General features: G+C 42.4%; 1 pseudogene; it reads right to left on the bottom strand.

The window, feature by feature from the left end:
- Positions 1 to 35,057: 35,057 nt before the first annotated feature.
- On the bottom strand, positions 35,058 to 37,174 carry LOC149146640 (pre-mRNA splicing factor SR-like 1 pseudogene; annotated as a pseudogene).
- Positions 37,175 to 72,089: the final 34,915 nt, after the last annotated feature.

Genomic DNA, 72,089 nt, shown 5'->3' with positions numbered 1-72,089 from the left:
CGAGCAGTTTTAGCACATAGTTCAAGCTCGTTAAAAAATAAACATAAGACATGAGAAAATGTTTCCACCCGCGCTTAAGCTCATTAAAAAATGAACTATTCCCCGGTAAATAACCATTGTGAATGTAGTACTTCAGCCATTAAAGCCCTGGTCGTGTTTGCACCGTCACCTCCACTTTTCATTGGCTGATCATTCACCTCCATTTGATTGTTTACCCATTTTGAGGAACAACTGTGAAGAGTGATTTCACTAGCCATCCTTGTGACACTGTCGTGATTGGAAAATTCAAAACTTTACCTGGAATCAGCTGCTACCCGTTTTATCACTCGTTCCTCAAAAGACGAGTCGCCTTTAAGCTCTTTTCAACTGACTCGTAAAATATGAAAAGATTGCCGAGCCATTGGCCTCTCCAGCTCGTTAATGGGACAAGAAGTGCTATCCCTCCTCTAGATTTTAATCTTTTTGGACCTGAGGGATTATTACACAAAAATATCGAGCGCTTGTTTTGTTCGGCTCGTTAAAACTATCGAAAATTAATCCCTTCTGTATTGTTTTATACTTTTTCGGACTTAAGGGATTAGATGACGAAAAAGGAATTTTGGAGTTACCTTTACGTTCCTTTTCAGACTCTCTAAAATTGAAAAGGACCGAGTTATCTTTGTCATTAAACTCGTTAAAAAGATTAATAGCGACAAACTTGTCTTTAGACGAGAACGAGTTTCACTATCGCTAGGCTCGTTAAAACATAGCGATGGGTTTGCCCGAAGGGCAAATTATAGAACAAGCATATGTTATCCTCCTCAAGCTTGACAAAAATAAAGAGGTATGGTCAGCAATGACTAGGAAAAAATTGGGAAGAAAACTCAAAGAAACTTTGTTGGTAGCAAGTCGCTCTTGAACATGACACTTCCACTCCGTGTCCGAGTCGGGTTGGGTTCTTTCATTCACCAGTCACATCACCGTGGTCACGCCATACCATCCACATTTGGGATTAATGCTACCAATCCATCACATCAGTGTTGTCAATATGTTCAAGAGAAGTCATCCAGAGAAGTCACCTATGTCTCACCCACTACCATACATTATACTCCATTCTTTCATGACCGCCACCCTGAACCTTATATCACCAGATCGTTTTCACCTCCATCAAAATCATTTGCTCCGTTCTCTGTCGTTGATGTGGGATTCATTAAGGCCTTCTTGTGACGGATCACTTCTTGTCGATATCAGCTCATTATCCAAGAAGTTGATCTAGGAATACCCCATTCAGTACTTTGAAGCTTGCATGCCTCAATGGAAAGTTTCTCACTTCCGGCGACAAGTTTACATCAATGGCCTTCGACCGAAAGATTTTGCGTGGTGTTCGACGCCAAGTCCTTTATTCACACCACGTGAACTGTACTACAGTACCTTGAGGGTCATTATCATTATCGGTGATTCCTCTCGTGCTTGTTAACAGTTTACATCATTGACTGGTAATCAAGCGATGACTTTCCATGTTCGACTTCAAAACATTTCTCACATGGATCGACTTGTACTTTGAGTGAAGATCGGACGAGATTGAAGACCCCAGATCTAGTTTCATCCATCCGGGCTGCGATATATATTCAGGGAAATAAAGACATTAAATGTACAACATTACAGCACAGATAATCATCCTACCGAAAGGATGATGGCTCTATCAGAATCATCAGTCTACACTCAGATGGTTGTCTGTCCTATGTACATGAAAATTAATTTATAAAGCTGAGCATGGGAATGCTCACCTCAGCTAGATCATGAAAATATTATGAAGATAATGTATTGTACTGTATCTTATTACAGGTCTCCTCCCAGCATTGAAAGAACTTCGGATCCTCATAATAAAGCATTTCACTCGACACCAAAAGGTTAACGGCCTCATACTTTAGGGGGCAACTGTTATAGACATTTTTGTGTCCTACAACTCCAAGCATGAAATGTCCATAAACCAAGGGCTCCTAAGTCCCTAAAAGTGTTGTTCTAACCCCTAAAGGAACAAGGTCAACAGATTACAGCTTCTCCCAGAAGTTCTCCATGAAAAACTACTCAAAATTGGTCAAAACAGGATCATTGCAGTTGCTCCACTGGCTAGGTGCGTTGCATCTCACCTAAATGCACTGTGAGGGTGCGTTGCATTTCAAAACTCCCTTCTGTGGGGTGCGATGGGTGAGAAATGACAAATGGCAGTGTCATTCCGCGAGGTGGAGAGGCAATGGAAGCTTCCAAAATCTTCCCCTGTGACACTTGCCTCACTGAATTCAACCAAGGATGAGTAAGAGGCCCTCAGTCTCCAAGTGGAAGCAAGAACTGACAGAGGGAAGACACTAATCAAATCACAAGCTGACTCATCCTCCTTACAGATATCTATATATGGATCCCTCATCCCAGAGATCCAGAGGCTGGAATTTTGCATATTGTAAGGAATTGCTATTGGTTTCTAGAGACAAACATCAGATTGTTGGGTGATCTATGCTTTGTTTGAGGTGAAGAGGGGCTTCTTTGCTGGGAGGTTGATGCTGGGTCAGAACCACTAGTTGTAACTCCTCCTGGATCTTTTCTTGTTTATCAATAAAATCTATTTGAGTTCTCCTCCATGCTTTTGTATCATTGATGCTTGTTACATTTGTATGGTTAACTTAAATATGATCCTAAGTTGTTTATGAATATAGATCCATGTCTTTGTATAGTGCTATGCTTCTGTGATATTACAGGTACTTTGTGAAGCTGGGCGTGCTAAGTGAGCAGGTAGTTGGAGACTATCAAAGAAGAGAGGGATCGAATCAAAGGATTAGCGCAAGACACAGGTTGGTTCTTTCTATTCCTCTCTATCTATAATTCATAAAGGAAATACAAAAGTAGCTTTTCTCTGTTTCTTTCTAAGGTAGCTGTCACACCTTAGTGGGATAGAGCAGTTCTAAATAGACACTTTTCCCTGTAACAAATAGAAAAGATGATTACAACCAATTGTTCTGACCGAGTGTCACCCTCCAGCATGAAAGCCCTTCTTTCACCTCATGAAAAGCTTAGATCGCCCAACACTATGATATTCCAACAAGAAACCAACAACACTTCCTTACAAGATAGAAAATTCCAGCCTTTGGATCTCTAGGATGAGGGATCCATATATAGATGATTGCAGGGGGGTGAGTCAGCTTCTGGGATTTTGATTAGTGTCCTCTCTCTAATAGTTCTTGATTCCACTTGGAGATTGATGATCTCTTACTCATCCCCGGGCGAACTCAGAGAGGCAAGTGTCACAGGAGACGTTTCTGGAAGATTCCATGATCATCCACCTCACAAACTGTCTCTGCCATTTGTCCATTTTCGCCCATCGCACCCCATAGAAGGGCTTTTCAGTATGCATCGCACCTCCCATGTGCATTAGGTGGGATGCATCGCACTTTGACCATGGAGCAGGTGAGATGGTCCAGTTTCAACCATTTCTGAGCAGTTTCCTGTGGAGAACTTCTGGGAGATGATGTAATCAGCTGACCTTGTTCCTTTAGGGTATGGAACAACACTTTTAGGGACTTAGGAGCCCTTGGTTTATGGACATGTTTGATTGGGGTTGCAGTGCCCAAAAATGTCTATAATAGTTTCCCCTAAAGCATGAGGTCGTTAATCTTTTGATGTCGGGTGAAATGCTTTATCATGAGGATCCGAAGTTTTTTCGAGCTGGAAGGTGACCTGTAATAAGATACAATACAATACATTATCTTCATAATATTTTTCATGATCTAGCTGAGGCGGGCATTCCCATGCTCAGCTTTATAAATTCATTTTCATGTACATGAGACAGACAACCGTCTGTGCGAAAGACTGATGATTCTAATAGAATCATCATCCTTTGATTCGGATGATCATCTGTGCAGCAACAATGTACATTTGATGTCTTTATTTTCCTGAATATATCGCAGCTCAGATGGATGAAACTAGATCTGGGGTCTTCAAACTCATTCAATCTTCATTCGGAGTACAAGTCGATCCATGTGAAAGATGTTCTAGAGTCGAACATGGAAAGACATCGCCTGATTACCAGCCAATGGTGTAATTTGTTAACAGGCGCGAGAGGAATCACCGATAATGATGATGACCCTCAAGGTACTACAGTACAATTCGCATGGTGTGAATAAGGTACTTGGTGTCGAACACCGTGAAAAATCTTTCGGTCGAAGGCCATTGATGTAAACCTGTCGCCGGAAGTGAGAAACTTGCCATTTAGGCATGCAAGCTTCAAAGTACTGAAAGGGTTGTTCCTAAGTCAACTTCTTGGATAATGAGTTGATGTCGACAAGAAGTGACCCATTGTAGGAGGGCCTTAATGAATCCCACAATCTACAACACGGAATAGAGTAAATGATTTTGGAGGTGAAAACGATCTGATGATACAGGGTTCAAGGTGGTGGTCATGAAAGAATGGAGCATGAATGTATTGCAGCGAATGATACACATGTGAATTCTCTGAGTGACTTCTCTTGAACATACCGGCGACACTGACATGGATTGGTAGTGTTAACCCTAAATATGGATGGTGTGATGGACCAATGGTGATATGACCTGTGAACAGAACAACCCAACCTGACTCGAATGCGGAGTGAAAGTGTCATGCTCAAGAGCGATTTGCTACCAATAAAGTTTCTTCAAGTTTTCTTCCCAATTTTTCCCTAGCCATTGCTGACTAGTACCTCTTTATTTTTTTCAAGCTTGACGAGGATAACATATGCTTGTTCTATAATTTTCCCTTCAGGCAAACTTGTCGCCATATTTTAATGAGCCTAGTGACAATGAAACTCGTTCTTGTCTGTACGGACAAATTTGTCGCTATTCGGTTTTATGAGTTTAACGGCAAAGATAACTCGGTCCTTTTCAATTTTAGAGAGTCTGAAAGGGACGTAAAGGAAACTCCAATAATCATTTTTCATCGTATAATCCCTTAAGTCTGAAAAAGTATAAAATAATACGAAAGGGATGAATTTTCGGTAATTTTAATGAGCTGAACAAGACAAGCGATCGATCTTTTCTGTAATAATCCCTCAGGTCCAAAAATATTAAAATCTAGAGGAGGGATAGCACTTTCGGTCACTTTAACGAGTTGGAAAGGCCAATCGCTCGGCAATATTTTCATATTTTACGAGTCAGGTGAAAAGAGCTTAATGGAGACTCGTTTTTGAGGAACGAGTGATAATTTCGGGTAGCAGCTGATTCCAGGTAAGGTTTGGAATTTTCCAATCATGGCAGTGTCACAAGGATGGCTAATAGGATCACTCTTCGCAGCTGTTCCTCAAAACGGGTAAACAATCAAATGGAGGTGAATGATCGGGTAAAACAGAGTGGAGGTGATGATGAGAACACGACCAGGGCTCAAAAGCTGATGATAATGCATTCGCAATGGTTATTTACTGGAAATTGGTTCATTTTTTAATGAGCTTAAACTCTGGGGGAACGTTTTCTCATTGCTTATGTTTAATTTTTAACGAGTTTGAACTCCACATAAAAAATGCTCGTGATAATGGTCATCAATTTAATTTCATCGTTAATCACTTTGTTCCTTCAAAGGTTGTACCCCCTGTTCAATTGCTTCATCAAACTGATTAGAAATGAACAATATATGTTTCAAAAATGAGTTAAAACACTAATATCTTACTTGAATTACGTGAAAAGTAATTTAAAAGTGGTTTTTACCCCTCATTTTACCATTTCATTTGAACTTTGGTTTGTTGGAGCTCTGGAGGTGCTTTTCCCCTTGATTTTCACTAGATGATTTCAAGAGATTCTGTGGACGATTCTTGGCACCGTCTGGATTAGGTAGGAGCTAAACCTAAGCTATTTAGTTGCATTCCTTCCTTTTTGAATTCTGTGCATGTTTCCCTGTTTTTCTGAGCCTCTAGGGTTTGAAAAATTTGCCTTGGCTCCATCGCACCCTTTCTATATCGAAAGGTGTGATGCATACTGGCTTGGCCATTGGCCAGTTAGTATTCAGCCCACCCAGTACACTGCTGGGGGTGCGATGGGTGCGAGAAGGGAAGTTTTTGCACTGTTTTCTCATGGATTTTTGCCTATTTTTTACCAAATCAGGATCCTGACTCTTCTCTTGCTTTTTTTGCAGAGATTTATCGGAGAAAAATGGTTGTTACATGGTGAGAACACGAGCATGAAGAAGAGGACATGCTTGCTCTACATGATCTGGTTACGGTAATTGAACTGTGGAACTGTGGCCTGTTCAAGTTTTTCCGCATTTCTAGCATGAGGCAACAAATCAACTTTTTGCAATATTTTCTCGATGCATGGGATCCTGCCAACCAGGTGTTTCAGATCAGAGGCAAATCTATTCCCTTGAATGTCGTGGACATCTATTTTTTGACTGGTTTATCGAGGCGTGGTGCCCCTCTTTCACTATCAGGTTCCGCCCGTGGGGGCAAATCCGTGAGAGATTATATTCGGCTGTTTTGCAAAGAGGGATCTCAGCCGAGTAGGGATGGCAAGATCAACATCCAAGATGTTGATGACCGGTCCTTGAGGACCATTCTGTTCACTTTTTCTAGACTAGCTGGTAGTGCGGCTCCTCACGTGGCTAATAGGTCTTATATGTAGTACGCCTTGGAATGCCTTGAACCAAAGGTGTTCAACTAGTGTGACGCAGTATTCCCTATGATGAAAGAACAACTGACTAAGGTAAAAAATGGAAAATTGAAGAACTTCGGCTATGGTTCTATTTTGACCGCTTTCGCCTTGGAAAAGATCCCACTGATGCAGCCGTAGTACATCTCACTTGGCTTACCTCTACCGACTAAGCCACAGATGCAGAGATGGGTCGAGCTTATGGCCGGACATGCTGGTGAGTCCCAGGTTTCATTTTCTGACACCTTTTTCGAGTGGTTCAACTGTTAGGAGATGGTTTTTTCTAAGTACCCATATGCTGGTATGGATTTCTAAGGTGACTCGGATTTGGTGTTGCCGGCTAGTGAGCAGTGGGGTGCTATCGGTAAATTCTCTGACCATATCTCTATTCATCGTTTCTTTTTATAATGTTCTTGTGCTTTCTTCTATCAGGACTAATCAAAACTCATGTGCTCATGCAGATATTGGACTAGTTTGGCCAATAATACGTCTGAGAGTACTAGTTTCCGCTCTAGCAGGAGAGGCTGTGGGGAGGGCTATCCTTCACGACCTTGATGTGGTCGAGACTCTTTCAGCATTGCAGGATCAGGTTGAGGGTCTCACTCTCGTATTCCAGACATGAGGACCGACGAGCTGCCCCTGAGGTTACAACGACATACTACTGGCGTGCCGAGTCGATGGACTAGGCTTTTACGCATGATTGCACAGGCGGTGACTTGTTATCACCAGCATCATTAGACTAGGGTTCCCCCTAGCATTTTGAGTTTTGGGTCATTTGACCGATTTTGTCCTGGTTATAGAACATTATGTATGAACCATAAACAGTGATATATATATTTTTGATTTTTGAAGCTTTATTTTGGTTGAGTTATGTGATCTTGATGCAAATATTTGATGAAATGCTTCTTTTATAAAAGTTACAAATGTCTATCTAACACATACTTTGCCAATGAGTCCGTTAATGTGTTTAAGTTTCTGGAAGTATGCTGATATTGAATAGAATCAAACTGCCTTTCCAAAATCTTGACCCTTAACAACATGCGATAGATAGCTGGATTCCATACGGAGTAGATACCAGTGAGTTGTAGGATGACGAGTTGTGAGTCTAGCCTAATGACTAGTCGGCGTATGCCACGCGTAATGGCACCAGAGAGCAGCTCTATCAATGCGTTGTATTCAGCAATATTGTTTATTGACCGACCAATACATACCCCTCTAAAACTCACTAACTCACCGCTTGGATCGAAGATGGCCCAAGCTACAGAAGATAGGTTCCGTGAACTACGACTCGCTCCATCAGCATATCCAAAAAATGATTCCAATAGGTCTGACATCTACAAAAATGTAAAAGCGGATCACTTAACCAAAACAATTACCCTTAGCGAAAACAAAAATGTAACAAAAGCATAGGGGTTACTATCTTGAGTCAAGCATAGTAACGCTTAAGGTACAACCTGTTGCGAGGTTGTGCCAGTGGAATCCCATCATAATCTACTAACTCATAGGCTCCTTTTGCTAATGCACATTTAACAATATAGGGGCCCATCCATAAGGATTTGAACTTACCTGCTCCCAATTTGTTGGATTCCTGGTCGTAAAGTAAGACCAGGTCACCTTCTGAGAAGACACGGGGTTTGACATTCTTGTTGAACTGCACCTTGACTTGTTTCTTATGGGCTTCATTAGCCAAAGCGGCATCATAAAGGGTTTCATCCAATTGGATTAGTTCCAAGAAACGAGCCTCTTCTTCTGAAGTTCCGGGGAGAAGATCGACTGCGAGTTTGAGGGACGAGATTTCACACTGAACTGGTAAGATTGCTTCCAGGCCATACACCAATTGAAAGGGTGTAAACCCAGTTGCATTCCTCACCGATGTCTGGTATGCCCACAAGGCAGAGTACAGGATCAGGTGCCAACTCCTTTTGTGGACTCCAATCATCCTTTGTAGCATCCGCTTCAGGACCTTGTTGATTGCCTCAACTTGTCCGTTAGCCTGCGGATAATACGGAGTAGAGCTGTCGTGGGACAGCCCTAACTTGGCAGCCAACTCAACCATCATGTGATTGTGAAAATGCGATCCATGATCTGTGACTATGGCCTATGGAACGCAGAATCCGGAGACTACATGATTGAAAAAGAAGAGGGTAGCCGTTTCGTCGTTGTTGTTTAATGTAGGCATCACCTCGACCCATTTGTTAAAATAGTCTATTGCGACTATGATATACCCATGCCCCCCAGCCGAGGTGGGGTTAATGTCATAAAATCTATGCCCCATTTGGCAAAAAGCCCAATAGCAACTATTGGTTGCAGAGGTGCAGGTGGTATTCTGGTTTTTCGATCGAAGATTTGACATGCATGGCAACTTCTAACTGCGGTTATGCAATCTTTAAACATTGTTGGCTAGAAGTATCCTGCTCATAAAATATTTTGCACCGTAGCGTAACCAGATTGATGCCCCCCACATGCGCCTGAATGGAAATCATTCAGGACTTTTCCGGCCTCCTCGTGGGTGAGGCACCTCCTCAGAACTGTATCGACACCACGACGGTAAAGTGTATCACCGATGATAATGTATTCTTTTGCTTGGTATCGAATGCGTCATTTTTCCGTGCGGGAGGTATTAGACCTATATGTTTGTGTTTGGAGATAGATTATTATGTCTCCATACCACGGATTTCTTGAAGATATCAGAAACAAAGATTCGTCCACGATTTCTTCTTCTGATGTTACATCATTGGACGATGATGGGAGATTGCATACTAACTCCGCGAAAACCAGGGATTTCTTTGATTTGGATTTATAAATTCCAGATCAAACTCTTGTAGAATTGCTATCCATTTTGAATATTTTCCCCCCAGCAACTGTCGCGACAATATATGTCATGGGGTTGCAATCTGACAGAATGGTAGTTTTTCGAAAGAGGATATAGTGTCGAAATCTCTGTATCACTTGAACAACTGCAAGAGCTAGATTTTCAACGTAGGAGTACTTGCTTTCTGTATCATTTAAGTTTCTACTTAAATAAAATATAGGATGTTCAATTCCATTGTCTTCTTGAACTAAAACCATTGTGATGGTTGTATCCGTTGCAACTAGATACATGTTAAAGTCTTTTTAATAATCAGGAGCGTACATTAATGATGCTTTTATTCGGGATTCTTTTAAAGCATCAAAGGAATCTTGCACGACCTGATCCCAGATGAAGGGTACTTCTTTTTTCAATAGACGAGTATAACCTTTAGCAAGTTTGGCGTAATTTGGAATGAACCTCCTTAGAAAGTTTGCTTTCCCTTGGAGTTTCTGAATTTGAAGGAAATTTGAAGGTGGAGGAAAATTAATGATTTCCTGAACCTTACATGGGTCGAGACGAATCCCGTCCTTTGAGACCACAAAGCCAGGTAAACGACTAGAACTAACACAGAATACACATTTGTGTGGATTGAGTCGTATCTTGTAGTGTTGGCAACGTAGAAATATCGCTCTCAAATGCTCCGGATGATCGGTCCGCTTTCGCGAATGAGCCGGAAGATCGTCGAGATATGGTTGAACGATGTTTTGATGTCATTGAAGGCATAATTCATTACCCTCTAAAATGTTTCCCCTGCGTTCTTTAAACCAAAGGGTAGCTTTCGATATGCAAATGTGCCCCATGGACAAATAAATGCAGTCCTTGATTGGTCCTGTGGGCAGATATTTATTTGATTATACCCGCAAAATCCATCCATAAATGAGAAGATTTCACATCCGGCGCATTCATCAATTATCTGGTCAATGAAGGGTGTAGGATAGTTGTCTTTCGGACAAGCTTGATTTACATCCTTATAATCGACGCACACTCTAATCGTTCCTTGCTTTTTCATTACAGGAATAATATTCGATACCCAATCGGTTAGAGGAACCGGGTAAATAAAACCAACTTGGAGAAGTGTTTCAACTTCTGCCTTGATGGCAGTGGCTTTCTTGGGGTGCACCTGCTGTAGTTGTTGTCGTATCGGTTTGACATCTGGATACATCTTAATTTCATGTTCAACTATGCTCGAGTCAATGCCTGGCATTTCATCATATGACCAAGCAAATACATCTCTGAATTCACGAAAAAGAGCGATATATATTTCCAGTTCTGAAGGAGAACAAGATTTGCTGACATGAATATTATCTACAACATCTGTTTTGGTCGAGATATTTATGGCGATAGTCTCTTCAATATTGGACAAGTTTCGCTCGGAATCCATCGTGTTTATAGTATTTTATAGAAAATCAAAAACTGAGGGATGATGAAGGTCACTAGGAGTATCTTCTTTGTAACCCAGAAGATGGGAACGATGGTGGTAATCTTCCCATGGTGCCCGTCAATCATCATTGACTGAACAATTCCTTCTTCTGTATAATGTACTTGCAACCAAGGATCTGAAGGGGTACCATATTCCTTAGACCTATCTATCCAAACGCTTGGTGAGCGTTGATTTGGGTTTGCCTCCCATGACAAAAACAATGATTGCTACAAGATTTCTATTGGGCTTGGAAGCAATACCTGCAGATGATCCGTTTTTATATTGTTTTCAGAGATCTTTTGAACAGAAGATATCATATTGTAGGTTCCCACTGTTGCCACTTTCGCCAGATTTATTGGAGGTGGTAGGGAAAAAGTCCCCATTAATATAGGGTCTTTTAGTAGGCCTACTCTAATATTTTGAAGCGAGTGAGGGGTTCCATGGATCATCAGAATGCTTCCCGTAACTTGTGAACTGTTGGGGAGAAATGTTTGTTGGTCGACGATTGTAATTCCTCCTTGAAAGGGAAATGCAATCTTCCTGAAATAGGTTGACACAACGGCTACCATAGCATATATCCAGGGCCTTCCCAGTAGGATGTTGTAATCGAGGTTTCCGTCAATTACTTCAACATCTATTTCTACTGTTTTTCCCCCTAGTTCGACTTGCAAGTTACTTAAAATCCCATATGGGGTGTATGTTCATCCATCAAATGCTTTTAATGTTGTCAAAGATCACAACAAGGGTGGAGATCCTAAAGTTTTCCAGCAACCCATCGACATAATACATGTAGATGGCCCCTCATCAATAATTGTTCGATGAACAATTTTGTTGAGGGCTTTCACTTGAATAAGGAAAGCTAGTTGAGCTGGTAACTGATGGTCATATCCTTTGTGATTAAAGGACACAAGATTGGAATCCATTAGGTCAATCCCACCTATCATTGATAATAAAACCTTCTTTTGAGAGGGGAAATTTTGCAGTACCTCAAGTATCGACATAGCGGATGGCGATTGGGCCAGATCCTCCACTATATTATAATGTTGTGCTACTCTGGCATGAGGATTAAATGTCGATTTGTGTACTACTCCCTTTGGCGGCTTTATCGTTAGTTCAAGAATGATGGGTGGCACAACTTCAGTCGAAGTTGTTGTTGAACTACTGGGTTGATCATTGGCCTTGTTGTCCGACAGCTGTGGATTCCCGTAATCTTTATTCCTTGTTGATATCAAAGCATCATTTTGTTGCTTTGAAACCGAAAACATTAGCACTTGGGATAGGGAAGCATTGTCACTAGCAACCAGATTTGTTCTTGGATTTGGAAACGGATCAGTCAAGACTGCTGAGGTTTTTGAATTCTTGAAGAATTTTCTAAGCTCAGCTTTATACAGACACTCTCTTGTCCAATGATCCTCATCACATATTAGGCATGGAAAATTTGGTTTCCTTTCTCCAGAAGGGTTTGCAGAAGATTTTTCAAGGGATGACTCCTCCTGTTTTTTCTTCTTCCCTTCCTTTTTCTTCTTGCCTCTTGGTTGCTTGGTTTCTTTGACTTTGTCAACCGATACGGCATTTACTTCCGAGGCGAGAAGTTCTTCATTTGCATTTTGACCTGAAACCGTACGGGCTTTCTTCAACTTAGCCTTTACGGTTTTCGTGCTGATCGTTCCTATCATGCAGTCCCCAGCATGAGAGTCTTTGTTTGATTTAGGAGATGGAGGAACGGAAAATTACAGTCTAGGAGCATCAAGGATTTTATCGTAGAGTGTGCCAAACTGAGTATAGATTAAGTCTAAATATTGCGCACGAGCAATTACTTGCTCTTCAGTGATGACTCCTCCCTTTGCCACATATTCCGTAATAGAAGGTAACAACGACTTAATAAACCATTTAGCCAATAGCTAATCAGGAACATATGTTTTTCCCATTCTACGATGACGTCGCCACTCATGAATATGATCGGATATGTGAGTGGCCGTCGTTTGCTTGAAATTGGTAAGAAGATTTGTTCCCGTTTCGTACCTTATGGGTAACTGAAAATGGGTTAAAAATGTTGTGGCTAGGGTGCTGAAGTTATCAAACGAATCTCTAGGCAATTCAATATACCATTTTTCTGTCGGACCAGTTAACGTTCGCTAAAAAAGGCAAAGCCTGATTGAATCATCATTTAGAGTGTTAGATGAACACCACAAGTGAAAGGTCATCACATGATTCGACGGGTCTTCACCTGGATTTCCATTAAATTTAGGAATATCTGACGGAAGTTTATGAGGAATCGTTGGCCACCAAGGGGCGTAAGACATTGGATCGTTTGTTAACCGATTTAGATCTGGTAACTCTAAAGTTGCCACGAAGGGAAACTGTTGATTCAGGTTTGGCAAAGCATACCCAGGATAAGATGGGATTGCCTGAGCAGTGGGTCTTTGCATACCGGCATAGTGCACTTGATGCTAATAATTTTGATAAGGTTGATGGGCATAACCATTATGAAATGGTTGATGTTGTCCGTTTTGAATATATGGCTGCCCATTACTTGCAAAGACTTGGTGCTCAGATCCTTGGTAAACTTGTTGGAATTGTGGTTGTAAATATTGCACCAGCCATGGTTGTGAGACCACGTGTTGTTGCCCAATACTAGCTGTTTGACCGAGATGAGGGGTAATGGTACCCGTTTGAGGCCGGGTCACTCTAGTTAAGGAGCCACTAACTGATGATTGTGGTGGTGTCGCAGGGATAAGGGGTTGTTGGATTGTGACCTGAGAGACTTGAGGTTGGCATACAACAGGTAACACTTGTATTTGCGACACCATCAAAATAGCTGGTGTAGTGGGGATATTTGACATAGGCATACTTTGTTGCATTAAGTATACAACTCTTGGTTGTTGAGGAAGTATTGGTATCCAACCACTGGATGTAATTCCAGCATAACCCGAATTCTGTTGCGAACTCTCATATGTTTGACCTCCCGGAGGCGACAATGAAAGGGCATGTTGCCCTCTATACGGCGGTAATCCGGTGCTTAAGGGAATTATTTGCCTTTGAGGACCGGACTGCCCAAATTGACATTGCGAAGGATCAATTTGCTGAGATTCAACATAAGAGATTCTAGATATTATTCCGGATGAACAAACGGGAATAGACCATACCGTCGAAACAACCCCTGGATGGATCCCATCCAATGATTGTGAGCTAGTTGCGACAGATGGTACATCGGTGAACAATTTCGGAGTAGCAGCAGGAAGTTCTGCCGCTGCTGTGTCAGATGACACAGTCCTAGATGTCAGCGGTTGTTCAGACATATCTAGTCTATCCAAAAGGTTTCCTAGCGATTCTACAGGAACTTCCAATAACGGTAGACTAATTTCTGATGAAGAAGGATACAGAGTGACCCCTACTCCAAATTGCGATGGAGTACTAGATGGTGGATCCTCTATAATCTCTTCTATAGCAATCAAACCGGGTGGAAGAGGTAGACCGTCAGGTCCGTAAAATATTTCCGGTGTCAAAGAAGGTATAGATTCTACAAAAACTGATGTTTGGGGAACAACACCTTCTGAATCAGCTATGGATGGAGCCGGTTCAGGTATAGAAGTGTTTACCTTCACACTAGGATCATTTCTACTGTCCTCTTGTGGCTGCGGAACTTCTTCTGTAAAGGAAAGGGTACTAGAAATGTTTGGAGTAATCGAAGTCTCCGAGGGTGTCAGAACACTTGTTCCAACCTAACCAGGGGACTTTGAGCCGGTTAAACGAGTTCACTTTGTCTAGAATAGTTTTGATTCTGGGGACAAAGATGGTTGACTCGCAAGCCTCTGCGAACGACGGGGTTTCAATTGACTTTCTTCCACAATTGCGGATTACTCGATCAACTAAAAATAAAGGGGAAAATGTTTCCGAATTAAATTAATTTTAGACGCTTTGACACAACTTGTTTTTTCAATTTTTAAGAGTCGAGAAAAAACAAAAGATGACTCTAGTCGCCTTCAATTTTTAATGAGCCTGAAGTGAAAAGTGCTCAGATGGACCTTTTCCTTTAAGGAGTCTGAAAGGAATGAAAGAGACTACTCTAGAAATCTGGACAGAGGGATTGCCAAACCAATTGCAAAATTGCAGAATACGTTTTACGGTACGGCAGTCAATCTTCCCGAATGTTGTTTTCAGTGCATTGCGATCAATAGGGTGGCAGACACGGCTTCCTATGGATAAAGGATATAGCCTATTGTGGTCTCCCAATATATACTCGACGGTACATGGGAGCACAATTCCGTACTGGCACTTGTCGTCTCAAAGAGGAGGAATCACCCAACCAACAGTGAAAGAGACAATTACCAGGCTTTACGACGCTGGAATACGTCTCTAGCCTAGACTTCTAGATGTTGTGCGTTAGGTTCCAAATCATTTTTAGGTTCATTAAATTTATTTTACAGTTGATCTTTCTTAAGAAATTTGCCTTTCAGGTTCACCGCATGATGTAGATGTACAATTCCTAAAATGCAATCTAAGATGATAAACAATCGTTTAATCTTCTTTTTGCAATGAAAATCCTAGCTACTAAAGAAAGACGGTATTGTTTCAACATAGAGCAGAGAGCACACACTAGATGCACTGTCCTAAATCAATACAAAAAGAAATCTAAATGAAAATGCACATGAATGTATTTGTTTTCAGCTTTCTTAATGTGTGAATGACAAGAAGAATGCCAAGTACAAATCTAAATTATCTTTTCAAAGCGACAATACTAACAAATTTCTCTTCAAAAATGAAAGGAAGATAATGACGACACTTTACTATTTTGAATTGAAAACTACTTTCGACACTTGAAAGACTACTAATTCAAATCAAATACAAGAGTAAATATATAATTGACCATCAAGAACAATAGAATTCATTTCTTTGACTGAAAATGACACTTGCGACACTTTCAAATCAAAAGACGACAATTCGACTATGCTACTACTTTGCAAAAGAGAACTGAAAATGGCGGAAATACATAAAAAAATTCATAGTTATTTGCACAATGGAGGTGGAATGACGGAAAGGAAGGGGGTTTCCATAGTGGTATACTGATCACAGACAGCAAAACTTCTGAATAGAGCTGAAGAGAGTGAACACAGAAACCAAAATATAAGAGCAGAAGAGGTCTTGTCTGATCAGCGCACCTATAACATAGGGAAAGTGCGATGCAGCGCACCTACAGCACACAGGAAGTGCGATGCATCCAGATTCCCAAGAGTAAAAGGTGCAATGGTCCAGGGACGGGACTCCAACTGGGTTCTGGGTCACAGTTTGCAGCTCAGTTCAGGGATTTAGGCCAGGCAAGTGATGTACAGTAAATATAAATCACAAGGGCTGATCTAATGAGGTTACTAGAGCCACCACTAGGGCAATTAGAAAGTTTGCAAATCGATTGTTCAATTTATAAACAAAACTCGGAGATAGATTGAAGCAGCATTGATCTACTTTGTACTTGCATAGAAAATGCAGTTCGAAGGCTAGCTGGCTTGACTTTAGGCTCCGTCTGTAAGTTTATAAAACAAACAAAAAATCTATTCACTCCCCAGTGGAGTCACCAATTTTTTATCGGGAAATCTAGTGTCCACTCGGAGCTGCTAGTCCCACTAAGACTGGTAGCTATCTTAGAAACAAACAAACTAAAACTACTTTCGTTTTCCTTTATGAGAAGTAGATAAGAGTGGAATGAAGGACACCAACCTTAGTCTTGCGCTTGTTTCTTTGCTTGATTCCTCTCCCTTCTGACAGATCCTTGCCGCTTCTCCTTTGTCTACCCAGCTTCAAAGAGTACCTGTGGAATCAAAGCAGCATAATACTATCGAAGAACAGATATCTACAATCATAAACAATATAGGACCAGATGTATATTGACCACACAAATACATATATCATCAAACATAAATTAATGTGGAGGAAAACGCTAGTCCCACTAAGACTGGTAGCTATCTTAGAAACAAACAAACTAAAACTAGTTTCGTTTTCCTTTATGAGAAGTAGATAAGAGTGGAATGAAGGACACCAACCTCAGTCTTGCACTTGGTTCCTTGCTCGGTTCCTCTCCCTTCTGACAGATCCTTGCCACTTCTCCTTCATCTACCCATCTTCAAAGAGCACTTGTGGAATCAAAGCAGCATAATGCTATCGAAGAACAGAGATCTACAATCATAAACAATATAGGACCAGATGTATATTGACCACACAAATGCATATATCATCAAACATACAAGAATATGGAGGAAAACTTGAATAGCTTTATTAATATCAAGAATAGCAAAGAGGATTACAACCAATTGTTCTGACCTAGCGTCATCCTCCAGCATGAAATCCCTTCTTTCACCTCATGAAAAGCTTAGATCACCCAACACTATGATATTCCAACAAGAAACTAACAACACTTCCTTACAAGATACAAAATTCCAGCCTCTGGATCTCTGGGATGAGGGATCCATATATAGATGATTGCAGGGAGGTGAGTCAGCTTTTGGGATTTTGATTACTGTCCTCTCTCTGATAGTTCTTGATTCCACTTGGAGATTGATGATCTCTTACTCATCCCTGGGCGAATTCAGAGAGGCAAGTGTCACAAGAGAAGTTTCTAGAAGATCCCATGATCATCCACCTCACAAACTGTCTCTACCATTTGTCCACGCTCACCCATCGCACCCCATAGAAGGGTTTTTCAGTATGCATCGCACCTCCCGTGTGCATTAAGTGGGATGCATCACACTTTGACCATGGAGCAGGTGAGATGGTCCAGTTTTGACCAATTCTTAGCAGTTTCCTGTGGAGAACTTCTGGGAGATGATGTAATAAGCTGACCTTGTTCCTTTAGGGTATGAAACAACACTTTTAGGGACTTAGGAGCCCTTGGTTTATGTACATGTTTGATTGGGGTTGCAGTGCCCAAAAATGTCTATAACAAGATGAAAACACCCCACAACCCACAACAGAATGGAGTGGCCGAGAGAAAGAAGTATAGCATTATGGGAGTTGTGAGGGCTATGTTGCATGACCAAGGCCTACCATTGCATTTGTGGATAGAGGCATGCAACAAAACAATATATTTTTAGACCCAGTGTCCTCATTGGATTCTTGGTATGATTCGAGGAGAAATGTGAATTTGTCACACTTCAGGATTTTTGGAGCCTATATTCACTGGCATGTCTCCAAATGATCAAGGATGAAGTTTAAGATGGAAAAAAAGTTGGGGTTATTTGTGGGTTTAACAGAAACTCCTCACAACTACCGTGTGTACTTACCTTACCTCGCAATGATAGTTGTGCTAAGGGTTGTAAAGTTTTTTCAGGAGAAAGTGATGTGGTTCTCTCTTGAGAAGGAACTTTAGATCCAACTAAAAGAGGAGATTTTAGATCCAAAGGAGGAGCCTCGGGAATTTGTGGAGCAGTCATAAATTTAGGAGTATATACTGGAGACATCCACTCAAGAAGAACCATCGTGAGAAGTTAGAAAAAGAGTAAAGTAAGTTGATAGACTTGCGTAGGATACAAACGAGAATGTGGGAGCTCCTTAAAATTTGTGCTAGTAGAGGAGGTCACTTGAATGGTACACTGGCTACATGGCTCTAATGGTTGAGCTTTTAGAGATTGTGTCATCCTCTTTTGAGGAAGAAATAGGGAAAATTGTATGGGTTGATGCAATAATGGAAGAGTACAAATCTATTGTAAAGAACAATGTTTGGAAAGTGGTCCCAAGACCATCAGATAAATCAATAGTGAACTCAAGATGGATCTTCAAGGTTAAGCATGAAACAAATGAAAGCATGTAGAAATATAAGGCCAAATTTATGGCCATAGGTTTCTCTCAATTTGAGGGAATTGACTATGCGGAAGAATTTTCTCCTATAGCAAGGTATTCATTCATTAGATCAATTCTTGCACTAGCTATGGAAATGGGTGGAAGATCCACCAAATGGATGTAAGAACAACACTTGTCAATAAGGTTATTGAGGAGGAGGTTTCCATCAAGAAACCAAAAGGTTTTGAGAAATTTTATTAGGATTCTCTTGTGTGTAGACTCAATTGAGCATTGTATGGTCTCAAAAAATCACCCCATTCTTGGTACACTAGGATCGACAACTATGCCACTAGGTTGGGTATCACCAAAAGTGAAGTGGATGAAAGCCTCTATTGTATCTTGGTAGAAGGTAAATTTATTATTATTGTCTTATATGTTGATGATTTTATTTTAACTAGTGATAAGAGGTTGATCAAATCTTGCAAGGAGGAACTTGCAAGGGAATTGGAAATGAAGGACATGGGTCTCATACACTACTTCCTCAGGTTGGAAGTATGGCAAGGAGATGGGAAATTGTTTGTATCTTAAGGAAAATATGCAAAAGAGATATTGTAGATACTCTGCATTGAGGGTTGTAAATGCATGGGGACACCTCTAGAAACCAACTAGAGGAAGGAGGATGCCACTTCAGGTAAAGAGGTGGATGTTACCATTTATTGGAAACCAGTGGATTCACTGCAGTATATTCTGAACACAAGGCCAAATATGTGATATGAAGTCAACCATCTAAGCCAATCTATGGTTAGGCCAACCAAATTATTTTGGAAGGAAACTAAGCATGTTTTATGGTACCTCAGATTCAAAACCCAATTTGGACTATGGTACAAACAGACAGATGGAGTGAAGATGTGTGGCTTCACAGATTCAAATTGGGTAGGGAGTCCATCTAACTGAAAGAGTATATCATGTGGAATTTTTATTGTTGGGTTTGAAATTCTTTCCTTTTATAGTAGGAAGCAAAGATATGTGGTGCTTAGCTCAGCAAAAGAAAAATACATGGCTTCAAATCAAGCAACATGTGAGGCGATCTGGATGAGAAAGACACTTTTGGGATTGTTTGGTCAAATGATGGATCCAACTCTAATCTATTGTGATAATCATAGTTTCATTACGATCTCTAAGAATCGTGTATTTCATGATTGATCCAAGCATATAGATATTTGGCATCATTCGGGGAATTTTGAGGTCTAAAATGGGCCTCCTAAAGGAAATTATAAAATAATAATGGAAATAATAAAACAAGATTAGATAACCTCATCAAATTTTAGAGGGAAAAAAGACAAAACAATTTTTTCAACTCGTGTTTTCAACTTATCTCCCTATGGGTTTGCTCAAATTTTTAGTGACAACACTTGTTGGATGAAGAATTGGATTCCTCATCCAAGGATTACCCATGTTCCATACTTTCGATGGACCCTGCTACACAAAAAATGAAAAATAAATGAAAAGTGTGATTACAATCATAGTTTTTAATGTATTTCTCATTTCTTCGTGTAGTAGGTTCCATTGAAAGTATGCAAACATGGGTACTCCTTGGACGAGGAATTAAATTTTGCACCCAATGAGTACTCTCGCTCAAAATTTGAGTAAAACCTTAGGCAAATAAGTTCAAAATATGAGTTGAAAAAGTAGTTTTATTATTTTATTGTTTTTTAATCTTTTAACTTTTTTTATTCCAAAAATATTGAATCATCCCCCATGGTTAACATCATCACATTGAATCCTATTGGTTCTTATAAAGTCTGTTTTGGTTGTAAATTGTTCTTATGAGGCCCATTATAGACCTCAACATTCCCCTAATGTCACCATTTGCGAGATTGTGTGCAAAGTTGGATAATATTGCTACAATACATTCCGACATAGGAACAAGATGCTGAACTTTTGACAAAGGCTTTGTCAAGATGGAATTTTGAGTTCCGCAGGTGCAAGATAAGGGTAGTTGATGATCCCTTTCTTGCTGAGAGGGAGTACTAAAAAATGCAGCAAGAAAGTCTCAATTTGACTTTGCCTTGGTCAAATTGAGAAAATTCAAATTTCCACATCAGCAAACAACTTGGATGAAGTTAACTTGTGTGACAAGGCCCTTGTCACTCAATTAGCTTAGTAAATTCGAGTTAGAGTTCAGTTAATCATGTGCAATTGCTAATTTTTAGCAATCAAGGTTAGTTATTTCAAGTTGCTTTCAGATGAACTAGTTCTAACTATTGGAGGAACTAGTGGAAGGTTAGGTACACTGTGGGACTTTAGTCTAACTCAGTGATCATCCAGTTGGTGGGCTCCAGTATTGTAGCAATAATGCTGCAACTCCTGGGACTCCCTTCTTTACTCTTATCAACCTGGTAGTTTGTAACAAACTTGGAAGCAACAGTGCTGTATGCACAAGTACTAGCTCTTGTCGCAGATGTCACTGGTCAGCTGGCACAAGTCCGCTAGGGGCACAAGCCAACTTCTATGAGCTTTTAGAAGAAGCTTTGTACCTGATGGATGGAAGCTAACTCAAAGGAAGTTGATCTACTTGCAGAAAGAAACTAAAAGTCAAAGAGTAACATAAACCCTAACAAACCCTAATTCTACCAGCTAGTCCTACTGATGTAAAGGAGAGGATGCAAACTATTGAAAAAGATGCCATTACTTCTACAAAGGTGAAATGCACATTCCTATGCTATCTCTATCTAAAGAACACATCTTTTTTGTATTTTTGATTACGTTATCAAAATTATCATACATGTACTTTTATCTGGCTTCTTACTGTGCAGGGGTGGATCAAGGAGGAGAAATGCTTGGAAAAGGTTGGTAAGGTTCAGAGAGGGTCTAAGGAGTCCCTAACACCCTTCCAGAGAGTTTCACCAAGTTTGGCTATCCAGCAACCTCACTTGTGAGCTTCTACAAGAAGTCTGCAGGGGTTCTACAGGATGTTTCAGGGATTTCTACAGGATGTTCAGAAATTTCTACAGGATGTTCTGACATTAGATTTTGGAAGATGGGTGAGTGAAAGAGGATGCATGAATGGATAGGGAGGTAGGGTAGGGGTCTGAGATGACCCAGTGATTGATGGATGAAGTGATGAGAGGGTGTGGAGAGCTAACTTGTCTTAAGGAAGGCTAAGGCAATGGAAGAGCAAGAAGGTAGGGTTACATGGACAGAAGAGTAGTTGTGAGACAAAGGTGCTAACTAGGAGATGGAGCAGTTGGCCTGGACGAAGCTTAGGTGGATGAGAGAAAGATGGATATGCCCTGCATGGTGTGTACTTAACTGAATCAACCAAACCCTACATACAATCGAAATCTTAGCTAATCTATCCAAACTGTCAACGAAACAAATGAACAACAGCTTTATTTCCAAAGAGAACCATGTACAACAATTAATAAAAGGAACATCTAAAAAGGTCTGAACACATTACTAACTTCTGCAAATGAAAAACATTACACCAATGATTGCATGGTCAAGAAAACTAGTGTTTTTGTTGAGCAGCACTAGTTCCACAGTTCCAACCCCTAATGCAATAAGGGAGAGGTGAAACTGAGAGGGCAGGCAACCCTTTTATGGAGCTTTTATCAATCTTTATCTTATCAATCTGTTCTACACATCTGAAGTAATTCTATTCCTCAACAATAACCTACTTAACCAACACAACTAAATCTAGCTCAACAAACTTCGTTTCAAATGCATAAAAGGAAAATCACAGTGCTGAAAGGAAAGATAAAAATAAAAATAAGGAGGCCCTAGGCTCTCAGGTTGGGCCCAACCCTGAGAGCTATGGCTCCTATAAAAAACTCAGAGCTGATATCAAATTTGACTGCTTCCCATTATCAAAAAATAATCATAAGTCAAGAGTTATGCCAATAATGGCTACAAAAGAACAAAACAGAGCTAGCAGCACGTAGTGCAGAATATGCAAGAATTTTTCAAAAGTCCTTTTCGAAGGTTGAAGCCTTAACATTTATAAACTACGAGGCCCTAGCTGGCCTCCTAAATCTATGGGACTTGGCTGCCCAAACTGTGAGTGAACAGCTCCTTCCAAGAGATCTGCTTGGCTGCCTTCTATATCTGGTTTTGGTGGCCTTTGGAGCTCGGAGTTGGGGGTGAAGATACCAAGGGAGGCTATTTAATGCCATAGAAAACCCCCCTACGAATCCTCAACCCAAGCTTGGCTGTCTCCTAGCCCATGTCTGCTCGGTTTTGCTTCAACATGTGTCAAAAAATCCTGAAATGAGCACGTGTTAGCCACCTAGGAATAGTGACTACCCTTATTCGTACAAATGACATAAACATACTAAAAAATAATGCATAAGTTATGAAAAATGAAGGATTGAACAAGGGTAGTTAGGCCAAATGAGCCCAAAATGTTACCAAATTTGGGGTTCATCATCACTCCCTGCTAAAATGATTGCTCATCCTTGAGCAACTAATCCAGCTCCTCATCCTTCATTGCTTTAACCACCACTCTCACATCCCAGGCTTTTGAAGTAGTATCCTCCTCACTGTCATGGAACCCGGCCTTCCTTTCCACCTCCTCCCACTGCTTATGCTCTTCTTTTTCTATGCTGCCTTCTACCAATCCCAAAAGTAAAGGTGGGCTTAGCTTGAGGCCTATCCAGCTGGCCTAGAGGTTCTGCATGGACTTCTTGTGGAGAGGTACCCATACTAGGCCCTCCCTCATTCTAGTTGGAGTGTGATACTCCCTGATTTTGAGGCTGTGGGACAATGTGTTCCACCTCCGGGTGCAAGCATGAACACAATTGTCCCCTAGTAGTCGCTCCATATCCTCGAAATGTGCTATAGCCTGAGTCTGCTGATCCATATATTTTAGTAAAGCCTGCGGGTTGGTCATTAGGTGTTGGTGGGCGGATATCAATGCAGTGGGGTCCCCTGGCTCTGCTCTGATTAACAGTGGTTCATGTAACTCCCGGTTCATAACATCTTTGACCTTTGTCGCTCTCTTTTCTTCGTGGTTTAACCATGAGGTAAATTCCATTAGCTGCATATCTCCCACAACTATGTTGGGATCCCATGAAGTTACATTAGGAAGGGCCAAATTATGGAGGTAGAACTCCGATAGCTTGGCCTTGTCCTCTGAGGAGCTACTGTTGCATAAATTTGTGAACTGCTGGGGGTTTTGAATCTAGGAGATAACCCTCTGTGCTAATGAATTAATATGGAATTGCAGCCACTGGTCCCGTAGGTATAGGCCATAAGATTTGGCCGGCTGCCTACATTGTAGAGCATCCATAGCCCAACTGGCCATGCAGGCCAGTTGTGCCTCTTTTTCTTGCAACTACTGTTTGAGAGCTTGTATCTCTATGTTTGTTTTCAATTCCCTTTCCTGTAGATGCTGGTTTAGTTCCTCAGGTCCAGCTTGCATTCCTTCTTTGCCTTGAGATTCTGCTGTAGTGTCCTCTGATGCTGTGCCCCTTTCTTTCCTCTGTTCCTGTAGCTGCAGTTTGAGCTTCTCATTCTCTTCCTATAGAAATACTCGCTGGCAGTTTCCCACGTGCTTGGCCATAGCTAATTCCCTTCTTGCCTCCTTAAGTTGTTCCTCCAAGGGGCCTATATCTACTACTCCTTTAGATTTAGCTATCCTCATCCACGTGTGAGTTCGTACTCTTTCTTGTTCCAATTCAAAGAAGAGCGGTACTGTGAATTTTTGTGGGATAATTTTCCCAACCTACAAAAAGTTATAATAAGAGTTCAAGCTGGGCTGGGGGCTAGGCTCCATGATGTGTTCTACCTCTGCTTCCCTTTGTGGTGAGGTGGCTGCCTCCCCCTCCATTCTTTCGGTCTCCTTGAGCCTGGCTAAAGTTTCCTGTAGAACTGCTTCAGCATCCTGTAGAGGGGTTTTTGACGCTGACCTTTCCATTCTCTCCCTCCAGGTAGTTGTCTTGGGGCTCCCCCACTCATAAGTGACTGATACTTTGGAGGGGGACTTCTCCCTTGGCGAGGTAGGGGTGTCTTCGATGGTAATTGGGTCTTTAGATGGAGGTTGGGGCTTGCCAGTTTTAATTCTTACACTTCTCCTCGCTTTGAAATACAGAGGAGTCTCCCTTTTGCGTTTATCCTTTGGCTTGGGAGAGGTACTTACGGTGGCCAGCACAGCTACTGCCTCCCGAGCAAGAATTTTGGTCGTCTTCTCCTTCTGTGTTCTTTTCTCAGGACTTCCTGTAGAAAGCCCTGTAGTGGCTGATTTCTGGCTTCCTGTAGAAGTCGTTTTCAATTTTCCTGTAGAAACAGATGGCACCGCTTTAACCTGCTTGGCTGAGGGTGCTTTTTCTTTCAATTTTGTTGAGGCTGCCTTAGAGGTGCCCTCACTGACATGGACCTTTTTAGTCCTTTCCACCCTGCTCTGTAGTCGTTTCTCCCTAGGGGTTAATGTGGTTTTGTCATCCTTCGTTTTGGCAGCTTGTTTTTCCTCTTGTTTTCCCTTGTGCTCTTTCTTTGGTGCTTTGGCCATGGTTTCTTGGCCTTTCTCTTTCTTCTCTGTTTGAATTGGTTCCTTCTCCTCGCTACTGGAGGAGGTGAGCTCCTCAGCCAGCACTCGGATGTCATCATCCTTAGTCAAATTTCGAAAGGTTTCCCATAGGGACGGTATACGTGTGAAGTGCATCTTCCACGAGGAGCTTAATGAGCCCATGATGGGCTATCTAATCTGGTGTCCCCTCTCTCAACTTAGTGGCACACTCGGTCATGGACTGCAGGAGGAAGTAAGGGATGATCAACGTTTTCTCTGAGGGTAGGTCCATTTGGTGCCTAAGTTCTGTGAGCAGCCAAAAATGGTATCATACACGATGTTGAACTGCCCCTCGCACGTGATATATTTCATAATTTGAAGGCTAACCTCACTCCAGAACGGCTGTAGGCTGGTTCTTCGCAATCCATTCTTGTCTTCTGAGAATTTCTCCTTCGGCAAAAAGAATTCCTTCTTAGCCTTCTGGCCCAGTTTTCTCTCCTCCTTATCCCAAGGTACCCCCATCGGTAGGTCAGTGACCCTGCTAATGAACTGTAGGGTGAGTCTGAGGGTCAAACCTCTAAAGTTGACAACAGCCAACATTTTGGACTTTGGCTGCAAGGATCGCAAGAATTCCTCTGCAACCTCGTCATCGTGACCTTGAAGCTTGTCACAGAATGGCATCCACCGTGCATGAGAAAACAGGTCTACCACCTCAGGGGTTTCCCGTAGCTTCTTGGAGTCTGTAGGCTCTTTCCTGATGAACCCACCCGACATGGCAAAAGCTCGCTGTGTTGGCCTGAGCTGGCTGGCACGTATAAAAAGATGGATCTTTGGGATTTCCTTAGACAGAGTGCAGAGTTACGCCTCTATCATGCACACAGTTTATAAATTCACGACTGTCTACAGGCGAGCCTTGACAGTGGCTCAATTATGAACCAAACCCTGTAGAAAATCCTGCATACACACTACGACGACAATTCTCATGCAGAAATAAGAAGACACTTGCAAATTCATGCACAGACTGAAATTTATGGTTTTCTACCCCTTTGATACGTCAACTTCACCACCTTTCAAACCAATTGCATGGGAGGACTATGTTCAGGCTTACCTCATTCCAGACTCACCACCTTTGACGTGAACAATTTAATTTCTCCGTAATGTTGAGCTTCCTGTAGCGAAGCTTCCTGTAGAAGTCGTGCACGGGTTCTGGGGAGTGCTTTAGTGGTTCTGGGTCTTCGGTACAACAACAGGACATTTAAACAGGCCGAGAACTCGGAGTATCAACCTTTAGGAAATTGCAGATGCGTACTCGGCTGCAAAGCGGTTGGGAATAAATGAGTGTAGTGCGCCATACGCGATCTAGCCGGTAGATTTGAATCCCTGCAGAACTCGTGGCGCGGGGGTGAGCTATCCCCATCGGCCCGTTGGCCGACGTCACCTGTGATAATTCCACTGTATGTCTGCCTGACCGCCGAATCATTCCCTGCATATCTACCGCCGCCACTCTTGTTAGATCGCCGCTTCTCTCCGACTGGGCTCTTCCCACGTGTCCATTTCCTACCTCGTCGACACACCCAACGCTTTTCGGATCGAACGAGGCCGTCAGGCTGGTTGTGGTGGCCAGTGGAATGGCTACCCGACTTGCTCAACCCATTCATTTTCATATTTACACACATTTTAAAGCATTATTCATGTAATTTGACGAAACAGGGTGAGGCACTTACCTGTGCGCCCGTGACGTTATTTTTCTCATGCTTCAGGACGAGGGTGACAGATCCACTTGCTGTCACTTCATGCACAAGCATGGGAGCTCCTTTTCGCTAACTGCTGCTGGTTACGAGACCGGTTGCTTGGCTGTGGATGGTGCATGCGCCGGCTCACGAGTTTCAGGTATCTTCATGGCATGCGCTCTAGCCAGATCAACTGCTACAGGATTCATGTAGGACATCCTGTAGCCGTTTCTCCTCCTCGGGTGCATGCTGAAACGGTGGAGTCACGTTCACGGTTGCAGGGTCTTTGGATTGCCTTGACAGGTAGCGCAGTGGCCTCTGCATGCTTTGTTTTTGATACGGATTTAAACAGGAACGCAACAAATTATAGAGATAATCATATACACAAAGATGCAGCGGAAATAATACTTCATTTCATTAATGGAAAATACTGAAATATGCTTACAACCAGAAATGGAAATAAACCAGCTAGGGCGATGGTAGCTTATCTCTGAGAAGAGATGTGATGGCTACATGCCTCTGAACTGTGTTACAATGAGGCTCGAAGGCCTATTTATTGTTGAGAAACAATGGAAAACCCTTCACATTCCAAAACCTAACCCTAGGAGATGAAACGCCAAACTGTGGGTCCCGTTTGGGGTAAATTGGTACATCAACTTCCCGGGGTCGTAACTTTGGCATATGATCTCCGTTTGATGCATACAATAGCTCGTTAGAAAGATCTATCCGAGCACTACCATTGTTGGAATTCCATGGATCCATGTTGCCCCCGGATTCCCCAAAAAACGTCGTTTAGGGCCTCAAAATGGCTCCGAAAGTTCAGGACCCGAAAAACTGCTAAAAATAGTAAGTTGTGCTACAATTAAGGAAACTGAAAATGCTGAGAAAGACAATGGTGGGGGTCCAGGTGGACTTGGCAGGTGGCCACCAATATCCACCTGGATCATTCCTCCCCCCTTAGGAAGCAATGGTCCCCATTGCGTTGAGCTCCTCCATGAGATGAGGAAACTTTTGCTGAACTTGTTCCCTGGTGAGCCACTTGCCCTGCTGAAGGAGTTGGCCTGCTTTGACAACTCGATACAGTTTGATATTCTGTTGGCGAGTGTTCTTGATCTGTGTGTCCATGATCCGATTAGTTGCAGCTTGTTCCATGCAATCTGGATTTAATTCTGTGGGTTTGTGCTGTTCTGCAATGTCGGATGTGTCTAGCAATGGTGGAAAGTATGGCCGAAGGCCGTCCACATTGAACACTGGGTGCAGGCCAAGGAATGGGGGAATGCTGAGCTCAAATGCATTGTCTCCCATAGCCTTAGTAATGGTGTAAGGACCATATCAGAGTGGTCTCAATTTCCGATAGGCTCCAGTAAGGCGTTCCTTTTGCAAATGCAACCAGACTTTGTTGCCCACCTGAAACTTGTGTGGCACCCGATGTTGATCATGTCGCTGCTTGTACTTGGCATTTGATTTCTCAAGAATGTCATGGACCTGTTGGAAAATATGTTGGATGCGCTCAATGAAGCTGGTGGCCTTATCTGTTTCGGACTGGACATGAGCTGAATTTATGTGAGTAGCTGCAAGTGACATGGCCACATCAATGGGGCATAGTGGCTGGAATCCCAAACCCACCTGAAAAGGGCTATGGCCAGTGGAGCTGTGAAGAGATCGGTTGTAGCTGTGCTGAACATAGGGGAGGCTCTCGTCCCATGTGCGTGGATGCTTTGAGTTATACATGCGCAGAATGTGCACAATCATCCTATTGACAACCTCTATCTGGCCATCAGTTTGAGGATGGAAGGCTGTGGACTTCGTGAGTTTGGTGTCCAGCATTGACCAGAGACTGGACCAAAATGTGCTGAGAAACCGACTGTCTCGATCTGAGATGATAGACTGTGGGATCCCAAAGTGCACCCACACTCGTTCAAAGAAGAGTTTAGCAGTGGCTTCTGCTGTGATATTCTTCTTGCAGGCCACCATAATGGCCATCTTCGAGAACCTGTCGACGACCACAAAAACACAGTCATTTCCATGCCTAGTGGAAGGAAGGCCTGACATGTAATCCATGGAGATGGATTCCCAAGGTCGACTAGGGGTAGGCAACGGGGTATAGAGGCCGTGCTTCTTAATGGCCGGTTTGGCAATGGCACAGGCAGTACATGATCTGATGTACTACCCAACATCCTGTCGAAGATTCGGCCAATAGAAATAATTTTGCAGTACTCCCACTGTTTTTGCGACCCCGAAATGCCCAGCAGCCCGACTGTAGTGTGCTTCCCAAATCATCTTGGCACGCTCGCTTGAAGGAACACAAAGTTGACCGAGGTGGCATAATAGGGCATCCTAGAGGTGAAAATCTGCAACATGTCGACCCTCCAAGAGTGTCTGGTATGTGTGGCCGAATTCTGGGTCGCTTTTGTAGAGAAGTGGCCAATCAGAAGTCTCGTGCCCACAAGAGTTGAGCACGGTGGTTAACGCCATGATCGGTGGTCGACTGAGGCAATCTGCAACATTATTGGTGCTTCCCTTCTTGTACTTGATATTCAAGTGGAACTGTTGCAGGTATGTAGACCACTTCTGATGGCGATCATTCTGCAATTTCCCTTGGGTCTGTTGAACTACAGGGGTCGGTGGTCTGTGTGGATGACCGTTTCCTTCCCCAAAATGTAATGCTTTCATTGTCGGCAGGCCTGCACAATGGAATACATCTCTTTATCATAAGTGGGATACTTCCGGACTGTGTCTGAAAGTGTTTCACTGTGATATGCCACTGGATGTCCATGTTGAGTAAGGACTGCCCCAATAGCATAGTCAGAGGCATCTGTCTCGACCTCAAATGGTTGTTGTAAATCTGGTAACGCGAGCACTGGTGCCATGCAGAGGCGATCCTTCAACTTCATGAATGCCTTCTGTTGAGATTCAGACCAAAAGAATTTTGCTTTCGCCCCTCCCTTGGTGACTTGACTCAAGGTCCAAGAAATATGAGAGAACCCCAACACAAACCTGCGGTAGAAGTTGGCAAGACCTAGAAAGCTGCGAAGCTTTGTTAGAGTGGTTGGAGAGGGCCAATCCCGAATGACTTGGATCTTGGCTGGATCGACATGCACCCCCTGTTCATCAATGATGTATCCCAGATACTGAACCTGGGTCATGCCAAAAGTGCATTTCTCCAAATTGGCACATAGCTTGTGTTGCCGCAGTGTTTGGAGAACCTGTCGGATGTGGTGGAGGTGCTCTTCCCAACTCTGGTTGAAGATCAGAATGTCATCCAAGTATACTACTACAAAGGAGTTGGTGAATGGCCGCAAGATGTCATCCATTAGCCTCATAAAGGTTGCAGGAGCATTCGTCAATCCGAAAGGAAAAACCAACCATTCGAAGAGGCCCTCCTTGGATTTGAAAGCAGTCTTCCACACATCAGAGGGTTCGATTGGTACTTGGTGATATCCTGACTTCAGATCGATCTTGCTGAAATATTTCGCCCCCTTTAGTTGGTCTAGGAGGTCATCAATCCGCGGGATCGGGTACCTATTACGGATAGTGATCTTGTTCAACACCCGATAGTCAATACAGAGTCTCCACGTCCCATCCTTCTTTTGTACCAACACGATCGAGCTCCCACAGGGCGATGAACTCGGACGGATGTGACCTCTCTGCAGGAGCTCCTGAATATGCCTCTTGATTTCATTGTTCTCCAGAACGGAGCGCTGATAAATGTGTCCATTGGGTAGCGGCGCACCTGGGGTCAAATCGATGGAGTGCTTGACTTGACAGTGCAGAGGAACCCTTGCCGGGGAGGTGAAGATGTCCTCGTACTCCTCCACAATCTTGTCCATCTGTAGTTGTCGTGCAGAGGGACCCCGTCTGGAGGCCGCGGCCAGTGTCTTCTTCTTTCCTTGAGGGCGTATCATCAGGAAATCAAATTTCCTGGTTTTGGAAATGATCTTACTGCATTGTTTTGCAGTAACCAAAGAGATGGCGGTAGGTGGTGCTACCTCTAGTATCCTGAACAACTTATTTCCCAATGTAATAATAACAGCACGGGGCCTTGATTCATACATAGCATGTCGCTTCCACAAGTATGGTTGTCCTAGTAATACATCACAAACTTCAAGTGGAGCAATGTCACACAATACCTCATCCGTGAAGGGCTTGATGTTGTATGGAAGGCGACACTGCTGGCTCACGCGAAGATCTCGTCCTTAGTGAAGCCACCCAATGGTGTATGGTTGTGGATGTGCTGTGGTCGGTAAGCCCAACCGCTTCACGACCTCTGCCGAAATGAGGTTCTTTTGACTCCCGCTATCAACAATGAACTGTATCGGGGAGCCCTTTACCCACATCTGGGAGTGGAAGAGACGCTCCTCCTCCTCTGGATCTTCGGGTTCATTTTTCTGGATCTTTGCGGTAGCAACAGTGGCGCTGGAATCCGCATCAATGATCTGCTTCCCTTTTTCATACCCCTTATCGGGTTCTGACTCAGAGTCGGAACATGCATCTCATTCCGAAACCTTTAGCTCAGCCACCAGTGACTGCTTGGCCTGACACTCACTTGTGTTGTGAGTGGAGCTCTTATGGAACTCACACCATTTTCCAGTTTCCTTTCTCAGCTTCGCGACGCTGTTCTTTGCTTGCAGCTTCGGCTGGTTGTCTTGGGCTGTCCCGCCTTGGCTTTGTCCTTTGTTCTGTGGTTTAGGGGCACCTGTCCCCTGCTTTGGATTCGCAGATCCAAAGTCTCGCTTCTTTTGTTTAAACTTCTGCTCGACCTTGATGGCATATCGGTATGCTGCACCGAGCGAGGGGATGTTTAGGAATTGTATTTCTTCCTGGATGTACTTGTGCAGGTAGCCACGGTATTTGAGTATCAAATGTTGCTCTGAATCCTTGATACCCAACTTTGTGCGAAGGGTATGGAAAAGATTGGTGAACTCCGGCACGTCTTGGTCCCTTCCCTGCCGCAGCGTGGTCCACTTTATGTATTCATCCTCATAGCTTCCAACAGGGTAGTACTGCTCCTTGATGGCATCCCGGAACGAATCCCAGGTGGGTGCGGCTGAAAATAGTGAGCCAGTACTTTCATCCTTCTGTTCGCAGTAGGTTTCCCACCAGTCCTTGACGTGGGGGGCTGCTTTGAGAAGAGCAAAAACAATCTTTTCCCGACTCGAAAATTCATGAACAGAAAAATAACCCTCTAGCAGATTCAACCATTTATCTACGGCATCTGCGTCTATCTGACCCTCGAATATGGGGATTTCAAAATTAACTTGTACCTTAAAGGGTTTGGCGTTTCCAGAGTAGCTGCTGGAAGCCGATGCGTCACTTCTGGGTAGCCGCTGAAGGATATGGGCAAAGCTGTCCATCATTGCGTTCCATTGTCGCTCGAGGGCTTCTTTGAGCAAGATTTTGATGGGATCTCCTGCCCCCTCGTCTTTCTTCTCATCCGCCATGGGAGGCCGTCGGGATTTGCGAGGCTGGTCTTGCAAAGGTTCAACCAGTTCAAGCCCTAACTCCTTATATCCCGACCTTGTTGGGGACATGCAAAGAAAAACAGAGAAAAAGCATACCGCTCTGATACCACTGATCCGGATTTAAACAGGAACGCAACAAATTATAGAGATAACCATATACACAAAGATGCAGCGGAAATAATACTTCATTTCATTAATGGAAAATACTGAAATATGCTTACAACCAGAAATGGAAATAAACCAGCTAGGGCGATGGTAGCTTATCTCTGAGAAGAGATGTGATGGCTACATGCCTCTGAACTGTGTTACAATGAGGCTCGAAGGCCTATTTATTGTTGAGAAACAATGGAAAACCCTTCACATTCCAAAACCTAACCCTAGGAGATGAAACGCCGAACTGTGGGCCCCGTTTGGGGTAAATTGGTACATCAACTTCCCGGGGTCGTAACTTTGGCATATGATCTCCGTTTGACGCATACAATAGCTCGTTAGAAAGATCTATCCGAGCACTACCATTGTTTGAATGGGCAACATGGGTCCATGGAATGGACCCATGTTGCCCTTGGATTCCCCAAAAAACATCGTTTAGGGCCTCAAAACGGCTCCGGAAGTTCAGGACCCGAAAAACTGCTAAAAATAGTAAGTTGGGCTACAATTAAGGAAACTGAAAATGCTAAGAAAGACAATGGTGGGGGTCCAGGTGGACTTGGCAGGTGGCCACCAATATCCACCTGGATCAGTTTTTCATTTGAAAATGATTTCTTCTGAGAGTCCAACGTTCTGGTTTGACTGCACAGGTCTTTCAATCGTATGGCAGCAATGGTGGTGGAAGGAGGCAACAGCAGTGGGTGATGGAGAAAAACATTGGTTGCATGCCTCCTTATTGGTCTTCGGGCTTCAAATTCTTCTACACAGTCGGTCCTGGCCCGTCCCAAGATTCTACAGGAAGTTTCCTGTAGAAATACAGAACTTCCTGTAGAAAGTCCTGTAGCTTCCTGTAGGAGGCTAAACTATGACTAGACCATGCCCAAACCTTGGAAGAGATGAGTGTTTCTGGAGGGAGTGTTGGTGAGGTCACCTGATAGCATGGTAGGGACCCTTATCCTTGAGTTGAGAGGCCTCCTTTTCTGCATGGAATACCTGCAACCTGCATTAATTTCCAAAGCTTGAGCCTGTTTTTCTGTTTCTGCGTCTTTTTCTTTTCCTTGGTTTTTTTTCTCTCTCTCTTTTTTTTTTTTTAGGAGACAGCAGGGGCGCCTCAATGAGGTTTTCACGCCTACTATCTACCTTGGGCGCCTCAGAGAGGTTTTCACCCAAGGGTCTTGTTATCACAAAATCAAGCACTGAAGGGCTGCTGATCAGGTAGACTCTGTGTAACTATTTCAGACCAAGCTTTTGACTAAGGATTAGCCTCCCTAGCCTGAGAGGGCTCTCTCAAGAAAAAGTTATTGATTTTGAATGTTGATAAGAGGGCTAACTCTTGTACAATAGATTTAATGAACTTGCTGGCTGGACAAATATACAAATACATCCATTGGGCTTATGGAGTCAAACATGCTACAACAAACAATGATATTTCCTCTACATAGAAGTCAGGGCATGTGACATTTAAATGTTCAAAATATAACTCTTATAAAACCACAGTTCATAGAAGAGTACAGGAAGTCAGAGCAACATATGTGAATTCTGAGTGATTACTCCTCTAAGCAACTGAAAAAAGACATGAAGGACAAAGTAAAACAATACATCTTGAACATGGAAATGCTGTATGAATCCTGAGAAGAAAGGCATATATCTTATATTACTGCAAACTGTTCTTTACACAAGCCAAAATAGCACTCTGTTTTCATAAAATATCCAACCCCCTCTACATCTCCTATTGATCCATATATAGGCAAACAAGCTTAACCACCTCGAGCTTCCTCCTCCAGCATGAGGGGAGCCTCGAAGGTGGCTATTGAATATCCCTATCTAGTGCATAACTAATTTATTAATTACAAAATGTCTAAACTGAAATCACAAATGGTTTTCATTTAATCAAAATCCTAAATCTTTGCTCCTTGTCGCATGATGCTTTTCTGGCTTTTGACACATGTCCTTTGCTGCTTGGGTTGAGGTGTCTTGAAGGAAAGTACACTAAATGAGTTGGCCTTGGATTCCAGTCACATAGATGGCTTCATTAATTAACCAAGGAAGGTGCTCTGTTTTCACGGCTTCTGTCTCCCATCACTCTTCATCACTTTAAAAACATGTCCACTGTTCTTTAATTCTTCCTGAACAACGCATATCACCACATCTTTCAAATAAACTGGAAACCTTATGAGCTGAACAGGTGTCTGCAGTTGCTAATTGGCTCTTAATATAATATGTTTTCCATCATCCTAAAATATAGGAAACTTTTCCTGTCTGTCAGTCTTTGCTTTGCCTCATCATATTCGAACCTAAAAGAGCTTACCTTTTATCCTTAATTGACTAAAATAGAGCGGACTGCCACATATTGGATGTGCTGTAGGTTATACTGATAAACAAGTGTCTCTCTTTCAAGTTTCTCAGTCATCTTCACCATCATAGCTGCTCTGTGTTTAAAATCATCACCTACAGCAGTTTCGTAGCGCGCTACGAAACTGCTGTGTGATTTCAAAAACACAGTCTTGTGATATGCATAATAAATTCTACTGTACTTTTAATAATCCCTAACAGGATCCCTGCTCCTCTCTCTGTCGTGATAACGATCACCATTGGTTGATTTTGAAATAGCATCACTGCCATTCCTGTCACGAGGCAGTATTCGACGCACAGGTGAGGCATCTCGGGTAGAAGCACAATGTGGTGCATGCTGGCCAAATTACACAGATAAAGCAGCTTTAACTGATGGTGGCCTTCGGGCAGTGTCATCTGATCCATAGTGATTAGTATCACCAGTCACTCCTGCATGCCGAGTGGGAGGATTCATTCATTCCAAATGAGCAGTAATTTGACACATGATAGGTACCGGTATGTGAGGAAAAAGTGTATCGAAATAGTACTGGCCTAGAAGTAAATCATGAACATAAACACCCATTGTGGTCATCCTTCCATTTGATCCTGGAGAAAATTCCTCCTCGTCCTTAACATAAGGCTCGACCCAAACCCATAACGTCTTAGGATCTGCAACATAACGCAAGTACAGGAAACCACTACATCTCATGTATGGAGAATCCTCGTGCTTAAGAAGCCCATGTATTTGCTTCACTGTCAACTTCATGGTAAAAAATTTGTAGAGAAGACAAAATGCTGTAAACGGGCCCCTACAATTCCCTTCTTGTAATGAGCTATACTCTGATGTATATCTCCTTCACGCTTCACCTTTGTACCAAGGTCTGTAAGGGCTATAGTCATGTTATTCTTAGCGATTTCAAAATTAGGATATACAGTCAAACACCTCTCAAAGAGCAGCAATAAAAACTGGACTTCCCATGTGGAACAGGTGTCCGCTGAACTGGTCTTTGGCACACTTTCAATGGGCGAATATAACGCTGGGTAGTATTACAGAAGACAAAATTTACCAAGAAATCATTTTGCATCTCTGTAAAAAACCTGCAAGGCAAAGCGACCAGAAAAAGAGACAAGGGAGATGTTCTCTGACATCTCATTTAGCATAACATTGTATGTGTCCATTGATAAACGTTCTGCTAGGAACTGATAAGTGAGTCTCAAAACGTCTAACAGTTGTTGCAACTCCACAACGGCACAGAGATCATGAGACTCAAAGAGTTCAAACAAGAAGTCAATATTTTCTCTGAAAATTTTATTCATCCTCTGCGTCCTTGGAATTTCCTTGTTTGGCGAACCAACTCCGTAAAAATCTCACGTATTCCATGGAACCCGCATTTTTCAGGGTGAATGCGCTCATTCCACTAAGCATCAATTTCGCCCTCTGTCCCCACTTGATAAACTCCGGCAAAACAGTCCCAACAACGCAAATCAAAGGCGAGAAAGAAAGAGTTTAGATATCTTGTGTCAATGGCTCAATTTGTCTTCCTCCATTTGCGCATGAACAGAATGATCTATAACACCCGGCAATTCCACAAACATGATCCCACAATCCGGCGCGCTGTTGTAGAGGCCATGTGTCATATAATTGACACGTATATTATTACTTATCCATAATCGGTTTTACCCACAGCAGAAGAAATCTCCACCGGCCCATTTTAATAGTCCTCAGCCATAATATGAAAACGGTGCTCCCATATAGACCCGTATGTTGACACGTATCATTTGGGAAAAACTCCTTCATTAACATTGCATTTGTTGAGAGATTTGTATCTATCAGCAACTCCAGAACTTGAAACGGAATGTGTTCCTGGATACCATTCCCAATTTGTAACTTTCTTAATGCGGCATGAACAGGTAACCACAGCTCAAGCTACGTATCTGGTTCTTTAAGTCGATCCAATAATGCTTAAGCAGCCAATAAATGTTCTGAAATAACTGTCAACTTTGTCACCAAAGCAAAAATATCTGGTTGCAAATGTTTTGGAGCCTTATCTAAAACAAGAGCAATTTTCTGAGTTGTGACCTCTGTCTCGGTTCTGGACCACCGTGGGGAACTACACCATCGAATGCCTTGAGAGAATCGACAATCAACCCTAATAGTTCTTCAGATTGCTCTGGCCATTTTGTCTCTTGCTTTTGATTAGAATTGTTCACTCTCGAAGACTCTTGTGCAGTTGATTCTAGAGGTGATGAAACAGGCCAAACTGCAGCCTTTTCCGCATACACTGTTGCCAGTAAGTCAGTGCTTTGCACTGTTTGCTCCATCCATCCCAACATCAAGGCGTTAATCTACAGGATTATTCAGAGATTCCAGTGTTCCATTAAAACCTTTAATTCTCTAAGAAGTGAACACTCCCCTGCGCAAACATTATGGCAAACATTTTTATGACACTGAATGTGGTCTTCCCATCTGTAAACACTTGAGCCAATGTTCCAGCTCCTTCAATAGCTTCTGGTAGTATGCTGTGACAACACCCGACTCAGGAAACAATATGACCATTGCATACTTGAGCATAAAATATATCAAAACTTGCATCTTTACATGCTTCATGACTAATTTAAATGTCTCAACAATTGAGCTTGCAGGTTTTCGACTGTCCTCTGAAATACATCATAGACTCACAACCTGTTGGCATGAAGCAACCAGCAATCCTGCATTCTCTGTTGGCATTATGAGATAAGTGTTGTCCTTGATGGCAAACCTCACTGATGACAAATCATAGTACAGAAGGTCAGCAGCAAGGAATTGATGATCAGACTATAAGAAGAAGAGAAAAGTTCATACACGCAGGTTCATTAAGCCCAAGTCGCGTGTACACGCAGGTTGGCTTCAGCAAAAGCGCGTGTATGTGGAAATGTACCTTTGATCCATGGCGGTTAGTCCTTGGAAGTTGTGCCTATGGTTTCGGACCATTTTGTCTCGACGGGCGTGTCGATCCCTAGTATTGAAGTTGATGGTATTGTGTTACTATGGTTTTGGCTCTTGGTATTGAACAAGGCCTAAGGCTATATAAAGGGAAAGAAATCATTAGGCAAGTGCATCTGAAATGTCTTGAATATCTGATGAAGCATTAGATCCAGGATGCAGGGTTATGGGTTGATGATGCATTGCTTGATCTGAGCTAAGGAGAGATCTCACCTGTTGATGGAGAACTAGATCTAAGGAGAGATCGGGATCAAATGGTTTGAAATGAACTATCTTTATGATGCTTATTCTAGATCTACATACTGACGCATGTATTGTTCTATAAGTGTTATGAGTATGACTGATGTCTGGTACAGCTGCAAGTTATGAGAAATTATTTTTAGATCTGTACGCGGGTTGGCTTTGATAAAAGCACGTATACACGCGGGTTTGATTCATCGAAGTAGCGTATACATTGTAAATCTTAATATTTGAAGTTGCAGATGGATCTGATGGTTATTACAGAGTTCTGTGTCTGCTCTGTGTTCTGGTGACTGTTGTTAACAGGGTTTCAGTGATTCAGGGTTTGATGATTGTTTTGAGCTTCAATGATAGTTATGGGTCCAGTATGAAAATTGGATGAAAAGTGGCCTTACAGATTATGTGTTGTGCTTCAGTGTATCCAGTCTGAAAATTGATGAAACGTGGTACCTGGAGGTGAGAAGATTGTAGGCAAGCACCTACGTACTAGTATCTAAGCTAGTACAAAAGCTAAAGGAGATCTTTGGAGCATTGTAGCAGGTAGCAGCCTGCGTACTAGTAAATGGATCGGCTAGTACAAGAGCAAAGGGGGTTGTAGCTCCCGTACTGGTATAAGACTGCACCAGTACAAATATTGTAAAAGGATTTTCTTATTAAGAAGAAGATTGAGATGACTTGCAGCAGGTGGTTTTCACCCACATTGGGTTTCCACCTTATATCTTTGTGTTCATGTGTGTGGCTCTTGTGTGATGTTCTGTTCTGTTATTCTGCACCTGTTTACTGTTAATATGCTTAATAATGATCTGATGCATTTACTGAAGATTAAGCTAACTGAATTATAAGATCTCTGGATATACACGAGTTTCATTAGACACAGTAGCGTGTACATGCGGGTTCACTTAATTGAAGTAGCGTATATGTTTCTGAGTATGAAATAGAAAAAGTTTGATTGATCTGATAATACTGATTCACCCCCCCTCTCAGTATTATTTCCAACAATTGGTATCAGAGCAGGTCCTTTGACAGAAGCTTGATCGCTTGAAGGAGATCCGTGGAACAATGGGAAAGAAGCTTAAAAAGAAAGCTCATAAGAAGAAGAAGACATCTCAGAAGGACTATGACAGTGGGAGAGTCGATTGGGGATTAGGTATAAGAAATTCTTCAGATTCAAAATCAGATTCAGATTCAGAATCATTATCAGGTATGGATGTGTTATCCTCTGATGTTCCTGCTATATTTCCTTGTGAAAGTGATGGAAGTGATAGTGAAACTACTGAACATGCTTTTATGGGTGAGCAAGAAAAGTGTCAAATAGAGGCAATGTTTAGAAGGCTTGCAGACAAAGTTAAAGATCAACAAGATCTATTGAACAAAAGGGAATGTGCTTTCAAAGAAGAAGTTACCAAACTAAAGGCCCAAATAGAAGAAGGAAACAAGGTAAGAAAGCTACTCAAGGACAAGGAAGACCAATGTCAAAAATTGCAGCATGAAGTAACATCATTAAGAAAAGAAGTCAACGAAAGAAGCACAACCATCAAGAAACTCAAAGATAGATCCAGCTACTATGAAAATCTTGAAGCTACAATCCCCTCACTAAAAGGAGATCTTGAAGAATCAAAGAAGCAGAATACAGATCTACTCCAAGCTATTGCAAAACAAGAAAACGAAGTCACCAGCTTAAAATCTCAAGTAGAATGTGCTTTCCGAGTTCGTGAAATGCAGCAGGATCTGAATGAAGAACAAGAAAAGGAGATTCTCAAATTAAGGCATCAGTTGGAAGAAGGAAGGAAAGATGGAGAAGACATGAAGAAGCAATGTCTAGAAAAGGAGGAACAACTTCAAGTTGAGGTAAATATCTTGAAAGGGAAATTAGAAGAAAAGGATAAACTTTTGAGATTTCAAGATAGTACTAAAGCCTTGGATGATATTCTTAGTAGTCAAAGGTCTCCTGCTATCAAGACTGGTCTTGGTTTTCATGAATCTGTTGAAGGTGAATCTAGTTCACAAGGTGAGGCAAGGAACTCTAAAGAGAAATCTAGAATGATCAACAAGGAGATGAAAGGTCAACCCCATCAACAATCAAGGAAAGAGACTCCTCAAAGAAAGTCTTTTACTCCTTCTATGAATAATGTTGAATGTTATGTATGTCATAATCTTGGACATGTTGCAGCTAGATGTAGAAGAAGAAGAGTTCAAGACCATTATGCGGACAGGTCATCTCAATCAAGGTACTTTAATGGATATTGCTTTGCTTGCAATATGTATGGTCACAAAGCTGCTGATTGCTACAGAAGGAACATGAAACATGTTAGATGTTATGCATGTAACAAGCTTGGACATATAGCAAAGGAATGCAGGAACAAAGGATGGATATCACACCAAAAGAAGAAAACCTCATCACACTTGAAGATATGGAGGAAGAAGGAAGTACAGTCAGCACAATGTACTGAGACACAGCACAGCACAGACATATCAGACTCAGGGGGAGCTGAAGGTGTAAAACTTCAGTGTTCTAAATCTCATACGCAAGTTCCTTAAATGGAAGTCGCGTGTATACGCGAGTTAGACACTGCAAAGTCGCGTATATGTCAGTCTGAGGAAAAGCAGTGGGGACAGGATCAGAAAAAGGATCTGATATGATTCAGTCTATTATTTGCTCTATTGGTTACAGTCTGCTGAGGATGTGTGGAAATGTTTTGTTACTTGTATGATGTCTAGAAGTGTTTTTGATCCTAACTTGAGGATGATGATGTTTTGATGCTTATTGCTGATATATACATAATCAGATCTAACAGATGGCACAGGTTGAGGGGGAGCATATGCCTTTAGCAATTCAATGTTGGCATTATGGTTAATAATCCTTGGTGATGATTCTTATATGGCTAAATGATATATCTTGCTATTGTGAGTTGTCTATGATAAACTCTCATATGATTCTTGGAGTTACATAGAAGATGTTCAGATCAGATTTATGGTTGATTCTTTGATGATGCATGTATGGTGCTTACATGGTGATCTTCATAAGAACAAGGAGAAGTACAAAGCTTGAATACACATCTTCCTCACTTGATGATGAGTCACTTATATACTGCTGTTGTCATATACATAAAGATCATACAGTTATGATGCAGGCACTCATGTGGATAAGGATTGTTGCTGTTGATGATATCAAGAAGTTTTGTCAAATGAGCTTGAGCTCAAGATACATAGTGCTGACACATGGATGACTACTCAAAGTTGCTTTATTGGAGACATGATGATGAGTTCTTATCTATGATGATAGGTTGATACTTACATATGTTAATTGATGCAGATGTTCCCAAGTAATGATACTTGGATCATGTAGAGCTTGATGAAATGGCTATGGTGGTTTCACACATGATACAATGTGAATGACTCTGAATTCTGTTCAAAGGGATGAATTGATGCAGACATACCGTGTTATAGGTTGATGACCTATTCTCTACAGGACATTTACAGGTTGCTGATATGGAAATTTGTGTACGCGTGTTGTTTAAAGGATATCCGCGTGCATACGCAGTTTTACAAGAGGATAGTCGCGTATATGGTATACGCGTGTTTCGTAAGGGATATCCGCGTATATACGCTTGCTTATGTGTATACAAACGCGTATATGGAGTTTTTAAGAAAATCAGCAGGGACAGATGTTGGTTGCAGAAAGTCTGATATGGGTCTGACAGAGATCATCTGGCACAGGTTCAGGGGGAGCAGATAATCTTCCAATGATGCATTGTTGGCATTATCTTAAAATTTTTGGTTCTGGTTCACTTTTGTTGTTGGTTTCAGATGGAACAAAGGCGAAAGGAGAACAGAAGGATCTCTTGGTTGCTGATCTGAATGCTGATTGACAAGATATACGCTACTTCAATTACGTGAACCCGCGTGTACTCAGTGGATTTTGATAAACATGACCGCTGGTGAAAATGGCAATGGTTTCGGGAAAATTCCCAATTTGGTAGCGCAGCCAGTGCAAGGTTAGTGATTTTGCTACGAAATCACTAAAACAGATGGCGCTGCTAAACTGCTAACGAATTTATGCGCTGCGAAACTGCTAAAAGAATTCAGGCACTGCGAAAACACCCTGGTCTTTAAACTAGGCTAAAAATTTTTAACTACAGCATTTTCAGTGATAACAGGTCTTTTTGTTTTTATTCCATTTTTTCAGAGAGATAGTAGGGGCGACTCAATGAGGTTTTCACCCCTACCATTTGCCTTGGGAACCTCAGAAAGGTTTTCACCCAAGGATCATTTTATTATGATTTTTTTTTTTTTGGATGCTTAGGGTATGCCCAAAACAGAGGCAGAACCCTTCTCTACGACCAGTACTAGTTTTTCCACAGTTTTGATGAACTCTTGCCTCGAAAGAGGTTTCCTGTAGATCTTTAGTCGATGCCCATTGACGAGCATGGGGATGGCTTCCTCATCGATGGTCCAGATAAGAACAGACCCATTATCATTACACTTCTCCACTACATATGGCCCTAACCATCTTGTCCTCAGCTTCGCCTTGAAATCCTTGTGTCTGGAATCATACAACAACGCCCAATCTCCTGGTTGGAATTGCTTGTCATTGAGGTGCCGGTCATGTCATATATTCCTCTGAAGTTGAACCACTTCTGAGTGGAGAAGGGCCTGCATTTTGTGTTCATCTAGCCCATTCAGCTGCAATAACCTTTCTTGTTGGGCATGGGTGAGATCTAGGTCCAGCTGAGCTGCCATCCTCAATGTGTTGTACTCGAACTCTATTGACAAGAAAGCCCTCTTCCCATAGACCAGTTCATAAGGTGTGAAACCGGTTGTGGTCTTCCAAGTGGTGTTGTAAGCCTAGGTGGCCTCAACCAGGCAATCTGCCCAATCCTTTCTACTGCTGCTCACCACCTTAGTCAAAATCCCTTCTAATGCTCTATTGGTGACTTCCACCTGCCCATTTTCTTGAGGATGATAGGGGGTGGAAGTTCTATGCTTGATCTTGTGATGAGCAAGAAAATCTTCAATTAAGTTGGAGGTGAACTGGCTTCCTTGATCGGTGAATAGCTCTCTTGGGTAACCAAATTTGTAGAAGATGTTTTCTCTTAAAAACTCAGCCACCTTTTCTTTTGTCACTGCTTTGATTGCCTTGGTTTCTGCCCACTTTGTTAGATAGTCTGTGCACACAATGATGTAAGACCTTTGCTTTGAAGGAGGATTGATAGGACCCACAAAATCCATGCCCCACTTCTCAAATGGTTCAAGAGTCACTTGAGGTTGGAGAGGCATTTCGTCCCTTGGGGTTGGCTTCCCCATCCTTTGGCATCGGTCACATTGGCTGATATATCTCTTGACATCTTGATGAAGCGTGGGCCAATAGTAGCCTGCCTGTAGAATTTTGACGGTAGTCCTCTTGGCTGCAAAATGTCCTCCACAAGGCCCATCATGACAGGTTAGGAGGATGTCAAAGACTTCCTCCTTGTTGTGGGGAAAAATGCCTGTGCAGGACGATCCTATCCACCTAAGGTGTGACAGTGCCTTAGCAAAAAACAGAGACAATTATTCTAGTATTCTTCCTTTATGAATTAAGAATGAAGAGAGATGGATGGACTAACCGGTGTCTTCCGTTTGTCCCTCGATCCGGTTTCTCTTCTCTTTGGGAGTTCCCAGCTACTTGCCTTCTCGCTCGCCCAGCTTCAAGAGGCTTCTGCAAGATCACAAGAAGAGAACACTACACAAAGACATAGATTCATAATCATAACTAGTTCAGGATTAGAAATAAAGTAAACATACTAATGCAATCATACATCAAAGATACACCAGTATATAGGAGAAACCAAGATAGCTTTATTGATGAATAACAAGGTTCAGGAAGAGATACAACCCAGAGGGCTCCAATCCAGCATCTCCTTCCCAGCAAATGGAATTCCTATCTTCACCCCCTTCAAAGCATTAAGCACCCAATGATTCCAATCTCAAACCAACAGCAATTCTTTGCAATAACCAAATTCCAGCCTCTAGATCTCATGGAGGAGAGATCCATATATAGATGTTTGGAGAGAGGATGAGTCAGCTTGAGATCTGACTAGTGTCCTCTCCCTCTGTCAGTTCTTGATTCCACTTGGAGGTTCTTGCTTCCACTTGGAGATTGGGAACCTCTTACTCATCACTAGTCGAATTCACTGAGGCAAGTGTCATTGAGGAAGATTCTGGAAGCTTCCTGGGTCTTGACACCTCTTGGAATGAACTTGCCATTTGTCAACTCTCGCTCAGCGCACCCTGGTAGTGCTTCTACCTGCGTTGCAGTGCAGGTAGCCAGTGTTGACCTTGCATTTCAGCACAGACAGCTAGTGGAGCCACTGAATTGATCCTGAATTGACTTGTTTCTGAGCAGTTTCTGGTGGAGAACTTCTGTGAATTGTTGTGGTTTGTTAGCCTTGTTCCTCTAGGGGTAGGAACAACATGTTTAGGGACTTTGGATCCCTTAGATTATGGACATTTCATGCTCAATGCTGCAAGGCACAAAAATGTCTATAATATTTGCCCCCTAAAGTATGAGGCTGTTTATCGGGTGAAATGCTTTATCAGGAGGATCCGAAGTTCATCCAATGCTGGGAGGAGACCTATAATAAGATACAATACAATACATTATCTTTCATACTGCTTTCATGATCTAGCTGAGGCGGGCATTCCCATGCTCAGCTTTATAAATTCATTTTTCTGTACATAGAACAGACAATCGTCTGATGGTAGACTGATAATTTTGATGAAATTATCATCCTTTGGATAGGATGATTATCTGCTGCAATGATGTACATGTCAATGTCTTTATCTTTTCTGAATATATATCGCAACCCGGATGGATGAAACTAGATCCGGGGTCTTCAAACTCGTTCGATCTTCACTCTAAGTACAAGTCGATCCATGTGAGAAATGTTCTGAAGTCGAACATGGAAAGACATCGCTTGATTACCAGTCAATGAGGTAAACCGTTAACAAGCGCGAGAGGAATCACCGATAATGATAATGACCCTCAAGGTACTGCAGTACAATTCACGTGGTGTGAATAAAGGACTTGACGTCGAACACCACGCAAAATCTTTTGGTCGAAGGTCATTGATGTATACCTATCGCCGGAAGTGAGAAACTTGCCATTGAGGCATGCGAGCTTCAAAGTACTGAAGGGGTTGTTCCTAGATCAACTTCTTGGATAATGAGCTGATGTCGACAAGAAGCGATCCATCAAAGGAGGGCCTTAATGAGTCCCACATCAATGACACGGAACGGAGCTAATGATTTTGATGGAGGTGAAAATGATCTGTGACATATGATTCAGGGTGGCGGTCGTGAAAGGATGAAGGATAATGTACGGCAGTGGATGGGACACGGTTGACTTTTCTGAACGACTTCTCTTGAACATATGGCGACACTGATGCGATGGATCGGTAGCATTACCCCAAATATGGATGGTATGGCGAGACCATGGTGATGTGACCGGTGAATGAAACAACCCAACCCGATTGTGGTACGGAGGAAAAGTGTCATGTTCAAGAGCAACTTGCTACCATCAAAGTTTTCTCGAGTTTCTCCCAATTTTTCCCCAGTCATTGCTGACCAGTACCTCTTTATTTTTGTCAAGCTTGAGGAGGATAACATATTCTTGTTCTATAACCTGCCCTTCGGGCAAGCCCATCGCTATGTTTTAACGAGCCTAGCGATAGTGAAACGCGTTCTCGTCTAAAGACAAGTTTGTCGCTATTTAATGATTTTAACGAGTCTAACGACAAAGATAACTCGGTCCTTTTCATTTTTAGAGAGTCTGAAAAGGTACATAAAGTTAACTCCAAAAGTCCTTTTTCGTCATCTAATCCCTTAGGTTCGAAAAAGTATAAAACAATACAGAAGGGATGAGTTTTCGATAGTTTTAACGAGCTGAATAAAACAAGCGCTCGATCTTTTTGTGCAATAATCCCTCAGGTCCAAAAGATTAAAATCTAGAGGAGGGATAGCACTTCCTGTCCCTTTAACGAGTTGGAAGGCCAAGGAATCGGCAATCTTTTCATATTTTACGAGTCAGATGAAAAGAGCTTAAAGAAGACTCGTCTTTTGAGGAACAAGTGATGAAACAGGTTAGCAGCTGATTCCAGGTACAAGTTGGAATTTTCCAATCACGGCAGTGTCACAAGGATGGCTAGTGAAATCGCTCTTCGCAGCTGTTCCTCAAAATGGGTAAACAAACATATGGAGGTGAACGATCGGCCAATGGAAAAGTGGAGGTGACGGTGCAAACATGACCAAGGCTTTAATGGCTGATGATATTACATTCACAGTGGTTATTTACCGGGATAGTTCATTTTTTAATGAGCTTAAACGCGGGTGGAAACATTTGCTCGATCTTATGTTTATTTTTTAACGAGCATGAACTATGTGCAAAAACTGCTCGGATCTTGCGTTTATTTTTTAACGAGCATGAACTGTGTGCTAAAACTGCTCGATTTATATGGTCGAATTTTTGATTTTTTACCATAACTAGCTTTGCCCTTTTCAAAGATAGTACTGTATCCTCAATTGCTGCATCAAACTAGTTAGAAATGAATAACATTTGCTTGAAAACGAGATTAAAACCCTAATTTTTCGCTTTGAACTACGTAAAAAGCAATTAAAAAGTGTTTTTACCTCTCATTTTACCATTTCATTTGAACTTGGTTTGTTGCAGCTTTGGAGGTGCCTCTTCCCCCTTGATTTTCATCAGCTGATTCCGGGAGATTCTGCGGACGATTTTCGGCGCCGTCTAGACTAGGTAGGAGCTAAACCCTAGCTCTTTCTTTTCATGGTTTCCTTTTTCCATTCTGTGCCTGTTTTCCTGTTTCCCTGAGCTCCTGGGGTTTTGTTAGGGCGCTCTGCCATCAGCGCAGCTGGTTCACTCGAAACCTGCACTGAATGTCAAGCTGCATGAAGGCAGTTTGACCTTCAACGCAGGTGGAACACTGGCTAGTTGCGCTGGGCACAGAAAAATAGTTTTGTTGCACAGTTTTTGATGAAAATTTTGCCAGTTTCTCATCAAATGCAGGATCTAACTCCTCTCATGTTTGTTTTTTCATAGATTATTGGAGCAAAATGACCCTTACATGGCAAGAACGAGAACATGAAGAAGAGGACATGATTGCCCTCCATGATCCTGTCACGGTGAACGCGCTGCGAAACTGTGGTCTGCTGAAGTTCTTCCGTATCTCTAGTATGAGAGCACAGATCTCCCTACTGCAGTATATGCTTGATGCTTGGGATCCTATCAACCAAGTATTTCAGATTAGGGGCAAATCTATCCCCTTGACCTTGGTAGACATTTACTTCTTGACTGGCTTGTCGAGGCGGGGTGCCCCCATTTCTTTGTCAGGTTCGGCCCGAGGGAATGACTCTGTGAGAGATTATGTCCGCCAGTATTGCAGGGAAGGATCTCAGCTGAGTAGAGACGGCAAGGTCGTTATCCGTGAGATTACTGACAGGTCTCTCAGGTCCATTCTGTATACTATTGGTAGGATGTCCGGTAGTGCATCTCTTCATGTTGCCAACAGATCCTATGTGCAGCACGCCTTGGGGTGCCTCCAACCGAAAATATTCAACTGGTGTGATGTAGTACTTCTTCAGATGAAAAGTCAGTTGACCAAGGTAAAGGACGGGAAGCTGAAGAACTTTGGATTTGGTTCTATTTTGACTGCCTTTGCCTTGGAGAAGATACCACTGATGCAGCCTCAATATATCGCACTCGACTTGCCTTCTCCTACCGAGCCACGCATGCAGAGATGGGTTGATCACATGTCTAGGCATGCTGGTCAATCTCAGATTTCTTTCACTGATACCTTCTTCAGGTGGTTCGAGCGTCAGGAGATGGTCTATTCTGAGTATCCATATGTTGGCATGGATTTCTGAGGTGATCCGGACTTGGTACTGCCGGATGGCGAACAGTGGGGCGCTATTGGTAAACTCTTCGACCATATCACTATTTACTGTTTTTATTTATAATGTCCTTGTGCTTTATTCTATCAAGACTTTAATCAAACTCATGTGTGCATGCAGATGTTGGTCCTGTTCGTCCAGCAGTTCGCCCGAGAGCGCCAGTTGCTGCCCCAGCAGGGGAGACTGCTGGGAGGGTTATTCTTCACGACCTTGATGTGGCCGAGACCCTCACAGCTGTGCAGGAGCAGGTTGAGAGCCTTACTCTTGGCATTCCGGATGTGAGGATCGACGAGTTACCTCTACAGTTGCAGCGACATACTACTGGTGTGCCTAGACGATGGACTCGTCTCTTACGCATGATTGCACAAGCCGTTACGTGCTATCATGAGCATCACTAGGCTAGGGTGCCCCCTAGCATTTTGAGTTTTTGGGTCATGCGACCAATTTTTGTCTTGGTTAGAGAACATTATGTATAAACGATAAACAGCTTATATATATATATATATATATATATATATATATATATATATATATATATATATACATATATATATATATATATATATATATATATATATATACATATATATATATATATATCTATATATATATATATATTTTTTTTTGATTTTCGAGGTTTATTCTGGTTGAGTTATATGATCCATATGTACAACATTGATGATGTGTTTCTTTTTATAAATGTCGCAAATGTCTATCTAACACATAGTTTGCTAATGAGTCGGTTAATGTGTTTAAGTTTCTGGAAATATGTTGGTATTGAATTAAATCAAATTGTCTTTCCAAAATCTTAACCCTTAGGAACATGCGATAAATAGCTGGGTTGCGGACGGAATATATACCATTGAGTTGTAGTATTATGAGTTGTGAGTCTAGCCTGACGATTAGTCGGCGTATACCATGGGTGATGGCATCAGAGAGTAGTTCTATCAACGCGCTATACTCAGCGATGTTATTCGTTGATTGCCCAATACATACACCTCTGAAACTTACTAACTCGCCGCTTGGATCAAAAATGGCCCAGGCTGCGGAGGACAGGTTCCACGAACTACGACTCGCTCCGTCGGCATATCCAACACATGTCTCCAGAAGGTTTGACATCTGCAATAAATGTAAAAAGGTGGATTACTCGACCAAAACAAATACTTTAGCGAAAACAAAATACAACAAAAGCATACAGGTTACTATTTAAGCATAGTAACGCTTGAGGTACAACCCATTACGGGGTTGCGCCAGTGGAATTCCGTCATAATCCATTAACTCGTAGGCTCCTTTTGCTAACACTCGTTTAACAATATAGGGGCCCATCCATAAAGAATTAAATTTACCTGCTCCCAATTTATCGAATTCTTGGTCATAAAGCAAGACCAAGTCACCTTCTGAGAAGACACAGGGTTTGACATTTTTGTCGAACTGCGCCTTGACTCGTTTCTTATGGGCTTCGTTAGCCAAAGCGGCATCATGATGGGTTTCATCCAATTGGATTAATTCCAAGAAACGGGCCTCTTCTTCTGAAGTTCCGGGGAGGAGATCAATTGCGAGTTTAAGAGACGAGATTTCACACTGGATTGGCAAGACTGCTTCCAGGCCATACACCAGTTGGAAAGGTGTGAACCCGGTCGCATTCCTTACCGATGTTCGGTAAGCCCACAAGGCTGAGTACAGGATTAGGTGCCACCTTCTTTTGTGAACTCCGATCATCCTTTGCAACATACGCTTCAGGACCTTGTTGATCGCTTCAACTTGTCTGTTGGCTTGTGGATAATACGGAGTAGAGCTGTCGTGGGATAGCCCTAGCTTGGCAGCTAATTCAACCATCATGTGATTGCGAAAATGTGATCCATGATCTGTAACTATAGCTTGTGGTATGCCGAACCTAGCGACTACATGATTGAAAAAGAAAAGGGTAGTTGTTTCACCAGTGTTATCTAATGTAGGCATGGCCTCGACCCATTTGGTAAAATAGTCAACGGCGACTATAATATACCCATGCCCCCCGGTCGAGGTGGGGTTACATGTCATGAAATCGATGCCCCATTTGGCGAAAGGCCCAACAGCAACTATTGGCTGTAAAGGTGCGGGTAGTCTTCTGGTCTTGCTATCAAAAATTTGACGAGCATGGCAACTTCTGACTGTGGTTATGCAATCTTTGAACATGGTTGGCCAGAAGTATCTTGCTCGTAAGATTTTCTGTGTTGTAGCATATCCAGATTGATGCCCCCCACACGCGCCTGAACGACACTCATTCAGGGTTTTTTCAGCCTCCTCATGGGTGAGGCACCTTCTCAGAACTGTATCGATACCACGACGGTAAAGCGTATCGCCGATGATCATGTAGTCTTTCGCTTGGTATCGTATACGTTTCTGTTCTGAGTGAGAGGTGTTAGGCCTGAATTTTTGGGTTTGGAGATAAATTATTATATCTCCATACCACTCATTGCTTGCAAATATCAGAAACAAATTCTCGTCCATGATTGATTCTTCGGATGTTTCATCGTTGGACGACGATGGGAGATCGCACAATAATTCTGCGAAAACTAGAGCTTTCTTTGATTTGGATTTTACAAATTCCAGATCAAACTCTTGAAGGATCGCTATCCATTTTGAATATTTGCCCCCCAGCAACTGTCGCGACAATATATAAGTCATGGGGTTGCAATCTGATAAAATGGTAGTTTTCCGAAAGAGGACATAATGTCGAAATCTTTGAATCGCTTGAACAGCTGCAAGCGCTAGTTTTTCTACATAAGAATATTTTCTTTCTGTATCATTCCAGGTTTTACTTAAATAATATATAGGATGTTCAATTCCATCGACTTCTTGAACTAAAACCATCGCAATGGTCATATCCGCTGCAGCTAGATACAGGTTAAAATCTCTTTGATAGTCCGGGGCATACATTAATGATGCTTTTACTAGAGAATTTTTCAGAGCATCAAAAGAAGCTTGCGCCACCTGATCCCAGACAAAAGGTACATCCTTTTTCAAAAGATGAGTATAACCTTTAGCAAGTTCTGCGTAATTTGGAATGAACCTCCTCAGAAAGTTTGCTTTCCCTTGGAGTTTCTGAATCTGAAGCAAATTTGAAGGTGGAGGCAAATTAATGATTGCCTGAACCTTGCAAGGGTCGAGACGAATCCCATCCTTAGAGACTACAAAGCCAAGTAAATGACCAGAACCGACGCAAAATACACATTTGTGCGAATTGAGTCTTATCTTGTAGTGTCGGCAACGTAGAAATATCGCTCTTAAATGCTGCGGATGATCAGTCCGCTTTCGCGACTGAGCCGGAAGGTCGTCGAGGTATGGTTGAACGATGTTCTTGATGTCATGGAAGGCATAATTCATTGCCCTCTGAAACGTCGCCCCTGCATTCTTTAAACCAAAGGGTAACTTTCGATAAGCGAATGTGCCCCACGGACAAATGAATGTAGTCTTTGACTGGTCCTGTGGGCGGATATTTATTTGATTATACCCAGAAAATCCATCCATGAATGAAAAGATTTCGCATCCGCCGCATTCATCAATTATCTGGTCGATGAAGGGTGTAGGGTAGTTGTCTTTTGGACAAGCTTGGTTTACATCCCTATAATCGACACACACTCTAATTGTCCCTTGTTTCTTCATAACAGGGACAATATTCGATACCCAATCGGTTAGAGGAACCGGGTAGATAAAACCAGCATGGAGAAGCTTTTCAACTTCTGCTTTAATGGCAGCGGCTTTCTTGGGGTGCACCTGTCGAAGCCGTTGTCTTACTGGTTTGACATCAGGATACATCTTAATTTCGTGTTCAACGATACTCGAGTCAATGCCTGGCATTTCATCATATGACCAAGCAAAGACATCTCTAAACTCGCGAAAAAGAGCGTTATATATTTCCAATTCTGAAGGAGAACATCCTTTGCCGACATAAATATTCTCTACAACATTTGTTTTAGTCGAGATATTTATGGCTATAGTCTCTTCAATATTGGATAAGTTTCGCTCGGAATCCACCGTACTTATAGTATTTGATAGGAATTCAAAAACTGAAGGGTGATAAAGGTCATGTTGAGTATCTTCTTCATATTCTGGAAGAAGGGAACGATGGTGGCAATCATTCCATGGTGTCCCCTCAATCAACATTGATTGTAGGATTCCTTCGTCGGTTCCATGCACTCTCGACCAAGGATCTAATGGGGTACCATATTCTCTAGACCTATCTACCCAAACGCTTGATGAGCATTGATTTGGGTTCGCCTCCCATGCCCGAAACATTGATTGCTACAATATTTCTATAGGGCTTGGGGGCAAAACCGTTGCATGATCCATGTTGATATCGTCTTCTGAGATCTTCGTGGAAGATATCATGTTGCAGGCTCCTACCAATGCTACTTCTCCTATATAGATTGGAGGTGGAAGTGCGAAAGTTCCCATTAATGTGGGGTCTTTCAGTAGGCCTACTCCGATATCTTGAAGCGAATGGTTGCTCCCATGGATCATGGGAATGCTTCCTGTAACTTGTGAACCATTAGGGAGGAAGTCTTGTTGGTCGACGATCGTAATCCCTCCTTGAAAAGGGAATGCGATCTTCCTAAAATAAGTCGACACTACAGCTGCCATGGCATATATCCACGGTCTTCCCAGTAGGATGTTGTAGTCAAGATTCCCATCGATGACTTCAACATCTATTTCTACTGTTTTTCCCCCCAGTTCAACCTTCAAGTTATTTAGGATACCGCACGGGGTATAGGTCCTTCCGTCGAATGCTTTCAATGTCGTCGAAGATCGCGACAAGGTTGGAGATCTTAAAGTTTTCCAGCAACTCATCGACATAATACATGTAGATGCCCCCTCATCAATAATTGTTCGGTGAACAGTTTTGTTGAGGGCTTTCTCTTGAATAAGGAAAGCTAGTTGAGCTGGTAACTGAGGATCGTATCCTTTGTGGTCGAAGGATACAAGATTGGAATCCTTAGGATCAACCCCACCAATAGCCGATAACAAAGCCTGCCTTTGGGATGGACAATTTTGTAGTACTTCAAGAGTCGACATAGCGGATGGCGATTGGGCCAAATCTTCCACTATGTTATAATGCTGCGCCGCTCTGGCGCGAGGATTAAATGTCGACTTGTGTACTACTCCCTTTGGCGGTTTTATTGTTAATTCAGGAATGATGGGCGGTACAACTTCTGTCGAAGTTGTTGTCAAACTACTTGGTTGATCTTTACCTTTGTCGTTCGACAGCTGCGGATTCCCGTAATCTTTGTTCCTTGTCGAAATCAAAGCATCATTTTGTTGCTTGGAGATCGACAACATTAGCACTTGTGACGGGGAAGCATTTCCACTATCAACCAGATTTTGACCTGGATTTGGAAACGGATCAGTTAACACAGCTGAGGTCTGCGAACTCTTAAAGAATCTCTTAAGCTTAGCTCTGTATGGACAATCGGCTGTCCAATGATCCTCGTCACATATAAGACATGGGCTTTTTGGTTTCCCTTTCCCAGGAGGGTTTGAAGAAGTTTTTCCGGGAGATGACTCACCCTGTTTCTTCTTCTTCCCTTTGTTTTGCTTCTTCTTGCTTCCTGGTTGATTGGTTTCTTTGCCTTTATCTGCTGATACGGCATTTACTTCCGAAGCAAGAATTTCTTCTTTTGCATTTTGATCTGAAGTCTTACGGGCTTTCTTAGACGAAGCCCTTGTCGATTTTGCGTTTGTCGTGCCAATCACACCATCGCCGGCATGAGAGTCACTATTTGATTTAGGAGGAGGAGGAATTGAGAATTCCGGTCTAGGGGCGTCAGGTATTTTGTCGTAGAGCGTGCCAGACTGAGTATAGACTAAGTCTAGATACTGTGCACGAGCGATAACTTTCTCTTCCGTTACGACTCCCCCCTTGGCCACATCTTCTGTTATGGCAGGAAGTAACGACTTGATAAACCATTCAGCTAATAGCTGATCGGGAACGTACGTTTTCACCATCCTACGACGACGATGCCACTCATGTATATGATCGGATATATGAGTGGCCGTTGTCTACTTGAAGTTGGTTAAGATTTCCGTTCCCGTTTCATACCTTATCGGTAATTGAAAATGGGTTAAGAAAGTCGTGGCTAGGAAGCTGAAATTGTCGAACGAGGCTCTAGGTAACTCAATATACCATTTTGCCGCTGGACCCGTTAACGTCCTCTGGAAAAGGCGAAGCCTTATCGAATCATCGTTTAGGGTGTTTGATGAACACCACAGATGAAAAGTCATCACGTGATTCGATGGGTCTTCACCTGGATTTCCATTAAATTTAGGAATGTCCGATGGAAGTTTGTGAGGAATCGCTGGCCACCAAGGGGCGTAAGCAATTGGATCGTTTGTTAACCGGTGTAAATCGGGTAACTCTAAAGTTGCCACGAATGGTAACTGTTGATTCAGGTTAGGTGAAGCATACCCAGGGTACGATGGAATTGCCTGAGCAGTTGGCCTTTGCATACCAGCATAATGCAATTGATGTTGGTATGACTGATACGGTTGGTGGACATGACCACCGTATAGTGGTTGATTTTGACCGTTTTGAATGTACGGCTGTCCACTGTTTGCAAAGATCTGCTGCTCAGAACCTTGGTATACTTGCTGGAATTGTGGTTGTTGATATTGCACCAGCCACGGTTGCGAAGCCATGTTCTGTTGTGCTATACTAACCGTTGGACCAAGGTGTGGGGTAATTGTACCCGTTTGGACCTGTGTCGCCCCACCAGTAGGCGATTGTGGTTGAGTCATGGGGTCAAGGGGCTGTTGCATTACAACCTGAGAAATCTGAGTTTGACATACAACAGGCAACGTTTGAACTTGCGACACTGTCACAATAGCCGGTGTGGTCGGGATGTTCGACATAGGTACACATTGTTGCATAGAATACACAATCCTTGGTTGTTGAGGTAGCATAGGTGCCCAACCACTTGATGTAACTCCAGTATAACCTGAATACTGTTGTGAACTCCCGTATGGATATCCTCCCGGAGGGGGTAATGAAAGGGCATACTGCCCCCCATACGGTGGCAATCCGGAACTCAAGGGGATTGTTTGTCCTTGGGGACTGGATTGCCCAAATTGACCTCCAAATGGATCAATCTGGTGAGTTTCAACATAAGAGTTGCCGGATATTATTCCGGAGGAACAAACTGGAACGGACCACACTGTCGAGATAGTCCATGGGTGGACTCCTTCTAGCGGTTGTGAGCTAGTTGGGACAGATGGTACGCCGACAAACATTGTCGGAGTGACGGCAGGGAGTTCTACTGTCGCTGTGTCATTCAACACAGTCCTAGATGTTGACGGTTGTTCAGACATTTTGAGTCTATCCAATAGATTGCCTAGCGATTCTACAGGAACTTCCACTGGTGATAGACTAACTTCTGATGTAGAAGGAAATAGAGTGACCCCTACTCAAAAATGTGTTGGAGTACTTGCTTGCGGATCTTCTACAATTTCCTCTATCGCAATCAGACTAGGTGGAAGAGGAAGACCGTCAGGTCCGTAAAATATTTCTGGTGCCGAAGAAGGGGTTGTTTCGATGGCGACAGTTGTTTGAGGAGCAAGACTCTCTGAACCGGTCGCAGATGGAACTGGTTCAGTAACGCAAGTATTTGCTCTCAGACTAGGATCAGTGTCACTGTCCCTCTGTGGCTGTTGAACTTCTTCTACAGAGGCAGGGTTTCCAGAAATGTTTGGAGTAACCGGAATCTCAGATGTTTTTGGAACAGTTGTTCTAACTTTGATAGGAGATTTCGAACCGGTTAAACGAGTTCGCTTTGCCCGTACTGTTTTCGATTCCAGAGACAAAGACGGTTGACTCGTAAGCCTCCACGAATGACGGGGTTTCAATTGACTTTCTTCCACGATTGCGGATTACTCGATCAACTAAAATACAAAAGGGGAAAGTGTGTTTCCGAATTAAATGAATTTTTTAGACGCTTTTAGACACAACTTGCTTTTTCACTTTTAAAGAGTCGAGAAAAAGCTAAAGATGACTCTAGTCTCCTTCGATGTTTTAACGAGCCCGAAGTGACAAATGCTCGGATGGAATTTTTCTGTTATAGAGTCTGAAAAAGGCCAAAAGGAACTGCTCTGGAGTTCTAGGTAGAGGGTGTGCCAAACTTTTCGCAAAACCACAGAATACTTTTTAGGGTACGGGCGGTCGATCTTCCTGAACGCTGTGTTCAGTGCATTGCGATCAGTAGGGTGGCCGACACGGCTTCCTAAGGATAAAGGTTTTATGCCTATAGGGGTCTCCCAATATATACGCGACGGTACGTGGGAGCACAATCCGTACTGGTACTATCGTCCCTCAGGAGGAATCACCCACCATCAACGAGATCGACAGTCACCAGGCTTTACGACGCCGGAACACGTCTCTAGCCTAGACCTCTATGTTGTGCGTTATGTTGCAAAGCGTTGTTAAGTTCATTCAATTTATTTTTAAGTTGATCTTTTTAGAAGTTTGCCTTTTGAGGTTCACCACGACATGTATGATACAATTCCTAAATGCAGTCTAAAGATGATAAGCAAGCTTTATATCTTTTCAACTTATGAAAATCCTAGCTACAAAGGGAAAAGAAAGACACCATCTTTTCTCAAAGAGCAATCAGCACACTCTAATGAACTTTTCCTAAATCAAACATGCAAACTATCAAGATGCAAATGCACAATGCAGGTGTTTGTTTTCCGCTTTCTTAGTATTGATGCCTACAAAGAAAGCTTTTTGTACAACTTTGAATTTGCTTTTAAATGACCAATACAAACAAGTTTACTTTTTCCAAAATCAGAGAGGGTAGAAGAGATTACAACACTTAACGATTTCCGAAATGAATACTTGTTTCGACACTTAAAAGAGACAAACTCAAACCAAAAGCAAAAGTAAATGTATAATCAATTGTAATCAGCCAATGAACTCTCTCCTAAGATCACCATCAACAGATCTGAATCAAGGGCTACAGGATGACTATTTCACTCATGCAAAGGAAAACTGTAAATGACGCCACAAACACATAAAAACACTCACAGTCTTTTTGTACAAAAGGAGGCGGAATTTAAGCAGAGAAAAGGAGTTATCAGACTGGTACCTATGCTGGTTACAGGCTGCAAAAATCAGAGATCAAAACAAGGCAAAACAGAGCAGAGAACCCCAGCTGCACAAGGCCTAACTGGATCAGCGCAACCTCAACACAGGGGTTTTGACATTCAGCGCAGGTAGCCTTCACGGGACCTGCGTTGAAATGCAGAACCTCTTCACAGGGTCTGCGCTGAAGGAGAAACGAGAGTTTCTCACTGGGTTCTGGGTCACAGTTTGCTATTTAATCTACAGTTTCAGGCCAAATCAAAGCAACAAGCAAGGTACAATCAAAGGGATGCTTTGAGGGAGTACTAAGATCTATCACAAAGGATCATCAAATCATTTGTGAGTCCATTGTTCAGATCATAGACAAATCCAGTGATTGGATCAAAGCAGCAACTGTCTACTTTGCATCTGAGAATAGCAGATGCAGTTCAATTGTTGCTGTTGAGTCTATGAAACAAAAAATGATAGAGACACAAATAAAATGACTAAACAGATCTCCCCAGTAGAGTCGCCAATTTGTTGTGGGGAAAAATGCCTATGCAGGACGATCCTATCCACCTAAGGTGTGACAGTGCCTTAGCAACAAACAGAGACAGCTATTCTAGTATTCTTCCTTTATGAATTAAGAATGAAGAGAGATGGATGGACTAACCGGTGTCTTCCGTTTGTCCCTCGATCCGGTTTCTCTTCTCTTTGGGAGTTCCCAGCTACTTGCCTTCTCGCTCGCCCAACTTCAAGAGGTTTCTACAAGATCACAAGAAGAGAACACTACACAAAGACATAGATTCATATTCATAACTAGTTCAGGATTAGAAATAAACTAAACATACTAATGCAATCATACATCAAAGATACACCAGTATATAGGAGAAACCAAGATAGCTTTATTGATGAATAACAAGGTTCAGGAAGAGATAGAACCTAGAGGGCTCCAATCCAGCATCTCCTTCCCAGCAAATGGAATTCCTATCTTCACCCCCTTCAAAGCATTAAGCACCCAATGATTCCAATCTCAAACCAACAGGAATTCTTTGCAATAACCAAATTCCAGCCTCTAGATCTCATGGAGGAGAGATCCATATATAGATGTTTGGAGAGAGGATGAGTCAGCTTGAGATCTAACTAGTGTCCTCTCCCTCTGTCAGTTCTTGATTCCACTTGGAGGTTCTTGCTTCCACTTGGAGATTGGGAACCTCTTACTCATCACTAGTCGAATTCACTGAGGCAAGTGTCATTGAGGAAGATTCTGGAAGCTTCCTGGGTCTTGACACCTCTTGGAATGAACTTGCCATTTGTCAACTCTCGCTCAATGCACCCTGGTAGTGCTTCTACCTGCGTTGCAGTGCAGGTAGCCAGTGTTGACCTTGCATTTCAGCTCAGACAGCTAGTGGAGCCACTGAATTGATCCTGAATTGACTTGTTTTTGAGCAGTTTCTGGTGGAGAACTTCTGTGAATTGTTGTGGTTTGTTAGCCTTGTTCCTCTAGGGGTAGGAACAACATGTTTAGGGACTTTGGATCCCTTAGATTATGGACATTTCATGCTCAATGCTGTAAGGCAAAAAAATGTCCATAACACTCCTCCGTTACACAACGCCTTAAGATATGATTGGTGCCAAGTTTGAACAGGTTGCCCCCGATCCAAGTGAACGAGGCATTCTTCCTTACAATTCTTCTTTTCTCTTTGGAAGATAGATGCGGAGGGAACTGTGCTGAGACTAGATAGTTTGCTATATCAGCAAACCATGGGGAGAGTACTGAGATAGCAAACAGATGTTCATTTGGCATCTGGTTGTCCACTGTTCCATCTTCACCTGCAGGTAAATCCAATCTAGATAAGAAGTCAGCAACAACATTTTCTTTACCTGGTTTGTCAACGATAGTCAAATCAAACTGCTGCAACAGAAGTAACCATCTAATAATACGAGCATTCACATCTGGTTTATTCATTAAATATCTAATTGCAGCATGATCAGTATGTACAAATGTTTGATAGCCAGTGATGTAGTGTTGAAACTTGTTCAGGGCATGGACCAAAGCCAGGAACTCTTTCTCAGTTACAGTATAGTTCTACTCTGCCTTGGATAAGTTTTTGCTGACAAAGTATATGGCATATGGGAGTTTTTGTTCAACCTGTCCTAAGGCTGCCCCTATGGCTTTGTTTGAGGCATCAGTGTGGATGTGGAAAGGTAGGGCCCAGTTTGGACCTCTTAATATCGGGGCGGACACCAACTTATCCTCTAATTCATTCAGAGCCCTTTGACAGTCATTCGTCCATTTGAACTCAACATATTTTGCTAAGAGGCCAAACAGTGGCAAGGCTAGCTTACTGAAATCTTTAATAAACCTTCTATAATATCCTGCTAAGCCTAGGAAACTCCGAACATCTCTTACTTTCTGAGGAGGTGGAACCTTTTTGATGAGAGCAATTTTATTAGGATCCACCTGCAATCCTTGGCGAGAAATGGTATGTCCTAGCACTGTCCCTTCAGTCATCAAGAATTCACATTTTTCCAGACTAAGGGACAGGTTCATCTCAATGCACTTGGTTAGAACTTTTCCCAGATTGGACAATGCTTCTTGGAAGTTGGACCCATAGGGAGTGAAGTCATCCATATAGATTCCCACCGAATCATGGACCAGCTCAGAAAAGATGCTCAATACTGCTCTTTGGAAAGTGGCAGGAGCGTTGCATAGCCCAAAGGGAAGGACTCGGTAAGCAAAGGTACCCCAAGGACAAGTGAAGGTGGTCTTATCTTCATCTTCCGGGCTGATTTGGATCTGGTTATACCCGTCAAACCCATCTAGGAAAGAGAAAAACTTCTTCCCCGCTAGTCCATTCAACACTTGATCTAAGAAAGGCAGAGGAAAGTGGTCTTTCTTGGTGGCTTTGTTCGGTTCTCGGTAGCCCACATAGATTCTCCACTTTCCATTTTTCTTGGGTACCAACACCAGAGGGGACACCCACTCGCTATCCGAGATGGGGTAGATGAATCCTGCATCCAATAGTTTTTGCAATTCTTCTTTGACAATGTCCTTAAGGGCTGGATTCATCCTCCTCTGAGGTTGCCTGACCGGTTTACAATCTTCTTTGATGTAGATGTGATGGGTACAGACCGAAGGGTGGACTCCTTTCATCTCCTTATAGCTCCAAGTGAAAGCATCTAGATGACTGGCCAACAGACTATACAGCTCCTTTTCCTGGGAAGGAGATAGAGAGGAGCTGATCTTTAACGTTCTCTCGGAGCCAAACTCCACATTTTTGACCCTGGGAGAGAGTGGATCGGTCACACAAAGGTCCACTAAGGTGCTGGCTTGGGTATCTTCCACCAATTTCTCTAAGGACAATGCACTGGGAGGCGGATTCTGAATCAAGGTCTCAATCAAATCATCCTCAGTTTGAGGACCTCCTCTGGTAGTCTCTAAGGTGCACAAGGGTGCAGGGTACACCTCATCCTCTTCTCCTTCTTCCAACCAGAGTGGTAAGTCATGCTTTAATAGAGGTTGGGCAGGAGGGTATAGGACTAGCTGCTTAGGCATAGGACCATTTTTGATGGTCATGTTTCCTGCTCGGCAGCTTATGTAAGCATTCGGAGTGGCTAGCCAAGGTCTTCCCAAAATAAGGGGGTATCCGGTAAGCTTTGCCTTTGGCTAAAGAACCAAGAAGTCCGCAGGATACTCCCAAGAGTCAACAGAGACCAAGACATCCTCCACAATCCCTTCGGGAGTCACGGTGGAGTGATCTACCAACTGCAGGACTGTCAAGGTCTTCCTTAAGGAACCCTGAAGGTTGAGTTTGAGCATGGTATCCCTGGTCATCACATTAATGGCAGCCCCTAAATCAATCAAAGTGTGGGGTATGATGGTGCCATTGATGTGGACATCAACTACAAGACTCCCAGGATCCAAATACTTTGGACAGATTACTTGCCCCAACATAAGATCAGACAGTTGTCCTATGACATTGATGGTTGAGGGATCTCTTTTTCGCCTGCCTGGGTGCCTGAAACACTTTTCCTTAACCAGTTTGTTGTATATCGGTACATCTTTGATGGCTTGGAGAAGTGGTATTCTCACACACAACTGTTTGAGTTCCTGTTATAGACATTTTTGTGCCTTACAGCTCTAAGCATGAAATGTCCATAAACCAAGGGCTCCTAAGTCCCTAAAAGTGTTGTTCTAACTCCTAAAGGAACAAGGTCAACAAATTACAGCTTCTCCCAGAAGTTCTCCACCAGAAACTGCTCAGAATTAGTCAAATCGGGATCATTTCAGCTGCTCCACTAGCCAAGTGCGTTGCATAGCACCTAAGTCCACTAGCTAGGTGTGTTTCAACACACCTAAATGCACTACCAGGGTGCGTTGAGTGGGAAATGACAAGTGGCAGAGTCATTCCACGAGGTGGAGAGACAATGGAAGCTTCCAGAATCTTCTCCAATGACACTTGCCTCACTGAATTCGACCAAGGATGAGTAAGAGACTCTCAGTCTCCAAATGGAAGCAAGAATTGACAGAGAGAAGCCACTAATCAATTCATGAGCTGACTCATCCTCCTTGCATACATCTATATATGGATCCCTCATCCTAGAGATCCAGAGGCTGGAATTTTGCACATTGTAAGGAATTGTTGTTGGTTTTGAGATAGATATTAGAGAATTGGGTGATCTATGCTTTGTTGGGGTTGAAGAAGGGATTTCTTTGCTGGGAGGTTGATGTTGGGTCAGGAATCATCGGTTGTAACTCCTCCTGGATCTTCTTGTATATCAATAAAACTATTTGAGTTTCTTCTCCATGCTTGTGTTTCATTGATGCTTGTTACATTTGTATGGTTAACTTAAATCTGATCCTAAGTTATTTATGAATATAAACCCATGTCTTTGTATAGTTTCCTTCTTCTGTGATCTTACAGGTACTTGGTGAAGCTGGGAAAGTGAGAGAGAAAGTAGCTGGAAGCTGTCAAAGAGGAGAGAGATCGGATCAAAGGACTAGCGCAAGACACAGGTTGGTTCATCCTATTCCTCTTTGTTTATTGTTCATAAAGAAGAATACAAAAGTAGTTTTCTCTGTTTGTTTCTAAGGTAGCTGTCACACCTTAGTGGGATAGAGTAGATCTAAATGGACACTTTTCCCGATAACAAAATGGCGACTCCGCTGGGGAACGTGTCTAGTTAGTTTGTTTGTGTTTCTCTTGTTGTTTGTTTCATAAACTTAGAAGTAGCAATCGAACTGCATTTGCCATTAACAAATGCAAAGTAGACATCTGCTGCTTCAATCCATTCACTGGATCTGTTTATGATTTGAACAGCTGATTCATAGACCAACTGATTGCCCTTGTGATAGCTCTTAGAACCCCCCTTAGATCTACCTCTGATTGTGCATTACTGATTGCTTTTACTCAGCCAAAAACCATAGATTAAACTGCAAACCGTGACCCAGAACCCGGATAGAATTCTCGTTTCTGCCCCAGCGTAGGCTCTGTGAAGAGGTTCTACATTTCAACGCATTTCCCGAGAGGGCTACCTGCGCTGCAATGCAGTTTCTCTGTGTAACAGGTGCGCTGATCAGCCTAGCCTTGTGTAGCTGAGGTTCTTTGCTTCATTTTTTCAGTTTTGTCTCTGATTTTTGCAGCCTGTGATCAGTATTTCACTGTTTCAAACCCCTTTTCCTTACTGATATTCCGCCTCAGTTGTACAAAAGAAACTGTAGATGTTTTTATGTGTTTGTTGCATCGTTTACAGTTTTCCATTGCAAAAGTAGAATAGTCGTGTTGTCTTCCTTTGATTTAGATCTGTCGCAAGTGTCGATTTTGATCATAGGAGAAAGTTTATTTGTTGTTGATAGTCGATTATGCTTTTACTTTTGCCTTTGGTTTGAATTTGTGACTTTATAGTGTCGAAACGAGTATTTATTTCAAAATCATAAAGTGTCGTAATCGTCTCTACCTTTTAATTTCGAAAAGAAGCTTGTTTGTGTTTGTCACTTGAAAGTAAATTCAGATTTGTACATCAAATTTCTTTTTAGGCATCAATATTAAGAAAGTGAAAAACAAAACACATGCATGTGCATTTGCATATTGGCAGTCTGTTTGGCTTGATTTAGGAAAAGTGCATTTACAGTGTGCTCTTTGCTCTTTGCGAAAAGATTGTGTCTTTCTTTTCCCCTAGTAGCTAGGATTTTCATAGCTGAAAAGAGGTAAAAGTTTGTTTATCATCTTTAGATTGCATTTTAGGAATTACATCTACAACTCGTGGTGATCCCAAAAGGCAAACTTCATAAGAAAGATCAACTTAAAATAAATCCAATGAACTTAACAACGCTTTGGAACTTAACGCACAACATTTAGAGGTCTAGGCTAGAGACGTATTCCGACGTCGTAAAACCTAGTAACTGTTGTCCTCACTGATGGTTGGGTGATTCCTCCACTTTGAGACGATAAGTGCCAGTACGGACTTGTGCTCCCACGTACTGTCGAGTATATATTGGGAGACCCCTATGGGCTTAAAACCTTTATCCATAGGAAGCCGTGTCGGCTGCCCTACTGATCGCAATGCACCGAACACAGCATTCGGGAAGATTGACTGCCGTACCGTAAAAAGTATTCTACAGTTTTGCGATTGGTTTGGTACTCCCTCTACCTAGACCTCCAGAGCAGTCCCTTTCATTCCTTTTCAGACTCCTTAACGGAAAAGGTCCATCTGAGCACTTGTCACTTCAGGCTCATTAAAAATCGAAGGAGACTAGAGTCATCTTTTGTTTTTTCTCGACTCATAAAAACTGAAAAAACAAGTTGTGTCAAAGTGTGTTAAAATTTATTTTAAATGGAATATTCATACCCTTTTCCTACATTGATCTTGGGTTGAGAAAATGGAACCTACCAACAAAGGAATTCCCCTTGGTGGAAATCCTAGTCCCTTCTCCTCTTGGGGAGATGTTGGTGCACCCCATATGGCCACATTGTCGCTTCCAGGACTGACAATTGGCTTGCCAGTATGGCTCTTCTCAACCACTATCATTCAGAACACCACCATTCCTGAACAATCGAATCAGCAATTAGACGAGTCCAGAGTTGCCCACCAGCCTTCTACTTCCTCTAATTCTTCCTCTCCTCCTTTCTCTTCGCTTGATGGAACTGGTAAAGCTAAAAGCCAAGTTCCTAAGGAAAAGAAGGAAAAGAAGAAGAAAGAGAAAAAGAAGAAGGAGCCAAAGGTGAATGGGGGAAAACGAGTGTCGTCTAACGAAAATCCACACACTGCACCGACCAGGCCTAAATCGCCATGTGTCATTTGCAAAGGAGACCACTTTCACAGAGATTGTCCTTGTATCCCCCGGATACTAAGGGACTGGTCTCCTCGTTTACACAACCCGGTCTCGTCAACCTCTGGTGATCATGTTGAAAGCACACCGTCAACTAGTGAAAGTGAAGCCCCAGGACAAAAAGGGAAAGCTAGATTTCCTTGTAAACTGTGTGAAGGCAATCATGCCCTCCACCATTGTCCCTTCTTAGACGAAGCTAAAAGAGTTTTGGATGATCATCTGGTTTCACCGTTACGACTTCCTCTTGGATATAAAAAAATCTTGCCGAGTCCGTCACTAGTTGAGAATCCAGCTGGCCCGCTCAGGTGGTCAGTTGAAGTGCCTATCATTGAAGATAAACCAACTGAATCCATACCAGATGAAAGTCAAAAGGTCGAGGCGGCAGTTGACCCGGTCTTGCCTTCAGAGGTTTTATCTTTGGATGATATAGTCACTGAAGAGAACAAGGATGACATCGTCCAAATTCTCTTCATCAACACAGACTCCGACGAACATGGGGTCAATCTACCCATTCCTTTACCGCAGGAAGGAATTTCGTTAGAGCCATCCCCGACCGTCTACTCGGTCCCACCTCCAAGCAACCTAGTTGTCTCCTTCGACTGGAATCAACTAGGTAGACCCTGTTTACCAGCAAGCATACCATTCTGAATTATCGTTCAAATATATAGAATGGTCATGGCTGGTACCATCATAGATGAGGGGGCTTCTGTGAGTATCCTTTCCTCTACTGCTTGGAAAGCGCTTGGTTCGCCATCGCTTTTGCCTGAGATGAGAAATATGACAGGCTTTGATAAAGGAACCAGTCGACCTTTAGGGATCCTTCCCGATGTGCCCATAATATTGAGAGGGAAGACAATTCGCATGAACGTAATGGTAGTTCAAGGACCCTTGGATTATAACCTACTCCTTGGACGAGACTATATTTATTGCATGGGAGCCATCGTCTCCTCACTCTTTAGAGTAATGTGTTTTCCGCATGAAGGAAGAGTGGTCAAGCTCGTGGACCAGCTTTCATTTCCCGGATCACGCATAGCAAATAGTCATATACCATCCCTAAATGGTCTCTTCACGCAAGAAATGTCTCAACCCCCAGTCCGTCCTCCCAATGAGCACGAGTAATTCAGAGGGATATGACTGAAACCCAGGGGCCATGCGTCCTGGTCTGCTTCGGCAGGAAAACTTTGGGTATAGAGTAGGTTTCCGCGGGAGATTATGACTAGTCTGTACCCCATCCGTGATTGGAAGAGGGTTTATTCTAGAATAAGATTCTCTTGTCAAAGTTATGTGAGTTGGCGAGTGCCGCCACTCACCTTTTTTTATCTCGGTAGACATCGCCGAAGAAGTGTTTTGTTTACGCCATAAATAGAACAATCTTTGGGTAACCTGTAAGAGGTAGTACCCTTCCTGATAAAATGAATGTTTTGTCAGCTCGAATAAAGGGTGACCCTTCCTGATTAAACGAATGTTTTGTCAGCTCAAATAGAGGGAGACCTCGAAACTCTGTTTTATACCTGGGAGCATGCAAACCTTTTGGAGTGCAAGCAAGGGGCGGCTATTTATTTTTTAAATTTTTAGGACCTCTAACCCTTTAAACTCGTAGGATTAGTCGTCACCTAACTTGCATAAAGAAAGGATGTGGGGCAAAAATCTAAAAGTTGCCGTTTTTATTTGAGACATTCTTATCATATGACTGGATTAATCGAGCAGTTTTAGCGCATAGTTCAAGCTCGTTAAAAAATAAACATAATATATGAGCAAATGTTTCCACCCACGTTTAAGCTCATTAAAAAATGAACTATTCCCTGGTAAATAACCACCGTGAATGTAGCATTTCAGCCATTAAAGCCTTGGTCGTGTTTGCACCATCACCTCCACTTTTCCATTGGCCAATCATTCACCTCCATTTGATTGTTTACCCATTTTGAGGAACAACTATGAAGAGTGATTTCACTAGCCATCCTTGTGACACTGCCATGATTGGAAAATTCCAAACCTTACCTGGAATCAGCTGCTACCCATTTTATCACTCGTTCCTCAAAAGACGAGTCTTCTTTAAGCTCTTTTCTGACTCGTAAAATATGAAAAGATTGCCGAGTTCTGGCCTTCCAGCTCGTTAAAGCGACGGGAAGTGCTATCCCTCCTCTAGATTTTAATCTTTTTGGACCTGAGGGATTATTGCACAAAAAGATCGAGCGCTTGTTTTGTTCGGCTCGTTAAAGCGATCGAAAATTCATCCCTTCTGTATTGTTTTATACTTTTTCGGACTTAAGGGATTAGATGACGAAAAAGGAATTTTGGAGTTACCTTTACGTACCTTTTTAGACTCTCTAAAAATGAAAAGGACCGAGTTATCTTTGTCGTTAGACTCGTTAAAAAGATTAATAGCGACAAACTTGTCTTTAGACGAGAACGAGTTTCACTATCGCTAGGCTCGTTAAAACATAGCGATGGGTTTGCCCGAAGGGAAAATTATGTTGGAAATAATACTGAGAGGGGGGGTGAATCAGTATTATCTAGCAATTTACCAAATCTTCCTTATTTGATCTTTTGAAATATTCTTGCATATCAGTACCATAAAACAATGAGCATGAATAAAGAAAATAGACAGTCACACCGAAGAACACAAGATGTAAGGTGGAAACCCAATGCGGGAGAAAAACCACCTGCTGCAATAATGTCTCTATCTTCTTTCAAGAAATTCTTTTTACAATGATTTTGTACTGGTGCAGTCCTTTACCAGCACGCAGGCTGCAACCTGCAAAGAGCTACAACTCTTTCTCGTTTTCCAGACTTCTCCTGGAAGGGAGCTACAACCCCCTACTTCTTTTCATGAAGAATCAAATGATCAACAAGTATACAACAGATACAGTCTACTACAGATATCAGATCAGTTATTACAGAAACAACCCAGAACACCTTATGAACAGAAATATACAGTTAACAGATCATCTTAAGACAGGGACGCATATTTTCTTTCTGTGGCCTGCGACTGGACGCAGTATACCTTATGCTGTTCTGCGTGCAGATGCACTGTTCCTTTTTGCTTGTCTGCGACCGACGCACACATCAACACTATCGCGCCGCGTCTTTCGCTTCAGAGACGCACCCAATACCACAGTCGCGCCGCGTCCTTCGCTTCAGAGACGCACCTGATCCTTTACTGTACTGCGTCCCGGCGCACTTTCCCTTCACTGAATCTGCGTCCCTTTAGATATAGAAGATAAGAGGACTTCAGAACCAACCCAAACACTCAGATCCACAGATCTGATCATGCGCCATATAGATCGTAGTCCATTAGAAGATTTACCCTTAAAGATATGGACTAGATCTCACCAAGAGATGATCAACCAAGATGATGCCTAATCCAAATGAACTCCTTTGCTTTATATAGGCAAGCTTCTCCCCAAAGCGTGGAACAATACCACGAGCCGACACCATAGAAACACACAACCGTCGGCTAGATACCACACAAGAAACCCCCACGAGCTTTTCTCTACCTTGAAATGTGTGCACTGGGCGGACGCACCTTCTGAACGGCTGGCCAGCGTCCCTGGACGCGGGTTCTGTATGGTATACCTGCGGGGACGCACTTGCTGAACAAATTGCCTGCGTCCTTCTTGATTTACCACCTGAAAGAGTTTGCCATCAAGGACAACACCTGAATCATAATGCCAACAAACTCCCCCTTTGGACTTGATGGCAACCACATAATCTTCAGCTTCATCATTCCACATAATCTTCAGCTTCATCATTCTCCCCCTTTGACATCAAGGGCAAAGGGTATGCTCCCCCTATGCTCATGCTTCTCCAGATCTGTAACCAGAAATCCATCATGAAGGAGACAGAGACATATTGCAGCTATTTCAAAGATCTCCTACTCCATAATGCCAACAATGCATTATGTGCTCCCCCTGAGCCAATACCATCAATAGGAAGATGATCAATAGTGAGATGATGCATCAACAACCCCCAGCTTTTGCCTGAGGTATTCAAAAGTGTCCCTGGGCAATGGTTTGGTGAAAATATCAGCAACTTGTTCCTTAGAAGGAACATACTCCAACTTGACCTTCTGTTCAAGTACTTGTTCCCGGAGAAAATGGTACTTGATTGGTATGTGCTTGGTTTTTGAATGCATAACCGGATTCTTTGAGATGCTGATTGCACTTGTGTTGTCACATAAGATAGGAATAGGAGGTGTACAAGTGATTTGATAATCCTGCAAAGTCTGCATCATCCAAAGAAGTTGGGTGCAACAAGATGCAGCCGCAACATATTCCGCTTCAGCTGTAGACAAGGCAATTGAACTCTGTTTCTTGCTGAACCAAGATACCAGTCTGGGACCCATAAAGAATGCACCACCACTTGTGCTTTTCCTGTCATCCACGCTTCCGGCCCAATCTGCATCTGTATAAGCATGAAGAGTGAGATCTGTATCTCTAGGATACCATAGGCCATAATTTTGAGTCCCTTGAAGATATTTGAAGATTCTCTTTACTGCTTGAAGATGAGTCTCCTTTGGATTTGCCTGAAACCTTCCAACTATTCCAACTGCATGCATGATGTCTGGTCGGGTACCTGTCAAATATAGAAGACTTCCAATCATAGATCTGTAGGTTGGTTGATGAACTGCTGCAGATTCGTCATTTGCACTGAGACTGCATCCTGTAACCATGGGTGTACATACTGGTTTTGCATCTTCCATGCCATATTTCTTCAAAATCTGCTTGAGATACTTGGTTTGAGATAAAAGGATTCCTCCTTTCTTTTGTTGGATTTGCAAACCAAGGAAGTATGTCAGTTCTCCTAGCAAGGACATCTCAAATTCTTTCTGCATGACTGAGGCAAAGCTTTGACTCATAGCTTCTTCATTACTGCCAAAAATAATGTCATCTACATACACAACAAGTATTAGTAATTTGTCATTTTCAACTTTTATATAAAGATTGCTATCTGCTGAACCTTTTGAAAAACCTTGTTGATGAAGATATTTGTCCAACCGGTAGTACCAAGCCCTTGGAGCTTGTTTGAGACCATAGAGAGCCTTTTTTAATCGGCATACAAGATTTGGATCGTTTCCAAGAATGAAACCATCTGGCTGTTCAATGTACACTTCTTCATCCAAATCTCCATTCAGAAAAGCTGATTTCACATCCATTTGAAATACTTTGAAGTTCTGACAACTTGAGAGAGCAAGAAACATTCGGATGGCCTCAAGTCTTGCAACAGGAGCAAAAGTTTCTTCAAAGTCTATTCCTTCTTGCTGTGCATACCCTTTACAAACAAGTCTGGCTTTGTTTCTAATTACTTCTCCATTTTCATTCAATTTATTTTTGAAAACCCATTTTGTTCCGATAACATTCTTATCCTTTGGTCTAGGAACCAGCTCCCAAGTGTTGTTCTTTTCGATTTGCTCAAGTTCTTCATCCATTGCTTTCACCCAACATTCATCTTTGCATGCTTCTTTCACATTTTGTGGTTCAGTAGAGGAGAGTAATGCCAAATAACTTGAAGCTTCTGCAACAGTTCTTCTAGTTTGTATACCTGCTTCTTTTTGTCCCATGATCTGAGATTCTGGATGGTTCTTTTGAACATATCTGGATGGAGTCTTTTCTTCTATTCTTGTTCTTTCTTCTGCTTCTTCGTGAGGTCCATCTTGAAATTGTTCTTGCGGTTCTTCTTCTTCATCATTCTGTCTTTGAGGGTAGCTTTCATCTTCTTCAATGTCTTCACGATGTATTTGCCTAGGAATGTATCCTTTCTCATCAACCACTACATCAATGCTTTCAACAATTCTGCCAAGTCTTTTATTGTAGCATTTGTATGCTTTGCTATGTGGAGAGTAGCCAAGAAGAATTCCTTCATCTGCTCTAGGATCAAGTTTGCCAAGCTGCTCCTCAGTATTTTTGATATAGCATTTGCTCCCAAAGATTTTGAAGTGCTTTACCGAAGGAGTTTTACCACTCCAGAGCTCATGAGGAGTTTGAGTGCTGTTCACTCGGACATTTGTCTTGTTGAGAATAATAACTGCCGCATGTGCAGCTTCACCCCAGAAGGTTGCAGGAGTTCCTGATTCATCAAGCATAGCACGAGCCATTTGCTGGATTGTTCTGTTCATTCTTTCCACTACTCCATTTTGCTGAGGAGTTCTAGCTGTAGAAAATTCTCTCCTTATTCCATGTTCATCACAGAAATCGAAAAATTCATTTGAAGTAAATTCTCCACCTCTGTCGGATCTGAGGCACTTAATCTTGTGACCTGATTCATTTTCAGCCAAGGCTTTGAAGGATTTGAATTTTTCGAAAGCTTCATCTTTGTGCTTCATAAGTCCTAACCAAACAAACCTGGAGAAATCGTCAATAAATAATATCAAGTATTCCTCTCCTCTAGGTGTTCTTTTTCTGAATGGTCCACATACATCTGTATGTACTAGCTCAAGAGGCATGCTGGCTGATCCTTCTTTTTCTGGAAAGTTAGTTCTAGTCTGTTTTCCAAACTGACATGATCTGCACATGGTGTTGTCAGGAATTTTGATATCTGGAAGATCGCGAACTGCCTGATATTTGCAAGCTTTCCTTATTTGTGAGAAGCTTAGATGTCCCAACCTTCGATGCCATAACCAGTGCTCTTCATCCTTGCTTAGATAGCATTGTTGTTGTTCTTCATCAAAAATGTATAGATTATTTGAAGTTCTTTTTCCTTTGAGAACTGTTTTACCTGTATCAAGATCACGAACAAGACATCCATTTGATCTGAATATAACCTCGGTTCTTTGATCACACATCTGGCTTACACTTAGAAGATTATGCTTTAGTCCATCAACAAACAAAACATTTCCAGCCTTAACATCTTCTTTTAAAGGAGCAATACCTTTTCCTTTTATAGTTGCAGGAGTATCATTTCCAAAAGAGACTTTCTTTCCCTTTTCTAAATTAGAATAAGATTCAAGTTTTTCTTTATCACCTGTCATGTGCTTTGAACATCCACTGTCAATGTACCATAGATTTTCTTGTCCTTCTGCATAGAATGCTATCCCACATCTTTCTGTTTGAGGTTCCTTTATTTTCCATGTTTTGGTGCCTGAGGTTTGTTCCCTTTTTTGTTCTTGTACCTTTTTTTTCGGAAACCTGCTTCTGCATTCAACATCTTCATGTCCAAAATTATTGCAAATAGAGCATTCAACTTCATTTTCAAGAGCTGAAAAATTGTTATAGGTCCTTTTTGTAATCCCTGTCATGCTTCTTTGTTTTTGAGCTTCCCTAGTCATGATTGTTTTATACGCAACACATTGGGCTGCTTTGTGACCAAAGTTATGGCAAGAAAAGCATTGTCCATTGAAGAAGTTTCTGCGATTATTGAATCTACCAGCCGACTGATTGTAATTTCTATTTTCATCTATTCTTGAACCAAATTGAGAAGATTTTACCTGTGGCTGGCTTTTGTTCACCCTTAAGCTGGATTGCCCCTGATAGTTTGAAGTTTGTCCCTGCTTTACCTGATGATCTTCCTTGTGTTCTTGCTCATTTCTTCTTGCAGCATCAAGATAACTTTTTGAAGTGGAAGCTTGAGAAGTTTCTCCATTGTAGCCCAGACCTGTCTTATTTAGTGGAGACCGCTGCACACTGATAATCTCATTCAACGTTTCAGATCC

This window comes from Pinus tabuliformis, chromosome X (genome assembly GCF_031772625.1).
Source record: "Pinus tabuliformis cultivar Carrire ecotype Pingquan chromosome X, CPIR1, whole genome shotgun sequence".
NCBI classification, from domain to species: domain Eukaryota; kingdom Viridiplantae; phylum Streptophyta; class Pinopsida; order Pinales; family Pinaceae; genus Pinus; species Pinus tabuliformis.
The sequence above is the reverse complement of the archived record's forward strand: the minus strand, read 5'-3'. Positions and strand labels throughout refer to the sequence as shown.